The 61,370-nt window shown below is 36.2% G+C and overlaps 3 protein-coding genes across 4 annotated transcripts in view; 1 reads left to right on the top strand and 2 right to left on the bottom strand.

Moving 5' to 3' along the window:
• Positions 1-804: 804 nt before the first annotated feature.
• LOC132311619 (riboflavin biosynthesis protein PYRR, chloroplastic) lies at positions 805-9,183 on the bottom strand. The gene is made up of 9 exons (XM_059809618.1): positions 8,795-9,183; positions 6,575-6,709; positions 4,307-4,406; positions 4,042-4,167; positions 3,613-3,926; positions 2,896-3,015; positions 1,779-2,027; positions 1,572-1,697; positions 805-1,267 (listed from the first exon to the last, which is right to left on the bottom strand). Exons 1-9 carry the CDS (start codon positions 9,149-9,151, stop codon positions 998-1,000), a joined length of 1,797 nt encoding a protein of 598 aa, XP_059665601.1. The 5' UTR covers positions 9,152-9,183; the 3' UTR covers positions 805-997.
• A 7,565-nt stretch (positions 9,184-16,748) lies between these two features.
• Positions 16,749-17,987, bottom strand: LOC132314174 (uncharacterized). The gene is made up of 2 exons (XM_059813069.1): positions 17,714-17,987; positions 16,749-17,578 (listed from the first exon to the last, which is right to left on the bottom strand). Exons 1-2 carry the CDS (start codon positions 17,985-17,987, stop codon positions 16,749-16,751), a joined length of 1,104 nt encoding a protein of 367 aa, XP_059669052.1.
• Positions 17,988-59,780: 41,793 nt separating this feature from the next.
• The window catches only part of LOC132311618 (uncharacterized), a 3,984-nt gene continuing 2,394 nt past the window's right edge, over positions 59,781-61,370 (top strand). The window contains exons 1-2 of one of the 2 annotated variants that reach the window (XR_009483069.1): positions 59,781-60,538; positions 60,633-60,672. Coding sequence is in view for 1 of the 2 variants with exons in the window: in XM_059809617.1 (XP_059665600.1) it covers positions 60,136-60,538; positions 60,633-60,643 (414 nt within the window). In the remaining variant the exon portion in view is untranslated. Of the gene's footprint in view, positions 60,539-60,632; positions 61,113-61,370 lie in introns of those variants that run through there. The other variant, XM_059809617.1, reaches the window with a different exon arrangement.

Genomic DNA, 61,370 nt, shown 5'->3' with positions numbered 1-61,370 from the left:
TATAGATGGTTCAGAGATTCTCCCATGTGATGACAGGTTTTCTTGTTCCCCTTATTGTGTATTTCCGTGGCATTCCAATGTATAACTTGTATGATCTCTGTCTCTGTATATATATATATATATGTATGTATATATACACACACACATATGCATGCATATACAGGGTGGCCAAAATCCACATATGCTGTGGGTTCTGGAACATTCTTCATTATGAGCTAGACATTTTTATGTGAAATTGAATTGAGCAGCCGGTCAAAGGGTCACATTCACAAACCAAATCAATTTGGCTTATTAGCCTCCCTCATTTTCAATGTGGGACGGCTATTTTTACTGTTACAGTGTCTTTTCATACACAAAAGTCCTATCACAACACTTAAATGAGCATTTTCCTTTTCCATAGATTACTACTTTCTTTAATCCTATTTTAACTTTAGACAGCATCCTGCCAATCTTTCCACCTTAAATTATTCAAAGTTTATACATATATACATATATATATATTCTTAGTTTATATACATATATACAAAAACTTGATCCAACCATTGCTGAAGTCTCCATAACTATTTTTAAAGTTTTACTTCCCTGTTCCTTTCCTCTCTCAAATTATATATTTAAGTTAAGAAAATGATGCAAAGTCTGAATTCAGATGTGTCCCGTGACATCATATGGTGGGGCCCATAAGAACCCCTATGGCCAAAATCATAAACTAATATTTGGGAGCATGGAATTAGGATCCAAGAGATATCTCATTAATATATAATTATTGAAAGAAAAGGAGAAACAATACTACTTGGGTATAAGAGCTTTGACTCAAATAATTTACTAACCTTTTTTGGTAAATAAATTTTAACTTCACCTTTTCAACTTGAAAGCTAACAACATAGAACATTTATTTGGGAACCAATATTTTAACTAGATTACATAAATTATCAGGGCAACAATGATGTTACAAAAATATAATAAAGCTTATCATCATATATAGAATTTTCACTCCATTTTATGTTTCTTGATAAATTCTAGAGTTCTCATTTGGTGTTGAAGAGTCACCAAGAAACTCTGACCGCAACTGCATTAGTAGCCTGCCTAGATAATTTAGGCCTTCTCCTTCGCGGCCTCCACCCCAGAAGAGATCATGCGGTGAAGCTTCAACAAGAACAGCCCCCGCAGTTGAGAGCAGCATCGAATTTAAATGAGGATATATCGAGAACTTACATTTCAAGGCCCTGTACATAACATCAATCTTAACGGACTCCCAATCAGATCTTATCTGCATCGCACACAATAAGAAGTGCATCAGATTGCTTAGAATTTGTAAGGAATTGATTTCAAAATGAATGTATCCCAAAGACAATCAATATTGTTGTAATGCTGGCATGTCAGTCTTTTTGCACACACAACGCGAAGAAAATGCCGTATGATGGTTCACCTAGATCCAAGAAATCAGCATCAACAAAAGAAGAAAAAAGAAAAGGTAGAACAAACTTTCATGTTTAACATGGAAACACAATACGTTTGGAGCATGAAGTTTGAGGCCAATATGCATCACACTTAATAGTATTTGAAAGCCATACCAGATCAGGGTGCAGCCTCTGCATTTTCCTTCCCATTCGTGCCGCTTCCTCGGGACTTTTTGCAGATCTTATGTCTTCAACACATTTTCTTGCTACATGATCATGCACTCCCACAAATTTGTGCGCCTGCATTTTGAAGAAAACTTTTGACAGCGTCTTCACAAAAGTTCTGACAAGCAAATAGAAATGGCAGAGACAGAAAGTAACCTGGTAATAATGCTCTACACTTGACCAGGAAAGATAATCACCACTTTCATCAGGCAGCATCAGAATTGGATGAGGAGAGAAGTTTGAGAAAGATCCATAAGGATCCCATGTTTTATAGAAGAATATGATGCTTGAATCATAAGGAGTGACGGTTGGATCAATTGCAGAAGTTTCTTCCACTGATGGTATGACAGGTGTCATGTCTGGAACAGGCTGAAGAAATCCGCTAATAAGTATGTCGGGTCCTATCTGCCAGACACGAGTCAGAAGTTACCAATTACACAATCCTGAAAAGACAGAAAACTTTGCACAATGGAACATGTGCATTAAGTTTGAATCTTGTAGCTATTCCATAAGAGTGAACTTCAGCTATTGTTTCAAAGTTTCAGTAGAAAATGAGTACGATCTCTATCGCATCAGAAGCACATTACTGCATTAGAAGCACATAATGGGCCGATGAGACAAAAGTTTGCCTGATTTTCATGGTAACTGATGCAAGGGTAATAGGAAGACAAGATCCAGACAATTACGTGTAATAACCAGAACTTCCAACTGCTAATTTATACAAATTACAAAGACGAATTTGGTAAAAAGACCTAATCGACTGAAATTAGTACAAGAATAACACGTACCTAACTGGGATGAGGGAATAAACTCTATTGGGTTATCCCAACACAGCAACTATATAAGGGAAATAGGTTATTACCTATATAAAAAATTTATTTATTAATGTGCGTGTGTACTTATGAGTGTGCAAGCATTTTGCACAGGTTCTTTCGTGGGCTCAGATAAAACAGAGAGAATTCTAGATTAATCCATGTTACAAAGTTTTGCATGTGCACATCGAAAGCTAAGTACAAAAAATCAAAGCTTCCAAGTTTTTCCCAGTGTTGGAAATGGTATTTAAAACAATACATGGTAACATAAAATGAAAAATATAGATTGCAGGTAGATTTAGCATATGGAGATAAACTATAATACATAGGAATACGGGGACTTTTGATGCAAGGAGAATAGTACAAGCAGATAAACTAGTAACTTCAAACCTGGCATTATGAAGATGTTGCCAATGTAGAAAAACTTTCATTACAACTAGGAAATAAAAATCAATACCAACCTGCTCATAGCAGATATCAACTAATTCCAAAGCTTGCGTCATCTCAACCATCCCAAGTTCACCAACTGGAGATGGCGCATTCTTTCCACCAATAATTTTAGGAGCCACAAATGCATACACCTGCATCAATATATCAAATGTCTCATTATGTAGTAACTCCTGACAACAGCCAACAAAAGTACATATTAGGTTAGAAAGAAAAGGGAATTAGCTAAGCTTATATGATGCCTAAATAATTAAAATTGTTTCATGCCTAAAGAATTTAACAAAATAGCAAAATTTCGTGAATATATAATTTCTTTCCATTTTTTTGTGACTGTAATTTAACAAATTTGGCTCTCCATATGGCTGTAATTTCTTTCCAGTCATGAAATAATGTTATTTTTGACCTTGACATGTTTTAAAATTACATTTGGAACCCGTCTTTTAAAAAAGAATTATAGCAAAAAATACCCTGTCATGTCCCTATCATGTCCAACCAAAAAAAATTTCAACCACACTCCAGGACGGACACGTGTCTGGCCCTTGGACACGCATGTCTGTCCGACACTGCCACAGCACCCCCAAGGGGAGTGTCTGTGCTTTAGAGCTTCTCATCTATCGAAGCAACATTTATTCCTATTCATTAATTAAATTATGCTGTAGCGTACAAAAAAAGAAAAAAAGGAAAAAGAAAAAGAACTGATGCACATTAACAAAGAAAAGACCGACACATACCTTGTGTATGACACCAGATGAAATAGCAGATGCAGCCAATGTTCCTCCACACTCCCATAAAATTGAAAGGTAACCACGATCATACAAGTATTCCATAACATCTTTAGGATTTAAGATGTCAAACTCCACTACTTCAACACCTTTGGATGCAAGAAATTTCTGGAAACTTCTCCTAGCGCCTCTTTGGGTTGCAACAATGGTGGGTACATCAGCAACATCCCAAAGATTAGCTACCTCGGGAAGATTTAGAGTTTGTGACATCACAATCCGCATGGGCAAATGGCCACCTCCATGTCTTGCTGTTAGTCGTGGATCTATATTCCAAAGAAAAATTAGAGCAGGAATGCAGGATTTAATAATATCTTGATTACCAGCAACTGAAAAGTAACAGGGGTTAAAGAAAATGATGACGACGACGATGATTCATACTATCCCTGCGTACAGTATTTCCTCCTACAATAATGGCATCACTTCTACCCCGCAATTCAAAAACTCGAGTTCTCGATTTTTTGCTGCTTATCCATGATGCATGCCCACTGCTGGCAGCAATTTTTCCTGTCAGCATCCAAGGAAGCGATCAGTAATAACTCTAAACTGAAAATTCTAAGACCCTCACAAGAGCAAAAGGCCAAAAGATCATTTTTGTCAGATGAACTTTGGAACATGAAATTCTTCTTAAATACAGAATGCTCACCATCAAGGGTCATTGCATACTTGAGAACAGAGAATGGAACTCGAGAAGCAGCTCTATAAAGCAAAGGAGCATTGACTAAGAGGCAGGACTTCAGAGCTTCCTAAAATATAGAATCTAAAATGTTAGAGAAAATACAGTGAGAAATTTTAGACAAGTTAAAATATAACTCAACAGAGATTAGCTGAGACGGCTTTTGTATGATGAAGATAAACATGCCATATTCCTACCTTCTCCCAGCATAATCTTTTGTACGGATCACGTCATTCTTGTTGGCGCAATTATTGGTCTTCATTGCATATAGGTAAACCGTCTTAATCGATTTTTCTCTCATTTTATCTCCCATAAATACAACTTTCATAATGTCACAAATTAGTTAATTTTTAATTTAATCTTTTCTTGTCTTACCACTCATCCATCTCAAAATCCATATTTTCAGTCATTCCCAATATTTTATGAATATATTGTTTCTATAGCCAACGTTTCATCCTATAGAATACAATTGGTCTAATAGTTGTTTCATAAAATATACTTCTCAATTTTAGAGATATTTGTCGATAACACAATATGACAAAAACACTCCACTTAACCATGTATTTATTAAATATATGTGCAAGACCATGTCCATTCTCTCCCTATGTAAATGAAACAACTCAGCTTTTAGAGTTCTCTCAACTTTGGATTTTCATTTTTCACTACATTCCCACTTGTATTCCTAATTTTGCTAAAGTTACATTCCTAAACTCATATTCAGTTTTACTGTCTAAAATTCTCTTGATTTTAAAGCTTCTATCCTCAGCTCTAAATTAGCAATTATCTCAACTTAAGTTTCACTAATAAAAACAATATCATATGTTACTACAATTTTCCTTCAAAGTAGCCATAACAAAAACTTAAAAAAAAAAAAAAAAAAAAAAGCTTTAAAAAAAATAATAATAAAACTACTCAGTGATTTCAACGTTTATAGAAATAAAACAAAAAACTCTCATCAATCAATGCGTGTTTATATATATGGGTGTGTCTTTTTGCACTAAAAAAGTTAGATTGACTTTTTGTTCTACTAAAAGGTGCAAAATAGGATCATATTTCTTGTCTCTTATGAAGTGAAATTTCTATATTACACTAAGATAGTTATTTGATTTAGCTTTCAAAAAAAATTTCCTAATAAATTAAAAAATATTTTCTTATAGATCTATAATTTCAACAGTAACTCCACAAATCTATAATATATGGCACTGATCACTCATTTAACTCCAAGAAAATGACCTCTATTTAGAACCTATATACTTAATTACCAACATCATGCCCACTATTGATATCTGATAGAATTAGTATTTGACAATAAATAATAAATTTGAAGAAAAAAAGTCAAACAGCTATATGCAATGATCAGAAAAATTATGTAAGAATCCATCAAGGATCCATTATGCACATTTTTTTCAACAATAATTCCATGCAATAAAGATGAGGAAAATGTGGCTTGAAAAAGCAATCTAGGATGAAGGATAGAATATGGATCCCACGTGCAAATTTTAATAATGAAATCAAAAGAAAGCATGTGATATCTACAAGTTACAATTAGTAAGTGCAATGTGTTCTTGATAGCCTGTGACTTGGTTAAAATAGACCAGAAAGAGAAACACGTGCGTAAATGAGGACAAATACTTGTTGTATCAAGAAAACCCAGATATAAAAGCCTTATTACCTCCCGTTAATCAATCCACTCTCTAAATGTTTTGTGACTTCTTAGTTACCAACAAATTATCTACTAGGTTCTCGGAATGCCAAATTTCCTTATCTGTCATTTTTCTGTCATGTCCATCTAGATGTATGTGTATGTCCAAGTGTATATGGCTCAGAGAGAGAAAAAACAAGTGTTTATAAAAATTTGTAGAATGGGCCACATTTGCAACTCACTTTTGTGCTGATAGGAGGCTCTAATTACCGAATCAGAGCCCACGAACAGTAAACTACTTTAGATCGATATACATCATCCCTAAGGAAGATATAGTGGCAAGCCTACAACTGCTAGGTCAAGTATAACCAATATTTAAAATCTTTAAATCACAAAACTTAGGCAGGCACTTTAAGGTAATATTTAACAATTCTATTATTAGTAAGGTAATATATTTTTTACAATATATCCAGAGAGTCCAGGGCAACATAAATAATACAAGCCAAGGGGAATAAAATGCTGATAACAGTATTTTAATCAAGTTCCTAACAGCAAAATGCTCGAGTAAATTAAGTATATAAATGCATAACATATACCTCAATAACTTTACTTTGTATATCTTCCCCAAGAACATCAACATGCAATCCTTCACTTCTTAATGCACGAACAGCATTGCCCCGAAGATGTTGCAATGGATGCCTGATTCCAACGACTACTCTAGTAATTCCTGCCTAATGTATAGAACATCAGTTTCATGTAAAAATTGACTATAAAATGCAACCATACGCAAATATCACCTAAGCACGCTAGTACAACAATCCTTAATAGAACTAGATTATGGTTAAGAAAAACATTTGAAAAGCCAGAGTGATTGCCATCACACCAAGTAATTAAAAACCATGCTTGCCCTCTAAATTATAAAGTAAGTTGAACTAACACTACACACTATCACATTTCACCAATAGCCCTCCATTAATGCACTGTTGGACTTCATGGACACTATCCATGTCAATTGCCTTGGTTGCTTTTTTTTTTTTTTCCTGAATAGCCTTTGTTGCTTTTAGTTTTTTAAATTTTGCCATTTGCTCTTCCACTCAAATTAATTATATTTATACTTCCTAAAATTTCTTTCCCATATTTTTTATTTGCAAATAACGCCATTACCAACAACATTGCTACTTCAAGCCTGCCGTCTCTCTCAAAATCGACGATTACATCACCATTACCAACAAGTATATCTACACTCCCTTATATTTCTTTCTCATCTTTTTGTTTGCAGATATCACCATTACAAACAATATTTCTAACGCCAATGTCAATGAAAATCAGAATAATGAAAATATATAGACAGATAAATGCCAAAGGTCTTGAAAGCTGCAACTAATTTACTAAAATCTATCAACCACAGACCACAGGGACCACAGTGTTTCTCGCAGTCAGCCCAGCTAATTTTATACTTCAGCCTTGATTGGCTGTTGTTCCCACATTTTTTTTTTCTTTTTAAAGTTCATAGCGCAATTGTGCAGGCAGGCACACTTCAGCATATATTTGTTGCAGCTGATCCAAAATCAGCTGAGCATAACTTTTTGATAGCCAGCAGCAGGGCATTGTTCAAGCTACTTGACGGCCAATTCTTTTGCTGCTTATCCAAAAAACCACTTCTTTGCCCTGAAACTTGATCTATGACTTCTTTATCCTTAATCTTGACCTTGTCAATAGTGACAAATGTATCAACCTCGAGCCTTACGGTCTACCAAATCCGGAACCAGGAATTTTCACACAAAATTTGTGAGGCTTCACTCATTTATAGTATTCCTTAAGTCACATGATTGTGGTAGGGAATCACTCATGGCGGACATAGTCCGTGATTTCCTATCATGGAGAGAAAGGGTTTCAAGTTCATTCCCTCTCTACACCCTCCCCATTTTTCTCCATTGGCTTCAAGCTGGTGGGCCTTTCTCTACCATGGGACAGAAAAAATGTTCACTTTGAGTTTTGACCTCCCAGTCGATGCTTTAAATTTAACTCAAATTTAAGGGAAGACGTATCTTAGACCCTATGTATCGCAAAGGAGAATAAAAAAAATGATTTTACATCCAAATTATGAATCAAGTTGAGTGCAAAATTATTGACGATTTGGGTACCAGCAACATTTGAAGTTGATGATGGATAGTTGGTGATATGATGGTTCTGGCCCTTCTGGGCAAGACTCAACAATGATGATGGTGATGGTGTTAATAGAGGTGGTTTGTCATGATTTAGCGTTTGTTGTCAAAAACGGCCTATTGTGGTAATTATGGATGCCGATATGGAGTGCTTCAAGATATGGTTGAGATTAGAGCCCGTGTTGGCATTGAGAAGGGTCACACTTCCAATTTTACAACAAATTACATAACTGAAAGGGTGAAGAGTAATATCATAATTGTACTTATATCTCAAAGTTTGTCAATTAAGCTAACTAACCCTCCTGAACCTTCAGAGGGCAATCTAATGTGCTTTGAAGTTCTAACAAGTAGTAATTATTACTATTTGAAACCTGTAGTTCAGATTATGAGGGTGTAGTTTACCCGGTTAGATAAGCATTTTCAAAATTGATTACAGTTCTTATAACCATGACAAGTACTTCAAACAATTTACCAAATTGAAAAATCAAATTTAATCAATCTATGTCTTTTTCATACTAAATGCCAACAAGCCCTATAACAGAAGTGTTAACAAAACAAAACGTTTAATTCACATGTATAGAACACAAACAAGGATAAGGAATTACATTTGAAAAACAAAAATGAAGAGAAAGAAACCATATATGGCAAAACCTTGATGAGAGAAGAGACGGCGGTGCGGTCACCGTGGCAATCGCCGGGTTCCATGTTGAGATAAGCGGTGGCGCCTTTGCTCCAATCGCCGGCGGCCTCCACCGCCAGGCTCTCGGCGGGCTTGGTCCCCTGCGCGTAAAGATACCCCTCTCCGACGACATTTCCGGCGGCAGTGGCGACCACGCAGCCGAAGTTCGGGTGGGGCGAGGTAAAGCCGGCGGACTTGTCGGCTATCTCGGCGGCGCGTTTGATGAATGCAGCATCAAGCGAGTGAGAGTTGTTGTTGTTGTTGTTGTGGTTGTAGGTATTGATCTTACAGATAATGGGAGGAGAGAAGGCTACGAACGAGAACCCCATTACAATTCACACAGCACTACAGCAGAGCTCCCCTCTCCGTCTATCTATTAGTATAGGGTTAATTACAATGACACCCCATGAGGTTTGTTATATTGACAGCCATATACAATTTAGTCATTTTTTGAACAAAGACACCTCTTAGATTTACAAACTTGAACAATGACACCCTATTTTAAAAAAACGGAGCCAAACACAGCCTTAAGTGACATGAAATGTCTAATATGCCCTTAGATATATTTTAATCCCCACCTAAAATGACCAAACTACCCTCGCAACTCATCTCTCTCTTTCAACATCTCATTATCTCATCTCATCTCATCTCATCATCTCATCTCTCTTTCTCTCAACCCAGTTCCTCCTCTTCTTCCACACCCTCCCAATCCGTAAATTAAACCCAAAATTCTTTCTATCTCACACACGCACACACACAGTATCTCTCAAACCCCCATCTCAAACCCCTAATCTCAATTCTTGCTCGCCGATTCCATGTCGCAGTTCCTCTCATGGCCGAGCCCTCCACCGGCTGAGCCGCCCGCCGTCATCGAGTGTCGTGGAGTTGGGTTTTAGATTCGTGTGATGGGTGACTATCTTGATTCGGAAAGCACTTTTAGGACGACGGCCGGCGAGCAAAATGGAATGCTCATCCGGTGGAGAGCTTGACTGTGGATAGATCGGTAGTGGAGGACTCGCGGCGGCCGGTGAAGGCTTGGCTGGTGAGGGCTCAGCCGTGTTTAAGACGGCCTTGGCTGTGGGCAACGGGAAGACGGCCTCGGTTGTGGGCGACGGGCTGTTAACACTGAACACCGGTGGATAGCTTGGCTGGATAGAATCAGCGACAGTTGGCTCGATTGACTTCGAAACGGCGATGTAGCGCGCGATTGACTGACAGCGGCAGTGACAGGCGTTGACTCGTCCGAGTTGGGCTCGGTGGTGGTAGAGCTCGGATGCGGTGAGCGAGGTTAGTTCAGCTCGGCAGCGGTGGCGATAGCTGTAAGTAGACGATGGAGGAATGGACTGCGGTTATGGATGGCTCGGATGAGGGCAACGGCGGGACGGTGATGGACTCGGCTGTGGGCCTGTGGCGGCTTGATGGACTGCGGCTATGGATGGCTCGGATGAGGGCGACGAAGGGACGGTGATGGGCTCGTGGCGGCTTGATGGACGGCGGGGAAGAAGGGCTCACAGAATGAATGGGAAGATCTAAAAATTGGAAGAAAAAAGGATATTTTGGATGAGGGTAATTTGGTCATTTTACATGGTCAAATGGTAAACATGTATTTTCATCATATTTGGGGTGTCATTGTTCAAGTTTGTAAACCTAAGGGGTGTCTTTGTCCAAAAAATGGCTAAGTTGTATATGGTTATCAATATGGCAAACCTCAGGGGGTGTGGTTGTAATTAACCCTATAATCTATATGGGGTAAGTGCAAAAAACACCTCTCTATTTTTTAAAATGTGTAATTAATACTCTTATTGTTCAAACATGACCCTTCTAATTTCAAAAAAATACAAATAAAGGCTTTTGACTAAGAAAATTGGTATGTGCCTTACATGTAACCAAAAGTCAACCTTTAATACCAAAACTACCCTTTTGCGCTGCCCAAAATGCCTACAGGGGGTTTTTTGCACTCTTCTAAAAATACAGGAGAATTTTTTGAAAACATAAAAATAATTTTAAAATTTTATTATTCTCTCCTCTTCAAATAATTAATTTCTAAATATATAATATATATAATAACCAAACTACCCTTTACTCATTTTCTCTCTTATTTCTATATATAATAAATATAATAACCTTATTTAGTTAATTTTATTTCTATAAATACTCTATATATAATACACATATTATATATATATTACTCATTCTATTCATATTTTTCTTTCCTATATATATATATATATATATTTCTTTCTTTATATTTTTTTTCCTTATTTGTATTAATTAATTTTCTTTCTATAAATAATCTATATATAATACACATTTTATATATATGTAATACTCGTCATATTTATATTTCCCTCTCGTATTTATATTATATCCTTCATTTCTTTATTTTTCTTCCAACCCCTTCCATTGTATCTGACCCATACATGTTTATATATAATTTTCATTAATCTCTCGAATAGGAACACTGACCTTGTGGGGATCAAGATTTTGTGAGAGTTTATGTAATTGATGACCATAAATTTCTAATCATACTGTAAATGCAAAATTACTCAACCAATTACGATCGAGAGAAAATAATGCAACACACTCAATAATAGTAAAAATAAACAAGAATACTGTGTAGAGAAGTATATAATTGCTTGGGTGATTTTTTTATGCTTTTATTGGAGGTCTTGGCCTTTATTTATACACAAAAGATAGTAGAATTATGGTATGACTCGCATTACTTGTTCTCCAATCCTTTCTATGTATGACTTCCTTTACAATTAGAGTTCTTTCCATTGAGGAATTTTCTATGCACAGAACTTGCCTTGTGCAAAATTTCCTTCCATGATAAATCCTCCTATTGGCAGGATTTCTTTATAACTGGTTGGGCTTTGAATAATGGGCCGTATGCTTGATATTAGCGAATGGGTTGATACCTTTTTTATCCGGCCTGGATAAAGGTCTAGAGGGCTGATAACTAAGACCCTGGGCTGAGAATACACTCAATTTGGGCTTGAGTGTGACGGGCCTTTGGAAGATAGATTTACATCTGAGATGACGTGGAGTAATTTCATTGGAGGGGATTTTTTCCCTCCACACTTTGCCCCCAATTCCTCTTTAATTGGACTACAGCTCCTAATTAAAAGGGAATTGAAGTTGTATAATTGCCACTTTCGTACGAGGCGTTTCCATTTGTGTTTATCGTTATTCCGACTCAAGGACTTTTTCAAGATTTGTTTTCGCGCTTGTTTCGTTCATTGCGTTCTTTACATTCTCGTATCTCCAGTTTAATCCTTGAACTTCTTTCTTCAATCTTGCATTATGAATACTTCGACTTCTCCTGAACGTGTAGAAATCGTCGATTCAGAATCCACGCCTTCGTCTTCCCCCAACCTCGTTAGGGTTCCTCCTCCTAGGGTTTTTGGCTTCCCTAGATCTACAGATGACTCGGCTATTCAGCCGGATGTTTCCTCACTTCCGGTTGAGACGTCCGCCTCTGGGTCAGATAGCATTTTTACTAAAGAAGAGAAAAATGCAATCTTATCTGTTCGTCGTATTAGGTTTTCCATTGAATCCACAATGGAGGATTTTGAGATTCCCGAGGATGTAGAAATTGTAGAATATCCCAAGGGCTCCGATTTTGTGCCGGTGAGGGCGTCAGTGATGACGAGTTGCTCCTTTCTGTCAGGCATATCAACACCCTTCGGTTCCCCCTTCACCCTTTTTATCATCTAGTTTTTAATAAATTAGGGATTGCACCCCTATAAGTAAACCTTAACTTCTTCCGAATAATCTCGGCACTCCTAGTTCGCCGAAGGCTGGAGAGTCTTGATTTGAATCTTGCTGATTTGCTGATTACTTATGTTATTTCCAAGCACGGAACCGAACCTGGCCACTTTTATTTTACTTCTCCTTTGCACCAGAGGATATGTATAAACCTCCCTTCCTCTGAAAAGAAGTGGAAAGAGAGGATGATAATCGTTAAAGGGAAATGGGTTGTATCTCAATCGAGCAAGCTCCCAATCCCACGCAAGTTTGGAAAATTAGGTATAGAATATACCCCCTCTCTTAATAAAAATTGTTCTGGTTGTTTCCCATGTCGAGTCTTACTTTTTCGGTGTATTTATGAATTTCTTGGTCTTATTTCAGTGACATTTCCTTCTTCTGTTGCCAAAAAAAGACTCTCCTTCCTTGAAAAGCAAGTTTGGTGCGATCCCCCCTCTATTGAGGATTTGCTTACATCGGCAAACCTTAAGGAAATTGCCTTCAGAGCTTTAGCTACAGACCTCATGGACCTTTCACTTTCTTCTTTTGACACCTTCCCAATGACTGAGGAAGAAAAACAGAGGGCTAAAGCCCTAAAGAAGAAAGCTGCCGACGATCGGCCTCTGATAATTATTAGATCAAATGAGCACGAAACTGAGCTTGACGAGCCTCATTTAAAGAAGACTAAGTCCAACCCACCTTCCTCTAGCAAGAATAAAGCTCCTTCTAAGAGCAAAGGAAAAAAGGCTAAAGAAACTGACCCTGAGGAAGAGGTCAGAGCATATGTTTTGGCTGAGACCGGGGCACCTTGGACGCCCTCTTTTTCAAGAGCTGATAAATCGGTGCTTCACTCTGGTAATTCCATGATTACCGACCCATCCGCTGCACTGGTAATTGCTCGGGGTATGTGGATTCCTAAAGATGAAGAAATTATTGGCAGAATGGGATTGGAACAGCTGCTTCCATCTACCCCCGTTCAAGCCATAGAGGTTTGCTCTCCCTTCTGCTTTTTTAACTTTCTTATCCATTTTGTTTACCTTACTATTTTTATTGTCTGATGATGCAGGGCTTGTATCGCACTATTGCCCTCTGTGCCACTGCTGAGGCTCAGTCTCTTTCTATTAAGAAGCTAGAGAAACATCTCAGCAATTCTGAGAAGAAGGCATCCCATGCCATTGCCAATGCACAAATTACGTATGAGGCTCGGGATGTTTATAAGAAGCGTCTGGCTGCTTCTGATGCAAAAGTTGAATCACTGGAGGCTGAAGTCCAGCGTTTGAATGATGCCCTTAGCACCTGCATCATTGCCGGGAGGCAGATGCAAGGTCGTTACTCCAGTTTGGTGCGCTTGTCGAGTGCAAAAGCTTACCGGCCCGGCTTCAATCAAGGCTCAGGCCCCAAAACGATGGATCCTGATGCCTTTGATGCAAACATGGGGGTGTCTTTCCCTTACAACGAGGGTCTAAAGGCTCATGAGGCTGAGGTGCTTTTTGCTGAAATGGTGAAGGCTCACCCAAAAGATCCTCTAAGCTCATCAACTCCTGTAATTCCTGGTCCTGCAATTCCTCCACCTGCAAGTCCAGCTGTGGTAGATGCTTTCGAATCTGCCCCGTTTGATCCGAAGAGGAAGTAGGATCGAGTAACTTTTTTTCCTTTTTCCTTTTGTAATGAAACAACATTGGGAATGATAAACATGAATGATATAACCTTGTTTCTTAAGCTGTCTCACTTTTATTCTACTTCGACTAAGTATACTTGTATGCTTCTGATATTGCACACACTCTGTTGGATAAGATTTTTTTTTTTTTTTTTTTTTTAAGGAAAGTACCCTACTTGAAGGTTCCTTATTTGTTTTAGTCTAAAGCAAAATGAATAAGATGTGAAGAAGAGATCTCCTCTAACAGTTTATCTGATAATAGAGGATTTTTTTTCCTTTGGTGATTTAACCGTCAAGGGAACCCTTCTTGACATGGATTTGTGTGAAGCAAGTATATTTATACTTGTTTCTTCTTGTAGTTTTTCGATGTGGGACAATCTCGTGGCTTATATCACCGAACTTAGAATCAGTGAATATGAACGTGAGAGTAAAATTTGTTGCGCCGGACACTTTGGGTCGGAGGCGAATGAATTACTCCCCGGTGCTGAGCCTAAGGGGAGTTTTGCTGAGCCGGACATTTTAGGGTCCGAGGCGAATGAATTACTCCCCAACGCCGAGCCTGAGGGGAGATTTGCCGAGCCGGACACTTAGGGTCCGAGGCAAAATTACTCCCCGACGCTGAGCCTGAGAGGTGTTTTGCGGAGCCGGACACTTAGGGTCCGAGACGAATGAATTACTCCCCGGCGCCGAGCCTGAGGGGAGGTTTACCCAGCCAGACACTTAGGTTCCGAGGCGAATGAATTACTCCTCGGCGTTGAGCCTGAGGGGAGGTTTGCCGAGCCGAACACTTAGGGTCCGAGGCGAATAAATTACTCCCCGGCACTAAGCCTGAGGAGAGTTTTGCCAAGCCGGACATTTAGGGCCCGAGGCGAATGAATTATTCCCCGGCACCGAGCCTGAGGAGAAGTTTGCATATATATATATATTCTTTTTTGGCTTTTTCAAACTCAAACAACTTATCATGAAGCCGAGGACTCAAAAATGATAGGAGGTCAAGAAAGCGAGTAACAATGGCTGGGAAGTTTCCTATTTGTTTACTTTGGAAACTTTCCTCTATTAGTACTCCCTTCTTGGCAACCAAATGTAATGGACAACGCATATATTAACCACATTTCTTTTCTATTTTTATCCAATGTGGGATATAAACTAAATTTTGTCAAAAAGGTAGGTGTAAGGAATGCCTCTGGTATTGAGCTTGACAGCTTTTAATACCGGTGGGCCCTCCTTACACCGCAATCAACTATTTAAATATTCCCATATATAACAGAATGTAACTCACACTTTTTTGTCGATGTGGGACATAGAGTTTTAACCATAGGCCAAAACGCATGCTTTTTAATAACTTGCTTCCAACATTGCTTTGCATAAAAGCATAAAATTGCATAATCACAGTGTAGTATGAAAATTTCTTTGCATAAAAATTGCTTAATGCATAATGCGGCACAAAATTACATAATCATAGAATGGTATGGCCCCCATTTTTATGGAAAGAAACAAATTAAGTAGAATTATACCGAATATGATAGAAGTAAAATAAAGAAAAGCTTGGCTGATTGTGGGCATACGCAGCCTTATTTGTGAAGAATTCTTAACAAAATTGATAAACTTATCTAATGGAAATAGCTTTTAAGGTGTATTGCATTCCAAGGATGCGCAATGGGACGTCCGTCAGCTTCGGCCAAACAATATGCTCCCTTCCCCACTACTTCGGTAACCCTGTAGGGTCCGGTCCAATTAGGTTTCAGTTTCTTTATCTCGCTGTCTCTTGCTTTGAAACCCAATCGCCTATCGCAAAGCTCCTAAATCTAACACGTTTGTTATAATTGTTATGTAGCAGCTGCTGATATGAAGTAAGCCTAATTGCTGCAGCATCCCTTTTTTCATCCAGGATATCGAAACTATGTTCGAGCTGCTGACTATTGTTTCCTTCAAGCAACAGGGATGTCCGAAGGGTTGGAACTGCCGCTTTAGTTGGGATCACAGCTTCAGATCCATAAGCCATGGCAAAGGGACTCTCCCCCGTGGGCCGCCGTGGTGTGGTTCGGTACGCCCAAAGCACCTGAGGGAGATTCTCATACCATTTTGTCTTGAGTTTCTCCAACTTCTTCTTTAAACAACTGGAAATGGTTCGATTAGTTATTTCAGCCTGTCCATTCCCTTGTGGATGACTGACTGCAACTAGCTTTTGTACAATTCCATGCTCAGAAAAGAATTTTCTTGTACTTTTATTGTCGAGGTTCTTACCATTGTCCATCATAATGACTTTTGGGACCCCAAATCGGCAAATGATGTTGTTCCAAAAGAAACTTTTCACCTGCTCATGGGTCACACTTGAGTAGGCCTCGGCTTCTACCCATTTAGTAAAATAATCTGTAACCAGTAGCACGTACTCCTTTTGTTCCACGGTCTTGGGTAAAGGGCCCACCATATCAATCCCCTATTGTGCGAATGGCCATGGATTTGCCATTGCATGTAAATCTTCGGTAGATTGATGCTTCATGGGACCGTGGCGTTGACATTTGTCACATCTTCGAGTATACTCTTCTGCATTCCGGGCCAAGTACGGCCAGAAAGTAGCCTTGAGTTAGAACTTTATGTGCAAGGGATCTACCCCCAGAATGGTTGCCGCAATCTCCATCATGGATTTGTTTCAACACCACAAGAGCCTCAGTAGGGCTTAAACATTTCAGGTAAGGACCTGAAAATGACTTCCGGTATAACTGGTTGTTAATGATGGCATATTTAACTGCGGTGAGTCGGAGCTTCCGTGCTTCGGGCTTCTGGTTTGGAAGAATTCCATGCTTGAAGTAGGCTTCCAGTGGATCAATCCAGCATGGTTCTCGAGGAATAACTGGAATCACCATTACTTCTTGCTGAGGGTTAATGCTGGGCTCGTCCAAGACGTCAATCGGCACAATCCAAGTCAGATTTTCATTTGAGGATGACGCTGCTGTGGCCAATTGATCTGCTTCGGCATTCTCAACACGAGGTACCTGACAAAATTCGATTTGATCGAATCCCCGTGTAACATTCTCTACAGCTTCTTTATATGCTTTCATTCTTTCCTCTTTGGGATGATACTGACCTGTCACTTTATTTATAACAAGCTGTGAGTCACTAAAAATCTTTAAACAACGTACCTGGAAACTGCTGGCTAATTGAAGACCAGCAAGTAACGCCTCGTACTCGGCCTCAGTGTTCGTAGCAGGGAATTTCAAGCAAATAGACTGCTGCAACTTGGTGCCTTCGGGTGTTGACATAACAACCCCTACCCCTGCACTTGTTTGATTCGAGGAACCATCGATCCGAAGGTCCCACTGTGGTTCAGGGGGTTCCAGCTCTTCGGGAGTGTCTTCATATCCGAGAAGAAAGTCTGCTATGGTTTATCCCTTATGCGACACCTTCGGCTCATAAGTTATGTCTAAGGAACTGAGCTCGATAGCCCATTTGGTAATTCTCCCAGATAGATCGGGTTTAGAGAGTATACCCCGTATAGGATAGTTGGTAAGTACCACAATGCTGTGAGATTCAAAATAATGCCGAAGCTTCCTCTTGGCATAAACTAAGGCTAAGATGATTTTCTCTGCTTTGTTATATTGTGTCTCCGCATCTGTCATTGTCTTACTTGTGTAGAAGATGGGATATTGCATTTTTCCTTCCTTTCTAATCAATGCTGCACTTGTCGCTATACTAGAAATCGCCAAATACATAATAAAAACCTCCCCGGGTTTTGGAGCGGATAGAATTGGTGGTTCAGCCATGTAACCTTTCAACTGATTGAGGGCCTCCTACTGCTAAGGTCCCCATATATCTTTATTCTTAGATCTTATGGCATCGAAGAATGGTTTGCACTTATCTGACAATCGGGATATAAACCGGCTGAGGGCTGCGATCCGACCGGTAAGAACTTGTACCTCCCTGCGATTTTTTGGTTCCTGATTCTGGATGAGGGCCTTAGCCTGAGCCGGACTTACCTCTATCCCTCTTTTATTCACTATGTGGCCGAGGAACTGACCTGCTGATACCGCAAAGGAGCACTTGGATGGATTCAGCTTCATGTTGTACTTCTTCAAGGTATTGATAACTTCCTAGAGATGCTTCGGATGGTCTTCCTTCTTCATACTTTTGACTACCATGTCATCTATATGTGCTTCAACAGTCTTTCCCAACAGATTATCAAAGATCTTGTTGACAAGACGTTGATAAGTAGCTCCAGCGTTCTTCAGTCCGAAAGGCATGACCCTGTAATAATAAGTCCCCTTTTCTGTAATGAAAGCCGTTTTTTCTTCATCTTCAGGGTTCATAGGAATTTGATTGTATCCCGAGTATGCATCAAGGAATGACAGTCTCTCGTAGCCGGTGGTAGCATCAACCATCTGATCTATCTTGGGCAGAGGGAAGCTATCTTTTGGGCAGGCTTTGTTGAGGTTAGTATAGTTGAGATACCCCTCGGATCCGAGACACGGGTTGATCAGGCCCAGGCCCAAACCCGAGGGAATATCAAACAATTAATATTTTATAATGAATACGGAATACAAAATAAATTAAGAAATGAAATTAAAGCTGGAAGGAACTAAAAATAGAATCCGCAAAATATTATAATTATTAAAATCCATCAAACCCAAACTCCAAAACTCCATCAGTTTAAAACATGCGAATCCATCTCTAGTGGACCCCTACTAAACATCCAAACGGAAGATAGAACAACTGTAATAAACGTCCAGAAATAAAACTATAGAGAGAGCCCTACATCGTCAGAAGAGTGAATAGAGACCTCTGCTCAGCACGAACACGTCTAAACCTGGAACTGTCGTGTACCTGAAAAATAGAAGTGGGTCAGGCCCACGCGCAAGTTCTATACTACTACAATCCAAACAGAGGCCCGATATGCATGTACATCATAAACAATTCAACAATAGCCAATAGTCCGTACATATATATATATATATTCATACTAAAGGACTCTCACTGGACTACAGGCCGGTCTCAACCTGAATAGAGACAACATGCTAAAACGCACACGAAGTGGGCATATGTACCTATACCTAAACAGGGTACACCTCCAACCATCGTAGCCAGCTACACATCCCGATGCATATACGCTCCCTAGCCATCGGTCCTGAGGCTCAAGCTCATACCGAGGCACCATAACAGTACATATATATAATCCATCCAAAATCCCTGGTATTGCCGCTCAACAAGTAGTTGCCATGACAATACAAATCCACGGGACTTAACTTTTAGTTAATCCCATCCTTATTCCAAGTAGGTGGGTAATGGTATTGTTTTAAAAACCAAACCCATCCTTAGTATGGCACCGTCCCATACCGGTGCCTACTTTCCAATCCTCCAGTAGTCAATAATACCAATAAATCAAGTATATATCAACTAAATTCCAACATCCAACATTCAATGTTAGTAGTGATAAAATAAGCATTGATAAACAGGGTCACAACAACAACATATACATGCCCAATTTAAGTTGTTCCCTTTAGTCTGATATAAAGACAGAATTAATTAAAACTTCCATTTAACACCTTATAAATGACATACATATATGTAGGGTATGTATCACAAAATCCTAACCTCCACAGTTGATACTAACTGTGATAATGTAAGCATCAAAACAATATTCACAGTATGTATGTAGACATGCTCATATTATAGTGTTCCACAAAACCGATCTAGTGTTAAACTCAAATCCTCCTAGTATTTAAGTTCCAACAGTTGCTATTACAGAAGTTAAGATAGCTATCATCTAGACCCATCCTTCCAATAATTTATACTAGCAGTGGTAAGGAAAAATGTGAACCACAGAACCACAATGCATCCACAAGCATACAACACTACTGTAACTACCAGTTTCATAGCAAAACAGATATCATTTTAGTTTGGTTTAATCTTCATTAATCATGAAATCATTTAAGAGTGCAAAGAGTATAAAGCCTAAGGGAAAGAGTAAGGATAGAATCTTGCCTCAGAAACTTTTGTTCAAAGTTTCAACGTCGTCTTCTTAAAAAATCCCAGCGAGTTCCAAAACCCGGTTACTGTTCACGGGTACGAAACACAATTCCCGAACTCAAAATCTGATCTCAACCGTTCAGATTGTGCGACACTGAGTCATGAACCTATCTTCCAAATTTTAGCTCAATCGGAACACGGACGAACCAGGATCGGATGTTTGATGAAATCTGGGCAGAATGGAAAAAAACCTGTGCGACCCAGTTACTGTTCACGAGTACGAATCACTGTTCCCAAGGTCAAACTCTGATCTCCACCATTCAGATTGTGCATCACTGAGTCGTGAACCTCTCCTCCAAAATTCAGCTCGATCGGACCACGGACGAAGCAGGATCGGATATTTGATGAAATCTGGGCAGAATGGAAAAAAACCTGTGCGACCCAGTTACTGTTCACGAGTACGAATCACTGTTCCCGAGGTCAAACTCTGATCTCCACCATTCAGATTATGCGTCACTGAGTCGTGAACCTCTCCTCCAAAATTCAGCTCGATCGGACCACGGACGAAGCGGTATCGGAGCCTTGATCAAACCTTGGCAGAATGTGAAAAACTACGTTTTTCCTTCTCCACTTCCACAACACGTGTGCTTTGTTTAAAAAAACCCTACACAGACGTCTACCTTATACTTATAGAGTTTTCCTAAACCCTTGGTTCATTTAAGTCCAACTCACAATCCTAACCGGCCCATCCAATTAACGTAGAAACCTACGACGGCTATAATATAAAACCCTAATTTATACTGTAATTAAAACCCTAGTTAGATGTATTTACCTAATTATCCTATTCACCATAAATACTTAACAAATAATCTAATTGAACAAAATAATAATTAGTAAACCCAATTAAACCAAATAAGACACACATAAAATAAGACACACATAGAAAAATTAAACCAATTACACTTAAACCATTAATGCCAATTAAATAATTAAAACACTAACAAGTAATTCCAATCAAATAACTAAACCAATTACACTTAAACTATTAATGCCAATTAAATAATTAAAACACTAACAAGTAATTCTAATCAAATAACTAAAAATAAATATCATTTAAATAAATTAAATCACCACAAAAGAAATAAATTAAATCACCACAAAAGAAAACAATTAAGCACCTAACAAAAAAAAATAATGACACATAATCAAATAAAATGCACTTAAATAATAAATTAAATACCATTAAATACTAGGTATATCCTTTTTAAAATTAGGGGTATTACATTCTTCCCCCCTAACAAAAGGAATTCCGTCCTCGGAATTCACTCGTACCTTCTTCCAATATTTCAGGAAACCGTGAGCGAATGACATCCTCTCGTTCCCAAGTGGACTCAGACTCATTGTGATGACTCCACTGAACACGAACCAAAGGAATAACCTTATTACGAAGAATCTGATCTCGTCGGTCGACAATACGACACGGTGGCTCTAAATAAGTTGCATCCGGCTGCAACGCAATCTCCCCAACATCGATATGCTGATACCGATCCTCATCTCGAAGAAATTTCCGCAACATGGAAACATAAAACACGTTGTGGACGCGATCCAAAGTATCCGGAAGTGCCAACCGATAAGCAACAGCTCCAATGCGATCCGTAATCATGAATGGACCAACAAATCGCGGTGACAACTTCCCTTTTTTCCCAAAGCGCATAACACCCTTCATAGGAGACACTTTGAGTAGAACCTGATCCCCAACCTGAAACTCCAAAGCCCGAGTACGACGATCAACATAGCTCTTTTGCCTACTTTGGGCAGTATGCATGCGATATCGAATAAGAGCAATCTTTTCAGAGGTATCCTTGATGAACTCAGGACCTAAGAATCGATTCTCTCCAACCTCCATCCAACAAACAGGTGACCGACACGGTCGACCGTACAATGCCTCAAATGGTGCCATACCAATAGTCTTCTGGAAACTATTGTTATAAGCAAACTCCACAAGTGGCAAATATTCCTCCCAGTGGCCCTTGAAATCCAGAACACACGACCGAAGCATATCTTCCATAATCTGATTCACCCTCTCAGTCTGTCCGTCAGTCTGAGGATGATAAGCAGTACTAAGGTGTAACTCCGTACCTAAAGCCTGCTGAAAACTCTTCCAAAATCCAGATACAAAGCTCGAATCCCTGTCCGATATAATAGACAATGGAATGCCATGGAGCTTCACAATCTCTGAAATGTAAAGCCTCGCCAACTGCTCCGAAGTGTAGTCAGTACAAATAGGCAAGAAATGAGCTGACTTGGTCAACCTATCCACAACCCTTGAAAGAATTTGGCAACCCTTCCAAAAAATCCATAGATATGCTCTCCCATTTCCACTCCGAAATTAGTAGTGGCTGTAGAGCTCCTGGCGGCCTCTGATGATCAATCTTAACCATCTGACAAGTACTACATTGAGAAACAAAAAGAGCAATGTCCCTCTTCATACCTGCCCACCAAAACTGCCGCTTCATATCTTGATACATCTTATCGCCTCCTGGATGAACAGAGAACTCAGAGTGATGAGTCTCAGTCATCACATCCTTCCTCAAATTATCAGCAAAAGGTACCACTAACCGTCCCTTGTACCTTAAACCTCCATCAGCCCCAACATAGTAGAATGGAACCTCTCCGGAAGCTATCTCTGCGACCTTGTCGACACACTGCTGATCGGTGAGTTGTGCTTGTAAAACCTTGCGAATGATGGAAGGTGTAACCACCATGCAAGCCATAAAAGCATCTGATAACTCATCCACACTCTTTAAAGCATTCCACTCAGTAGTGAATAGAGCAGAAAGACTACCAACAGGTCGGCGACTGAGTGCATCCGCCACTATATTCGCTTTCCCTGGATGGTACTGTATAAAAAAATGATAGTCTTTTACAAACTCCAACCACCTGCGCTGTCTCATATTTAGCTCCCGCTGAGTGAACAAGTACTGCAGACTCTTGTGATCACTGAATAATCTGAAGGACTCACCCAACAGATAATGCCTCCAAATACGCAAGGCAAAGACCACTGCTGCCAACTCCAAATCATGTGTTGGATAATTAAGCTCATGAGGCTTAAGTTTCCGAGATCCATAAGAAATCGGTCGCTCTTCCTGCATCAATACACATCCAAGACCCTGCAACGAAGCATCCGTGTAAACAAGATACTCTATCCCGCTCTGCGGAGTAGCCAGAACCGGTGCAGAAGTCAGCTTCCTTTTCAGCTCATCAAAAGCTCGCTGACAGTGTTCATCCCACACGAACTGTACACCCTTCTTGGTCAGATGAGTGAATGGTCCTGCTATCTTGGAGAACCCCTGGATGAATCTCCTGTAATATCCTGCCAGACCGAGAAAACTCTGAATCTCAGTAGGTGATGTAGGCTGTCCCCACTCAACCACCGCTGAAACCTTGGCCGGATCCACTGCTATCCCCTTTTCTGACACCACGTGACCCAGAAATTTCACCTCCCGCTGCCAAAATTCACACTTCTCGAACTTGGCATATAACTGGTGCTCACGAAACATCTGCAAGATTATGCGAAGATGTCTAACATGATCGTCCTCTGACCGAGAATAGATCAAGATGTCATCAATAAAGACAATAACAAACTGATCCAAATAAGCCCGAAAGACTCTATTCATTAAGTCCATGAATACTGCAGGTGCATTAGTCGTCCCAAACGGTATAACTCGAAACTCATAAGAACCATATCGCGTGAGAAATGCTGTCTTAGGAACATCCTGCTCCCTGACCCTCAGCTGATGATACCCAGAACGCAGATCAATCTTGGAGAAATATGTGGCTCCCCTTAACTGATCAAACAAGTCATCAATCCTGGGCAAATGATACTTGTTATGAATCGTAACCTTGTTCAACTCCCTGTAATCTATACACAGACGAAGCGAACCATCTTTCTTATTTACAAACAGAACCGGTGCTCCCCAAGGTGATGTACTCCTACGAATAAAACCCTGGCTGAGTAACTGCTGAATCTGTTCCCTCAGCTCTCTCATCTCTACCGGTGCCATCCTATAGGGTGCCCTAGCAATAGGCGCAGTGCCTGGAGCTAAGTCTATCACAAAATCGATCTCGGGACTAGGTGGTAACCCTAGAATCTCCTGAAATACATCCGGGAAATCCTGTACAATCGGTATGTTATCCAATGACACAGTAATCCCCTCCTCATTTTCCTCCTCCATATGGAACAAATAGGTGCTACCGCCCCCTTTAGAACGTGGCATAGCTACTACATACATATCCTGACCAGGTATGGTAAAAATAATAGATCTATCAAAACAAACAACTTGGGCATGGTAGTGAGACAACCAATCCATCCCAAGTATCACATCATAAGTGTGCATGTCCAGGACCAATAGATTGGCTAGAAATCTGAGTCTGCCAATATCTAGTGTCACAGGCCCATCACTCTCATGTATAATAACTGTATCACCCAATGGTGTAGAAATACCCTGAGGTCTAGTGCATACCCTCGTCCTCATCCCAGACAAAGCAACAAAAGTCCTAGCTACAAATGAGTGTGTAGCACCCGTATCAAATAAAACACGTCCATGCAAACCATGAATAAGAAACTTACCCTCAATAGTCTGAGGTGCCTGAACATCCTGTGGCATGGGGTTATACACCCTGCCATAGTGCAACTGCTGTGGTGTCTGTCCCTGAGTCTGCGGCGGTGCCGGTAAAGCCAGATGTGTCTGTCCCTGAATCCGTGGAACCTGTGGAGCTGGTAGAGGCACTGGCGCCCTCTGTCCCTGCTGCACATACTGTCTCTGTCCCTATCCTTGTCCTGCTTTAGGACACTGCCTGGTGGTATGACCATACTCTCCACAAGTGTAACAACTACCCTGGAAAGTACCAAATGGCCTCCTCTATCGGTTAGCCTGTGGCTGACCCTGTCCTGCCTGTGGTCCCCCATTCTGTTGCCTCTGAATAGGTGCCCTATTCCGGTGAGCATCTGAACCACCTTTGTGCTTTTTCCAAGGCTGTTGTCCTTGGAACTTGCCTTTGTCATTCTGCCGGTGACCATTGCCATCCCCTTTTCAGCTGACTGATTAGTAGAGTCTTTATCTCCCCGCTTCTCACCACGAGTCTGTCAGATGTCCACAGTCAACTGATACTGTTGTAGAGCGGCGTCTACCACCTGAGCATAGGTAGTATAGGCTGGACTACCTATAATAGCTCTCTTGATAGACCACATCAGTCCCTTGACAAAACTGTTGCGCTTCTTCTCCTCTGTATCCACCTCCTCCGGTGCAAAGAGAAACAAGCGTGTGAACTGATGCTCATACTCCGCCACTGTCATGTTTCCCTGCTGCAGACTTAGAAACTCGGTCTTTATAGCTGCCCTGACTGCATAGGGAAAATATTTCTCATCAAAGCGAGCACTGAACTCATCATAAGACAATGTCATCCTCTCCTCTGAGGTGGTAACTGACTCCCACCACTGTAGTGCATCCCCAACTAGCTTGAAAGTAGCAAGCATCTGCTTCTGAACCTCCGTGCACTGAACCAAACAAAGATGACGCTCAATGTCCTGTTTCCACTGGTGAGCTGCTCTCGCATCGGTTGAGCCTGAGAACACAGGTGGACTCCCCTTTGTGAAAGAGCTCCTAGCCTTTCCCCAAGAATCCGTCTGAACCACTGGTGCTAGTACAGGTGCTGGCTGTACCTGAGGCTGATTCCGAAGTGCAGCTATTACCCTAGCCTCTATAGCCCGAGCAACGAGGTCATTGAGGTGAGGAGGAATCTCTGGATCTCTGACCTGGTCCAGAGTCTGTTGAACAGTCTCCTGTTCCTCTTGAAACTGATCCATATCATCTTGAAACCCAAGCCTTTGCTGCTCTTCCTCCATTTGCTGACGCCGTAGGAGATATTGTTGCCTACGTGCCATTCCCCTTTCCTTCCTAGTTCCTTGTATGTTCTGTCCATTTCTAGCGTTAACCATCTGTTAACACGAAAAGACAGACGTCAGTACCCTTTCTATACGAACCATAAGGAATACAATGAATCCTAACTTAAGCTCTATTCAAGAGAAAATGCTACGCGGAAGACTTAATACGAAAACATCCTAAAGACACTTGAACCTGGAGTGCTCTGATACCAACTGAGATACCCCTCGGATCCGAGACACGGGTTGATCAGGCCCAGGCCCAAACCTGAGGGAATATCAAACAATTAATATTTTATAATGAATACGGAATACAAAATAAATTAAGAAATGAAATTAAAGCTGGAAGGAACTAAAAATAGAATCCGCAAAATATTATAATTATTAAAATCCATCAAACTCAAACTCCAAAACTCCATCAGTTTACAACTTGGGAATCCATCTCTAGTGGACCCCTATTAAACATCCAAACGGAAGATGGAACAACTGTAATAAACGTCCAGAAATAAAACTATAGAGAGAGCCCTACATCGTCGGAAGAGTGAATAGAGACCTCTGCTCAGCACGAACACGTCTAAGCCTGGAACTGTCGTGTACCTGAAAAGTAGAAGTGGGTCAGGCCCACGCGCAAGTTCTATACTACTACAATCCAAACAGAGGCCCGATACGCATGTACATCCTAAACAATTCAATAATAGCTAATAGTCCGTACATATATATATATATTCATACTAAAGGACTCTCACTGGACTACAGGCCGGTCTCAACCTGAATAGAGGCAACATGCTAAAACGCACACGAAGTGGGCGTATGTACCTATACCTAAACAGGGTACACCTCCAACCATCGTAGCCAGCTACACATCCCGATGCATATACGCTCCCTAGCCATCGGTCCTGAGGCTCAAGCTCATACCGAGGCACCATAACAGTACATATATATAATCCATCCAAAATCCCTGGTATTGCCGCTCAACAAGTAGTTGCCATGACAATACAAATCCACGGGACTTAACTTTTAGTTAATCCCATCCTTATTCCAAGTAGGTGGGTAATGGTATTGTTTTAAAAACCAAACCCATCCTTAGTATGGCACCGTCCCATACCGGTGCCTACTTTCCAATCCTCCAGTAGTCAATAATACCAATAAATCAAGTATATATCAACTAAATTCCAACATCCAACATTCAATGTTAGCAGTGATAAAATAAGCATTGATAAATAGGGTCACAACAACAACATATACATGCCCAATTTAAGTTGTTCCCTTTAGTCTGATATAAAGACAGAATTAATTAAAACTTCCATTTAACACCTTACAAATGACATACAGATATGTAGGGTATGTATCACAAAATCCTAACCTCCACAGTTGATACTAACTGTGATAATGTAAGCATCAAAACAATATTCACAGTATGTATGTAGATATGCTCAAATTATAGTGTTCCACAAAACCGATCTAGTGTTAAACTCAAATCCTCCTAGTATTTAAGTTCCAACAGTTGCTATTACAGAAGTTAAGATAGCTATCATCTAGACCCATCCTTCCAATAATTTATACTAGCAGTGGTAAGGAAAAACGTGAACCACAGAACCACAATGCATCCACAAGCATGCTTAGTCTAGGTTGAACAAGCATACAACACTACTGTAACTACCAGTTTCATAGCAAAACAGATATCATTTTAGTTTGGTTTAATCTTCATTAATCCTGAAATCATTTAAGAGTGCAAAGAGTATGAAGCCTAAGGGAAAGAGTAAGGATAGAATCTTGCCTCAGAAACTTTTGTTCAAAGTTTCAACGTCGTCTTCTTAAAAAATCCCAGCGAGTTCCAAAACCCGGTTACTGTTCACAGGGACGAAACACTATTCCCGAACTCAAAATCTGATCTGCACCGTTCAGATTGTGCGACACTGAGTCATGAACCTATCCTCCAAATTTTAGCTCGATCGGATCACGGACGAAGCAGGATCGGATGTTTGATGAAATCTGGGCAGAATGGAAAAAACCTGTGCGACCCAGTTACTGTTCACGAGTACGAATCACTGTTCCCGAGGTCAAACTCTGATCTCCACCGTTCAGATTGTGCGTTACTGAGTCGTTAACCTCTCCTCCAATATTCATCTTGATCGGACTACGGACGAAGCAGGATCGGATATTTGATGAAATCTGGGCAGAATGGAAAAAAACCTGTGCGACCCAGTTACTGTTCACGAGTACGAATCACTGTTCCTGAGGTCAAACTCTGATCTTCACCGTTCAGATTGTGCATCACTGAGTCGTGAACCTTTCCTCCAAAATTCAGCTCGATCGGACCACGGACGAAGCAGGTTCGGAGCTTTGATCAAACCTTGGCAGAATGTGAAAAACTGCGTTTTTCCTTCTCCACTTCCACAAAACGTGTGCTTTGTTTTAAAAAACCATACACAGACGTCTACCTTATACTTATAGAGTTTTCCTAAACCTTAGGTTCATTTAAGTCCAACTCACAATCCTAACCGGCCCATCCAATTAACGTAGAAACCTACGACGGCTATAATATAAAATCCTAATTTATACTGTAATTAAAACCCTAGTTAGATGTATTTACTAATTACCCTATTCACCATTAAATACTTAACAAATAATTTAATTGAACAAAATAATAATTAGTAAACCCAATTAAACCAAATAAGACACACATAAAATAAGACACACATAGAATAATTAAACCAATTACACTTAAACCATTAATGCCAATTAAATAATTAAAACACTAACAAGTAATTCCAATCAAATAACTAAACCAATTACACTTAAACCATTAATGCCAATTAAATAATTAAAATACTAACAAGTAATTCCAATCAAATAACTAAAAATAAATATTATTTAAATAAACTAAATCACCACAAAAGAAATAAATTAAATCACCACAAAAGAAAACAATTAAGCACCTAACAAAAAAAAATAATGACACATAATCAAATAAAATACACTTAAATAATAAATTAAATACCATTACATATCAGGAATATCTTTTTTAAAATTAGGGGTATTACAATAGTCTACACAAACCCTCCACTTTCCATTCTTCTTCTATACGACCACCACGTTTGACAGCTACTGTGGATATTTCACTTCTCGAATGAAACCCGCGTGCAACAACTTGTTCACTTCTTTAGCTATAATGTGATTGCATTCGGGGGCAAACCTTCAGTGTTTCTGCTTCGCCGATGATAACTTCCACGGCTTCAAGGGTCTCTTCGTTGGGCTTCGCAATTTCTTCTTCCCCCTCTACCTTGAGATACTTAGGCAGAGGGCTCTGTAATTGTTATTTGGGTATATTTTTGGAAGCCACACCTGGTTGTTGCTGAGTAGACACTTTCTTTGTTTCAACTTGTGTCAACATATAGTATTCCTTCGCAGCGACTTGATCGCCCCATAGATTAATCACTTCTTTTCCGTCTGGAGATAAGCACTGCATCACCTGGTGAAGGGTGGACAGAACTCCTCTCATCCGGTGCATCCAACCTCTTCCCATGATGATATTATAAGAAGGATGAATTTTTGTTAAAACAAAGTTCTTTAGAGTCCTCTTCGCCACAGTTACAGATAAGTCTATTACTCCCAGGGGATCTACTCTTGTGCCATGGAATCCCATCAATGGGCTGGAGGTAGGTCGAATAGATGATGACGGGATCTCTAGCTGCTCAAAGACCGTCTTTGTGATAATGTTGGCGATACTTCCTAGATCTATTAAAACCCTCTTGATCATACAATTGGCCACTAAAAAACTAATGACCAATTGATCCTCATGGGGGAGTTGAACTCTGGATGGGTTGCCATCTCCGAATCCAATACTTATGCTACCCGAAACGATAGCATTGACCCAGGATATCTTCCTGAGCTTGTGGGCTGCCCTCAATCTGGATCTGTATACCCCTTCGGACTCTTGATCATCTTCGGACCTGCCATGTATTGCATGAATGACTTTTACTTGCGTACCTTCCACCTTGCGGGGATAGACCTCGCAGGGCTTTGCATACTCCTTTGTCATGAGGTAATCCGCCAACTCACCTCTGGCGATCATATTCTCCACCTGTCGCCTAAGGGATCTGCAATCATTAGTTGAATGCCCATAATCTCGATGATAAGCGCAATGCTTGCTTTTGTCCCTTTGTTCCAAGGGTTGCTTTATTGGCTGCGGAGTTGTGAACTTTATCTTATTCTCTTGGAAGAGCCGAGCCAAGGTAGTTCAGAGAGGTGTAAATCCTTCCTCTACCCTTTGCCTCTTCTCAGGTGCCTGGGTGGTCGGCGTTGAGGAACGTTGGCTTTTCTGAAGCTTTGAAGTTGGAATTCTTTCTCGAGGCTTGTTCTCCACCGTCACGAGGGTGGCGTGCTACACTCAGTGGGCTATATTTTCCTCGAGCCGAATGTAGATCTGGGCCCTGGCATTGAGAGTCTGTATATCGGGAGGAGAATATTTGACCAAGGAAATGTGGAACTTTGTCCCCTGAATCATCGCAAGTTTAAATGTCTCTATAGCAGCCGCGGGATGACAATCTGCTATTTCTAAGGCTTCCATGTTGAATCTTGATAAGAAATCCTGCAATGTTTCCCCCTTCTTTTGCCTTACGGTGAAGAGACTGGCAATGCTCTTCTTTTGCTTCTTATTTCCGCAATACTGTGCCAGGAACATGGTGCACAAAGTTACATAATCCGAGATGGACTTATGTGGTCTATTCCTGAACCACTCTAGTGCTGCACCTGTCAAGCTGGTAGGAAAAACTCTGCACATCCAAGGGTCATTACGATCATCCAAAGCCATCTTTTGAGCGTAATGATCCAAGTGCCGAGAAGGATCCCCCGTTCCATCAAACTAGGTGAAAGAAGGCATGGTAAATTTCTTGGGCCTCTCAACCAGATACACACCGTCAGTGAAAGGAGTTTTGACCAAGGAATTTTTGTGTTCTCTAGCCATCTCAACAGGTGTCTGAATCTTCAGGAGTCTTTTCTCATCAAAGGCATCCTGAACACCTGCACTATTTGGGATTCCATTGGACCATACCGTGAGCTTATGGCTGGATTCAACTTGCTCATCCTGCATGCGATGAGGGACGTTGTCTGAAGCCGTAGCCTCGGATCTTGCCCACCGTTGTTGCTGAACCTCATTCGGCTGAGCCTTATTGGGTCGTGCCCTATTAGGTGGAGCCCCATTAGGTGGAAGCCCGGTAATCGGAGGAATATTCTGATTAGGGGGTGCTACTGTGTCACCCACTGGTGGCGGTGGTGCCAACTGAGCCATCGCCATTTGCAGAGTGTTATTCTACTGTTGAAGCAAGGCGATCTAAGCCACGCTTGTTTCATTTGCCTGACGAAGTACGTCAAACTGGTGTAGAAACTCTTCATATATCTTCTGCATCAACTCGGTCTGTTGATCCGTTGAAGATCCTCCGTTCGACATTCTGGATAGTAGTTGCAGGATTCACCTATGAAACAAGAGTGGGAATATATTTGCACACGATTCCCACAGACGGCGCCAAAGTGTAAGTGCAAAATTTTGCTCAACCAATTACGATCGAGAGAAAATAATACAACACACTCAATAATAGTAAAAATAAACAAGAACACTGTGTAGAGAAGTATATAATTGCTTGGGTGATTTTTTTATGCTTTTATTAGAGGTCTTGGCCTCTATTTATACACAAAAGATAGTAGAATTATGGTAGGACTCACATTGCTTGTTCTCCAATTCTTTCCATGTATGACTTTCTTTACAATTAGAGTTTTTTCCATTGAGGAATATTCTATGCACAGAACTTGCCTTGTGCAAAATTTCCTTCCATGGTAAATCCTCCTATTGGCAAGATTTCTTCATAACTGGCTGGGCTTTGAATAATGGGCCGTATGCTTGATATTAGCGAATGGGTTGATACCTTTTTTATCCGGCCTGGATAAAGGTCTAGAGGGCTGATAACTGAGACCCTGGGTTGAGAATACACTCAATTTGGGCTTCAGTGTGACGGGCCTTTGGAAGACAGATTTGCATCTGAGATGACGTGGAGTAATTTCATTGGAGGGGATTTTTTCCCTCCACACATACATAATAGGAACTTCCTCCAAGACGCAGTCATACATATATAGACACATATCTGTGTGTAATATACACACACACCCACACGTTTAATATAGAAGAAGTCTCTACAGTTTTCTCCATAGGGAAGGGCATGGCTAGCAATTTAGAACCAAGAATTATGCGTTTTAAACTAAACCAACCGGCTCAGGTTCTTACGAATTCAGATGAAGAACCCGAAGAAGAAGAAGATACACAACAAAAACAGGCTCAGTCATGTACAATTTCAGAAGATATACAACAAAAAGAATCTCATCAGACATGTACAATTTCAAATGATGAAGATGCAGACTTCTAAATGGCTCTTCTTTACTCAACAATCCTCAAACTCTCTCTCTAACTCTCTGTCACTTCCCCGCCCTCGCCGGCCGACTCTCCACACCACCCCAACGGCCATGTTCAAATCCTCTGCAATGACGCCGGCGTCAAATTCGTTTAGGCCCAGGCCAAACACCTCTTCATCGATGACATTCTAGCCCTTCTAGACGTATCCAATTGCTTCAAACAGTTCTTCACCTTCGACAACACTCTCAGCTACGCTGCCCACTATAAGCCATTGACCGCCGTCTAGGTCACCGAGCTCAGCGATGACGTCTTCATCGGCTGCACCACCAACCGTGCCGTTGTTCTTCCTTTTGGAATTTCTTTAACACCTTTGCGGAGGTCACCAAAGGCGCTAAAAAATCTCCAAGTCACTGGAATTTTCCTGGGACACTGTTTTTAATTCTCCGGTAGTTCTCCGATTCCCGGAAGGTGGACCCACTATGACATTCTCCGGCTGGTGCTCCGCGCATTGCTATGGACAGCAACGGCGGCGGCGGCCTTTGTTGTTGTTATAGGTGGAGGAGGCACACATGCTTAATGCAAGTAAGCGTAGTAGAAGAGCCAAAACGTCGGCATATTGGGATTGTCCTTTAAAGTAATTTCAACTTTCTGTCATTTTTTATTAGGGTAAAGTACAACCACATCCCCCGAGGTTTGGCAAAAGGACGCTCAGATGAAACTTACCTATTTTTTAGACAAAGATACATCTGAAGGTTCAAAAATGGACAAAGATACCCCTTTATATGAGAAATTGACCAAATTACCCTTTGACAGTTTAGGAAACTTTTTTAACTTTCCAATTTAATAAATTGGACCAATCTACCTTCATGAACAAATTATGCATACAAAAAAAAGTAACAAAAAAAAAAAACTTTATATTGTTCACTTTTTTTTTTTTACTTTATAAATATCCCAACTGTTTTAAAATATAGATGTCTAAAATGATTTTTTTATCCAATAAATATATTTCAAATACTTTATATTTTGTTATTACTTCTTTTCTTTTTCTTTTTTATTTTTAAATGCTTAATTCTTTCATCTAAAAAAATTAAATAATCCATTTTCCTTAAAAATAAAAAATATGGTACCAGTATAACTTTATGCATCTTAAATTATATATAAAATATTATGCATTTCCCAACATAAAAGGGAAAAAAAAAATAATAATAAAACAATGGGAAAAAAAAATAATAAAACAAAGGTGTAATACCCCTAATTTTAAAAGGATAGTCTCAGTATTTATTTATTTGTTTTAATTGTATTTTTAATTATTTAATTGATTATTTGATTAATTACTTATGTGTTTAATTGAATTAGGTATTACTTGATTATTTGATTATGTGTCTATATATTATTTGTATTTGTCTATGTGTTAATTGTTTAATTAGATTATGTGCTTAAATGGTGTTTGATTAATTGTAAATTAAATTTTTTTTTCTTTTATTATTTTATTTTATTTTTCTTTTATAGTTATGATTAGTAGTAATGGGCCAACCAATTGGGTCCCATAGACTACTTGGATAGGAGGTTCGATGTGTATGGATTATTACCCATGGATAGTTGTGTATGTATATATATAGATATATATTATATACACATATAAAAAGGAAAGTAATTTATTAATTACTTTTATGGTAACTTGGGTAATAATATTTAATCTGATGTATATGTTTTATATTTAAATAATAAAAATATACATAGATTTGATGCGTGTTATGTTTTAAGTTACTTTATAATATTATGGTAACTTAAGTATTATTGGATAATGCATTAATAAATAATAGAATGTGTATAATTTATTTATTTAATAAACATATACATAAATTATATACGTAATATATTTTACTTACCTTTTTAATATATATAAAAGGGAAAGTAATTTATTAATTACTTTTATGGTAACTTGGGTAATAATATTTAATCTGATGTATATGTTTTATATTTAAATAATAAAAATATACGTAGATTTGATACGTGTTATGTTTTAAGTTACTTTATAATATTATGGTAACTTAAGTATTATTGGATAATCTATTAATAAATAATGAAATGTGTATAATTTATTTATTTAATAAACATATACATAAATTATATACGTAACATATTTTAGACATTTTTAATATATATAAAAGGGAAAGTAATTTATTAATTACTTTTATAGTAACTTGGGTAGTAATATTTAATCTGATGTATATGTTTTATATTTAAATAATAAAAATATACGTAGATTTAATACGTGTGATGTTTTAAGTTACTTTATAATGTTATGGTAACTTAAGTATTATTGGATAATCCATTAATAAATAATGGGATGTGTATAATTTATTTATTTAATAAAGAAATACATAAATTATATATGTAACATATTTTACTTACCTTTTTAATATTTTAATATATATATATATTTTTAAGTTGACTTGAATTGGGAAAAGGGTTAAGGTTATTCTATTTAGCCTATAAATATATAGTTATAGGTTGTAAAAGGGGGTTAGAAATATTCACGTAATATATTCTAGAGAGAGAGAGTTAGAGAGGGAAGGAGGAAAATGAAGGAAGGAGGAAAAAAAACCCTGTAGAGAGAAAATCAAGGAAGAAAGTATTTAACTTTCGATCCGAAAGTTTAAGGCAAGTTCTTCTTCTATCTCTTTCCCTTTGATTCGTGTTTCTGTACATGTGATGACCTTGTGGGCTGGTGTGCCGTGGGCGGGTGCGAGAGACACTGTCAGGCTACCACACTGGCGAGCTACGGGTGCACAGTCCCACATCGCCTGGGTAGAGGAATGGTGAAGTGCTTATATGTAAGTGTGTCACCTCCAATTGGTATGAGGCCTTTTGGGGTGAAGCTCAAGAGTAAAACCGTGCGGGCTCAGGCCCAAAGCGGACAATATCACATCATGTGGTGGAGCGGGTCGTTACAAATGGTATCAGAGCCTGACCCAACCGGAAGTGTGCCGACGGGAACGTCAGGCCTCTAAGGGGGGTGGATTGTGATGACCTTGTGGGCGGGTGTGCCGTGGGCAAGTGCGAGAGACACTGTCAGGCTACCACACTGGCAAGCTACGGGTGCACAGTCCCACATCGCCTGGGTAGAGGAATGGTAAAGTGCTTATATGTAAGTGTGTCACCTCCAATTGGTATGAGGCCTTTTGGGGTGAAGCCTAAGAGCAAAACCGTGCGGGCTCAGGCCCAAAGCGGACAATATCATATCATGTGGTGGAGCGGGTCGTTACAGTACATGCCTAGGAAATTCCAGGATTTATTAAACACATAAAATTAAATAATTATGCATATTTAATTGGATTAGAACATAGGTTTTATGAATTTAGTTCATATCTGTTCTTGTGTTATGAATTGATAAATGTATGATTTTGATTTGATTTCCAGTGTGAATTTTTACATGTTTAAATTATGTATTTTTTATATCTGTGGAATGATGGAACGTAAAAACATGCCAAGGATTCCTGAACATTAAATAAGAACTAAGTTTGGGTTTAAATAAATATAAATAGACTCAATCATAATGATGCTTGCTATTTGAATGTTTTAAACAAACGAATGAATTTAATCTTTTAATATGTTTTAACAATTGAGATTAAATGTGTAGGATGAATTGGATATGGAGAATGCTTATTTGACAGTATAATAAAATATCATCATATGTATAAGATTCAGTTTGTGTATGACATATAATATAGGAAGTTTAAATAAATAATAAGTCATTTATATTTTGTGATAACTTGATATAATATTATCATAGTTATTTCTAGATTGTTTGATATATTTCCTTAATCGTTACATCAATTGTTGGATTGTGTGGTTTAATGCACCGGTATGGGACGATGGCATTCTAGGGACGGATTAACTTATCAGTTAAGTCCTACCTATTTTATATAAGGGAATGGATTTACTAAAATGTTAAGTCCTACTTATATTCAAGTCAGGTTAGCTGAACAAGTTGAATGACTTATGGATGGTTAATTTATTATATAAGGGAATGGATTAACTAAAATGTTAAGTCCTACTTATATTCAAGTCAGGTCAGCTGAACAAGTTGAATGACTTATGGAGGATTAATTTATACTGGATAAGATGGTTACTAGATTATATATATATAAATATGGTGCCATGATATGAGCTTAAGTCTCAGGATCAGTGGTTAGGACGCGTATATCGCCAGGGATGTGTAGCTAGATATAGTTTAGTTGTGTACCCTGGTAGGTCTAGGTACTCATGCCCACTATATGTGCGTTTTTCATGTTGTCTACTATTCAGGTTAAGACAACCCTATAGTCTAGTGAGGTTCCTTTAGTGTGTGTATATATATATATATATATACGGACTACTAGTTACTGTTGGATTGACTAGGATGTATACGTGTATCGGATCTCTGCTTGGACTGTAGTAGAGTAGAACTTGTTTGTGGGCCTGACCCACCATTATTTTTCAGGTGTTCGTCAGGAGTAGAGGTTGTTCGTGCTGAGCAAGGATCAATTTACTTCATTCTTCCGATGCTACATAGGAGTTCCTTTATGATTCAGTTTCCTGATTTAGACAGTTATTGTTGTCATTTGTTTAGTTTGAATTTTCTAGGGTCCACACAGTATGGATTCCCGAGTTGTATTTTGGAGGATCAATTGTATCAGAAGAGTTTTGTAATTAATGGAAATATATTCTGAGGTTTATTATTAGATTATCATTTTAGTTTCTTGTCAGCATTTTATTTATTCTTCTTTATTCTTTTGTACTCTGTGTTCGTTTATTACCGATTTGTTTTTTATATCCTCGGGTATTCGAGTGTGGGCCTGGCCAACTCGCATTCGGAAATCCAGGGGTATCACAAAAGGCATGCATAAAGTTAAGATGCATAAAGTTATACTGGTACTTATTTTCTTTCATATTGGGAAATGCATAATATTTGATATGTAATTTAAGATACATAAAGTTATACTGGTACCATATTTTTTATTTTTAGGGAAAAGAGATTGGTTTAATTTTTTTAGATAAAAGAATTAAGCATCTTAATTTAAAAATAAAAAAGAAAAAGAAAAGAAGTAATAACAAAATATAATTTATTTGAAATATATGTATTGAATCAAAAAATCATTTTAGACGTCTACATTTTTAAGAATTTGGGACATTTATAAAGTAAATAACAAAAAAGGAAAAAAAAAAAAATGAACAATATAAAGTAATTTTTTTTTTTTTATGCATAAATTATTCATGAGGTAAGATTGATCCAATTTATTAAATTGTAAAGTTAAAAAAGTCTCATTAATGGTCAAATGGTAATTTGGCCAATTTTTCATGTAAAGGGGTGTCTTTGTCCATTTTTGAACCTTCAGGGGTGTCTTTGTCCAAAAAAACAGGTAAGTTTCATCTGAGTGTCCTTTTGCCAAACTTCAGGGGGTGTGATTGTACTTTACCTTTTTTTTATTATTGAATAAAGAATATTGAGGGATATTTTCGTATTTTTAACTACCCCTCTGACAAAAAGCCCTTATTTGCAACTTTTTGAAACTAGAGGGGTGACGTTTGAATAACAGAAGTGTTATTTGCACATTTTTGAAAATAGAGGGGTGTTTCTTACACTTACCCATGTCTATATATATATATATATATATATAATATTATATATAGACACAAACTATTACTAAAAAAAAATGCACGTGATGAGGAGAAGTAATTATGACTAATTTTTTTCCTCTCAATTTTACTATTTAGGGATGAAAAAGTTTGTGTTAAGTATGAAGTTTGAAAGAAATTAAATTAAATTTTATTATTAATATTTTTTTTTATAATTTCAAAATTTACACAGTGAAATTATAAAAAGAAGTGTGAGTAATTTATTTATTACCAATAATAATAAAAAATTATATAAATTTTACTTACATATATATAAGAACATTTATATATATATGTAGACATAATATAATGCATATAGATATAAAAACGTTCCAAAGATTTGAAAGACAAATGAGTTTGTTTTTAAATTAACCATTTGTTCCTTTGTCTATAATATCAATTATAAATAATAAAAATTAAAAATGCATTATAAAAAATTCAAGTTGATAAAAAATTTCATGTTAATTAATTGACACACAACTAACCTATTTTCAAACCCTATTTTATAAAAACCAAAGCTCTTTTAACTCCTTTATCACCATCTCCACAGGACAACAGAGCATGGGTACATGAATGGCAATCTCCTTCTCATATCTGAAGTCTTACCTTTGAAATCTGTAAGTTGTCTCTCTTTCTTGCAATTTATTTATTTATTTTTTTTCAAATTTGGTTTTGGTTTCTCAAATCTCTTTCTTATCCGATTTTTTTTTTTTTTTTTTTTTTTGTTTTTTTCTTCTTCTTCTATCCTCAGAGATCATTGTGAATTTTTTCTCATCTCATTGTGATTTTTTATGGAATGCTTTTTTGGAGACTCATGTTTTGTTTTTAATTTTTGTGTTTATTTGGTCAAAATAAAAAATTTAAAATAATAAGATGGAGATTTAATTGAATGAAACCAAACTTAAGTATTGGAACATGGATCAAAAAATGTTGGAAGCTTGATTCCGTGAACTTAATGTGTTTCATTTATGAAGCTTGATTGCAAGTAAGTCCCATTGACAGCACCCTGTATGGGTTTTGTTGGGGAAATAGCACCTATTTATAGAACACTTATTACACTGCGTACAGGACAATAATATATATAATTCAACAATTTAATATTACAACTTTCAACATGAGAGAAATATATGTCAATATTGTGAAACTATTTAATAGAATAATATAAGGAAAACGACAATAATAAAGTAGGTCTGGATAATGAAAAACATGTAAACACTTTTCTAAAGTTGTTAATATTACAACTTTCAACATGAGAGAAATATATGTCAATATTGTGAAACTATTTAATAGAATAATATAAGAAAAACGACAATAATAAAGTAGGTCTGGATAATGAAAAACATGTAAACACTTTTCTAAAGTTGTATGGCTTTTTTATGTGCAGGTGGCGGATCATTACGGCTCCAAGATACAATTCATATCACCGTTTTTCTATGGGCACGTCCACAAAAAGACAATATTGTACCAGTTTTGTGTGGAAGTTACCCCAGATTCAATATGAAAATATTCTATAATTATAATAGTAAGAATAGGAATGAGATAGAGACAGGTTTTCTCAAAGTAGGCTTACAGTCTCACACAACACATCACTCAAAAGTAGACCTGTCAATGGGAGCAGATCCTCGTCCGGATCCGATTTGTCAGATATGGATTGAACAAAAAATTCGATAACCCAATTACGATCCGAATCTGATAATCCGTTAGCTTAACAAATCGGACATGAATTATGCTGATCCGATCCGATAAAAATTCAATCTGATCCAATTAAAATAATTATATATATATATATATATATATAATTATTTATCAATAATTTTACATATATATATATATATATCAATATTCCTATTAGAATTGTATTAAAGGTAACCCAAAAATTAAAAAAAAAAAAAAATCATAATGTTATATATACAACAGTGTGGTGTTCTCATCCACATGCTAATAAATCTCTTAATATACATATTAATAATATCATACTCTTCATAATTATATATGTTAGTAAATATGATTTTAATCCGAATTCGAATCCGATTCGATCCGAGTCCAAACTAAATAGGATATGAATTGGGATATTCAGTCTAAGAATCCGTTAGTGATCTGAATTCGATAATCCGTTTGCTTAACAAATCGAATATGGATTTGATCGATTTAATCCGATCCACCAAGAGGCCTACCCAAGAATATATTTCCAAAGTATGGTAGATAGTCTCCATTTATAAGTATAAAACATTTGTAACCGTTTTTATATAATAGTAAGTACCAAATTTAAATAAAAATAAAAATAAATTTGACTACTATTCATAAAATATTTTAACAGTATAAATCCAAATATATTTTACCAAATATATTTTTTCCACAGTTCATTCCTACGGAGGAGCCCTTATTAATTCCAGATTGTTCTGAGTCGAAATCGTGAGAGTATTTTAACCTCTACTCCCGTGGTACTTACTACTCAGTGAAGCACCACATGTCACGTGTGTGTATTATACATATTGCAAATTGTATGTATGAAATGGGTCAAGTATTGTAGCACGGCTGGTTAAAGATCCTACACTGCTATTTTATTCTACACCCATTTGTAGTAACTTACTGATATAGCGCATTTAAAATTTAGATTATTTAAAAATAAAATAAAAAATAAAAATTGGGTTCAACGCACATTGCTAGGGATGGCAATGGGGCAAGGTGGGACGGGGATCTCATTCCCCACCCCCATACCCGTTTAAATTTTTTACCCCCATCCCCGCCCCTATACCAGTTTAAATTTCAACCCCCTCCCCCGTCCCTGCCCTGCCCCGCCCCACCTCGTATAACTTTTTAAAATCTCAATTTATCTTCAACAAAATCAACACAACTATAATATTTTTCAATATAATAATTTAATAAAGCTTCAGCATAATTATAACAATTTAAAATATATCATTTCAACCCGATCAAACTTATAGAAAAAACACATATTACATTTTTTGGAATAGTCTGGAAATTTTCAACATGATCAATTAAAACAAATAACATTCTTCCAACAACGACTATGCGGCGAGGGAATAGATCTAGGGTTTCATAAGTGAATATATTATATATATAGTTATGTAATTTAGTAATATTTTATAACATATAAGGACAGTTTTGTAAAAATGAACTATAAACGGGGCGGGGAAGGGCGGGTTTACCCTCCCTCGGCCCCGCCCGTCCCCCGCCAGAGTTTCAAGTACAACTCTCATCCCCTCCTCATTTACATAAATGGGTCCCTAAACCCGCCATAACAGAGGCGGGGTGGGGCGGGGACCAGCCAGTATGGGGATTTTGCCATCCCTATATATTGCTGAGTCCAGCAACAGTACAGTGTCCTTGGGCAACATTCCAAAGTAATCCCAAAGGGAGTGTGGCACGTGGTCACACGCGCTAATAACACCAAATAAAAAATAGGGTAAAGTACAAAGACACCCCCTGAGCTTTGGGTAAAGGACATGCAGAGAAAAGTTTGTCTATTTTTAGACAATGACACCCCTTCAAATTTGAAAAATGGACAAAAAGACCCTAAAGATGATGAATTGACCTTATTACCCTTTCATATAAAATTAACATTTTAATTGACTTAACTACCCTTGAATTAAACCATAACCCAAACCCAAACCCATCTCGAACCCGAACCCGAACCTAAACCCAACTCGCCTGTGTAAATACCCCTCTTCCCTTTTCTCTCTGTATGTACATTGAAGAAATTGGGGCATATTCTTGTAAAGAAAAAGGCTTAGAAATGAAATGCAAGTAGGAGGAAAAAGGCATGAGAACAGGATGTAGGTGGATGGCAATAGAAGGAGTGGGGGTATCGGAATCAATGTCGGGACAGACAGATTCCGCCGCCGCCACCTCATCATCATTCTCACGTGGTGGTGCTTAAACATTTCGTCATGGTGGTGGTGGTGGTGACGACGCATGCCCGCAACCACAGCGAGAGAAATGGAAAGAGAAGGGACGTTTCAATTGGAAGTGACGGTTGATTGGAGCTCAAAGCAGTGGATCTGTTGGTGTTGTGTTTGAGGTCGTTGTAGGTGATGGTGGTTGAGGTGTGGCGGTGGTTCACCAGTGGGGTGGTTTAAGGTTTATTGCAGGTTTGGTGGTGGGTTTGAGAAGGGTTTGTTTTTTGTTCATTTGCTCAGTTTGGGTTTGTGATGATGGTAGCTGTGTTGGGTTTAGCAAGTACAGAAGTGATGGTGGTTGTGTTGGGTTTTGCTGGGTTCTAGTAGGTTCCATTTGGGTTTAGCAAGTACAGAGGTGGCGATGGCAGAGCTCCGGCGAGGTCAAGGTCGGGGGTGGTGGTTACTGTGATTGTTTATATGTGTGTATATATATATATATATGAAAAGGTAATTTGGTCATTTAAGTATTTTGATATTTTATAATTAAAATAAATAAAATAGTAAAGGGTAAAATGGACTTTTCACATATTTTAAGGCTTTGTTTGGATGAAAAAATTTCACAAGGGATGTAATTGTCCAAAAATAAGAAAACTTTCCTCTGAATGGCCTTACCCCAAACCTCTAAGAGTGTCTTTGTATTTTATTCTAAAAAATAATAGTTTAGATCGTTGAAACTATAACAGATAATAAAAACTCTTTTGTGCTTTTTTAGTAATTCTTATATAAAAATAAAGTCTTTCTACTTGCACGATATATATATATATATATACCCACATCTTATTAGTAGTTGTGAGTCTTGTGAGTTGTGACTTAGATTGTGACTTGCGTCAGTCGAACGCAGTATCAGTAGTTTAGATTATTGAAATTCCAACGGAGAATCAAAACTATTTTGTACTTTTTTCTAACAATTCTTGTACTATAAAAATAAAGTCTTCTACTTACATGATATGTGTATATATGAGTTTTTTAAAAAATCATTGAGACAGTCTATTTAACTCATTGAAAGGAAAAAATGCTGGTAAGAAATCAGCATTTATATATTTTTATACCATGTACTAATATTTTATAAACATCTCATATTAATAATTAAAAAAATGTTTATGAAATTCTTATTTTTGTGTATTATGGGGCCAATACACGTATTATATATATAAAAAAATAATAAATAAAGGTTATTCTGACTCGCTACTAAATATGGAAGAGCATATTTTGAAATATTGTCGCTGTATATATGTACTCTACATATCACTTTATTAAAATTGTATAGTGATAAGTATGATTGAACTCATATTCAAGTTGAGATTATTTAAGGTGGAGTAAAAATATTAAAAACCATTTTTGTTTTTTGAAAACTAATCTACTTAAATTTAAAACATATAATCTATTACATAAAAAAATTAAGAAAGCATTTAAATTAAAGATAAAAAATATAATTAAAATACTGAAAATAATGTAAAAAATAAATTCACAAACATTGAGCTCTGGCTCTTCAAAGGAGAGAACCTATCCAACTCCTAAACTGGGCTCCCCGAATCATCCTCCTCATCACTCCTTTTTATCTTCTCTAATTTTTTCCCCAAAAAACAAAAAACAAAAAACATAAAACCTTGATGCCGTTAATGGGATTCGAACATGAAATCACAAAGTCAGATAATCCAAACTCAACCAATCTCTTTGGACCGCAGCTCTGGTTAACCGATGACTTCAAATATATATACTCTTCTTCTCTGCTGCAGCATCACATTCATCAATTACTCTCCGTTTTTGGTTGTTTTCTTCTCATTCTCCTATTAGTACAAATAAACACATAAAACCTATATCTAATAATATTTAAATAATACAAATACTACTAAATTATAAATATTGAGTATATAAAATAATGGATTTTGTGCCCTTATCAAAATGTTGTTTCTCTTTCCAACACTGACAATTATAAAAAAGAGAGAAAGGTTGGGAAGTGGTGTGAAAATGGTGGGTTGTGATTGCGATTGTAATACTTGTAATTTTAAAAGATTTTAAATTAATTTTCCAATATAATTTGTTTCTATTATTATTTAAATAAAAAATTATTTATTTATTTTGTGTTATCTGAATTAAATTAATTATTTATTGTATTTATTTTCGCTATGTGAGTGAAGAGGTTATTATTTATTATTTTATTAAATGGTATTTAATTTTGGCATTGGATCGGTCTCAGTATTTAATTAGCCGTTGGGATTTAGCATGGGATTATGGGACGGGATAGTGTGCGGCGCGGTGGGATGGGATACGGTGCTTGCGGATCAGAACCGCTGATGCTGCTTGATGAATAGGGTGGCGGATTTGGTGCGGGCGCGCATATACTACAGCAGTGAGCTCAGCACTCTAATCCAGTGTGGGCATGGTCACAGTAGCGAAATGAGCACAGCCAATGGACGTGCGCCAGCGCACGGGGAGGACCAATCAAGCGCGTCGCAGCGCGTCCAAGCGCTTGCCACGAGTCCTAATGCGTGAACGACACATGGGGGAGCGTGCGAAATCCCTGGAGGTGCTTTAAAAGTCCAGCAAGCCCCCAGAGTTTATTTTACTCTTTTTAGTATTGGAAACATTCATTAGATGATACATTTTTAGTATTTTGAAAGCCGTCGAATGTTACCACAATATTTTGGTCGCATTTTCTGACTTGACTACAAAATAACATGCGTAGTGAATATACGGTGAGTTGGGATAAATAGGAGTAATGCATGTGATATATATATATATATATATATTATAATACTATTAAGCATATTATGAATATATTATCATAAATGGTAATTATCATATTACAGTTTTTACAAGCATTACATCAAATTAAAAAAAAATTGACATAAGCAATGAAAAAACAAAAAAAGTAACTAGTATAAAAAAAAGAAAAGAAAAAAGTAACTAGTATAAAAATATCAGCTTAAAATCATGATTTCTTACCAGCAACAAATATAATAAAGTACATGATATAATTCACAATTATTATTGTTATTATTTATTTTTGCAAATTCACAATTACTGTAGACGGTTTTGCTGCTGAACTTCAGATTCCCACGCCTCACTCCTTTTTATCTTCTCTTTTTCTTTTTTCTTTTTCTTTTTTCTTTTCTCTCTCTTCCCGTCATTTCCTTTTTCTCTCTCTTCCATCATTTGGATTTTACCCGAAAAATAAATAAATAAAACCTTAATGCCCGCTTATGGGACTCGAACATGAGACCTCCAAGTTAAAAAATCCAAACTCTGCCAATCTTTCTGGAGAAATGATGCCTTAAATAATGTATATACTCTTCTTCTCTGCTGCAAATTTCTCTTCATTGTTGCTTGTTTTCTTCTCATTCTCCTATTATTACAAATAAAACATAAAACCTATATCTAATAATATTTAAATAATACAAATGCTACTAAATTATATATATTGACTATATAAAATAATGGGTTTTGTGCCCTTATCAAAATGTTGCTTCTCTTTCCAACACTAACTGTTATAAAAAAGAGAGAAGGGTCGGAAAGTGGAGTGAAACTTGTTTCAGTGGTTGGTTGTGATTGCGATTGTAATACCAGTAATTAAAAAAAAAAAATTTAATTAATTAATTAATTTAATTTGTTCCTATTATTATTTAAATTCGATTGGTTAAATTATTTGTTTGTTTTAAAATTTATTATTATTGTGCATTAATTGTTTATTTTTAATTGTGATGTGAATTAAATTAATTATATGTTTTAAAATTTATTACTGTTGTGCATTTAATTATTAATTATTTATTTTGTGTTATGTGAATTAAATTAATTATTTATTACATTCATTTTCGCTATGTGAGTTAAAGGGTTATTATTTATTATTTTATTAAATGGTATTTAATTTTGGCCTTGGATCGGTCTCGGTATTTATTAGCCTATGGAATTTAGCATGGGATTATGGGAGTGGGAGACTTAAGGGGCTCTAGAAACCCTAAGCCTAAAGTTATATGTATTTTAATGTTATTGGGGGGTTTTAGTTCTTTTAATCAAGGGCTTTGCTAATCACGGTAACTTTACAGTCGTTGGTCCTAATAAGATAGGAGTTAGATCCCATTAAATGCATTAAATACATTAATTACTTAAGTTTCTATTTTAGTAGAACTCTACAAACATTACTTTTTTAAATAAATATACCTTTTTCAATTATCTAACATTTCTTCTTCTCTCCCCTTTTAATCTATCCATATGAAAATGTGTGTGTTTGTATATAAAATAACTACTGCTATGTAAATGAATCATGAAAAAGGAAAAAAACTATAATTAGGATAATCCATTCTCGAGATGGATTCTGAAGAAAAAAAAGAGGTAGAACAAAATCCGAAAAGAAAAAATAATAATAAAAAATAAAAGAGAATGAGAAATAATCCATGTACAAGATAGATTCTAAATTTTTTTTAAATTACAAAATTAGTTATATATACACACACACACACACGCGTGTATATTTCTTTTTACAATGGTGAATGAATTATTTATTTTTAAAAAAAAAATCCAGCATAGTGTGTGTGTGTATAAATATGTTTTTTTTTTTTTTTTTTTTTTTTTTTTTTTTTTTTTTTACAACTATCCTTGTTTAAATGGATTTTTTTTAAAAAAACAAATAATTCATTCACCAACATAGTTTTAAGAAATATACACCTGTGTGTGTGTATATATATATATATATATATATATATATATATATATATATATATAATATAACTAATTTTGTATTTTTTAAAAATCTTAGAATCTATTGGATTCTTTTCTCGTTCTCTTTTATTTTTTATTATTATTCTTTCTTTTCGAATTTTATTCTAGCTCTCTTTTTTTCCAAAATTCATTTCTTCAGAATGGATTATCCTAACTATAATTTTTTTCCTTTTTCACAATTCATTCACATAGGAGTAGTTATTTTATATATATATATATACACACGCCGCACACGCGCATACATTTCCATATGGATATATATATACACACACACATATATATACACACACGTACACATTTTCATATGGATAGAGTAAAAGGGGAGAGAAAAAGAAATGTTAGATAATTTAAAAGGGTATATTTGTCTAAAAAAGTAATGTTCGTAGAGTTCCACTAAAATAAAAATTTAAGTAAACAGTCGCCTTGCGCGACTGTGATTAGCAAAGCGCTTTAATCATATAGTAGAAGAACGGAAAAGAGAGAGAAAGAGATAGAGGCGGCGGAGACAACGTGGGAGAGGGAGGAAGAGAGAAGACGATGGAATTCCGGCAAGACTTGTAACGACGATCTCAATACGGGAATTTAAGACAAGTCCATACTCTTAAGTCTTATCTACTCCTTTGAACCCGTAAACCTTTCGCCTTGGATATCAAAACTTTAGGTTATTATTTGTAGACTAAATTATTGTAAATCATAATTTTTTAAAGATAATCGGAATTTTAAAGTGTGTATGACCCTTTACAAATTTGTATATACATATATATATATATATTATGTTGGTTTAATTTTTCTGAAATTTGAAACTTAGATTTGAACCCCATGATTAATCGATGTAAATTTGATGGAAGTCAACATATATGTTTCAATCATTACCCAAGAATGTTAATCTAGGCTTCTGGAATTTTTCTAAATTTTTATGGATTTTTTTAAAAAATTTCTTGGGCTATGTTAATACTCTCTGGATGTTCTGGTGAACTTTTGATGAGCTTTTCCGGTGATCGGCGACGGTGACTTATGGGATTGGATTCGGTGCGGTGGGATGGGATATGGTGCACGCGGATCAGGACCGTTGATGGTGCTTGATGAATAGGGCGGCGGATTTGGTGCGGGCACGCACATACTACAACAGTGAGGTCAACGCTCCAATCCAGTGTGGGCATGCTCAAAATATGGCAGTGAAACGCAGCTAATGAACGTGCGCTAGCGCACGCGGAGGACCAATTAGGCGCGTGGCAGCGCGTCCAAGTGCTTGCCACGTGTCCTTACGCGTGAACAACACACAGGGGCGCGTGTGAAGTCCCTGAAGGTGCTTCAAAACATAGTTGAGTTGTCTAGATATGTGTTAATTTGTGGCATGGTTTAGTTGCCTTTTTTTTATTATAATTTTTAATTTTTATTTGGAGGGATATTACTCCCGATGCATTGATGAGTTGCCTATATATATATATATATATATATATCCAGTTGTTTATTATATCATATTTGTCGGTTATTCTATATTTATGAATATTAGTTATAGGGTTGATTTTGGTTAAAGATGAATTATTTATCGGTTCTCTGATTCGGTCGTAGTAGAGAGGACTTACTCGTGGGTTTAACCTACCTTTTGTTTATACTTTTCAGGTCTCGTCAGTTCCAATCATAGATTGGAGTTCGTAGCAAATCAGAAACATCCTTCATCACTCTTATGGTCATTTTAAAGTGCACATTGATTTATCTACTTATTATTTAAACTTTGGGATTATTTAAGTTTCAGTATTGGAGTTTGGGATTTATTAGGGGCCTTTAATTTACGAATTCCCGAGTTGTATTTTATTTGAGTTTGAAGTTAAGTCACATAAAGTGGGGAGCGGGAGTGGGAGCGGGAGCGAGAGCGAAAGCGGTAAAATTATATCATAGATAGTGAGATTTTGAGCGAGAACGCACATGGAATGTGAGAGGGGGAGCGTGAGAACGACACCTATTGAGAAGAATTATGTGACTTAGATTTGAAGATTTATTATTTATCCATGGGTGGATTATTTATTTATTTATCCAATGTAAAAATATGCTAAGAGGGTAGGATTGTAAGTCTTCAAAAATGTTTAAAGGTAATTTAGTCTCATTGTATTAATAAATAATGAAAATTGACATATTAGTAATTACTTTTATCTAAACTATTTTTGATGGAGTTATTTTTGAGTGTTTACATTCCGGTAATTATGGCTCTCTAAGGTATTTTATATTAAATTAAATCTTTTTTGTCCCGGTTTTACAAGCATTATGTCGAATTAAAAAAAAAGAAAAAAGAAAAGAAATTGACACAAGCAATGGGAAGAAAAAAAAAATGTAACTAGTATAAAAATATGGGTAAAATGCAAAAAAAACCTGAACTATTGGGGTATGTGCCAAAAAAACCTAAATTACAAAAGTTTCAAAAAAACCCTTAGATTATATATTTTTTTGCAGTTTATCCCATCCGGGTCGGGCACACAAAATATTATACTAAATGACAGAAAATATTATACTAAATGACTATAACACCCTTATACTATTGAAAAAACTTTAATACCCTTCTTCCAACTATTACACCCAAACGCCTCCTAATCTCTGTTTCAATTTCTCTTCCTCTTCATTCGTGCATTTCTTCCCAAAAAATCCGAAAGTCATTCTCTCTCTCCACATATCTTTCTATGTATAAACCTTTCTTCCCAAAAATCCATTTATGTATACAGTTCTATATATAGAATCTCACTGAAACAATATATATATATCAATCAATCAACCATATATTTGAATGCATCCACAAATTGTACTGTTGCTATTAAGCAAAGAAAATACAAAAATGCTTGTGATTGCTGAGGAATAATCAATCAATCAAAGAGAGAGAACGGAGAGATCTTGTGGCCGCGCGAATTGACTGACTAAAAGGGACGATGAAGCCGAGGAATTTGTGGCTGGGATCGGAGTGGTGGATGTTGTTTGCGGAGTGTTTGGATAAGCCGAGAAATTTGTTGCTGGGATCGGTGGTTCTCTTCTGCCATAGCTCAATCACAGCCAGGCCATCACCACCGCCGACCTCTTATCCGGCCAAGCACTGCCGCAGTTCATCCATAGCCTGTCGTCTCCACCGACCGAATTCATCCTCGCCGAACTTACCACAGAGAAGCTCACAGCCGAGCTTCTCCTTGCTCGCCGGTGCCGCGCCGTTGCACCACCCGCCAGATCTGCCGGCCATATCTCACTTCTCTGCACCGTTGTGCCAGCCCATCGCCGTTACCGCCTTGCCTGCTGTTCAGCCCACCTTGCTCTTCGGTCCATTCCACCGTCCATTCCAAGCTCGCCGGCCCATGCCGCCATCTCCATAGCTGAGCACACCGCCGAGCCCCCTTGAGCTCGCCGCCGTCTCCATCTGCAACAGAGCTTATTCTTCACGGCCGAGTTAACCGAGCTCTCATCACAGCCGAGTCCTCCGTGCACAAGCCGCCATCATCCGAGGACGAGCCATCCCGCCGGCCTCGGATTTCTTTGTTCTCTTCTCCCTCTACGTTTTTAGATTTGATTTGGGTTGTGTTCAGTAAAAAACATCTTTTGGCAAGAATAAAAAACAAAGGTAAGTGGCATAAGTTAAAACGATGTAGAAGGTAAATTGGTCAGTTGGCGTCATGGGTAAATTGTAACAGAGTAGAAGGTAAACTGGTCAGCTGACGTCATGCTAATTTGCAACAAAATTTATAATGGCTACTGGCCAATAATAATTTAGAAAAGCACTTTACCCAAAAAATATCAGCTTAAAATCAAGATTTCTTACCAACAACAAAAAGAATAAAAGTACATTATATAATTTATAATAATTATTATTATTATTTATTTTGCAAAATCATTTGTAAAACTCTTTATTTTATATAATAATAATAATAATAATATATATATATTTTTAAGAAAGCAAGGATAGTACTTTCAAATATTCTCTAAAGCAATCTTTTAAGAGGGTATTCGGGTTTAATGCAATTAGCCATATATATGCACATATATATATATATATGTACTTCTATATTATGTCCCGAAAAGGTTACCTGACTCACTAATAAATGCTGTTTCTCTTTCCAAGACTAACGGTTAGATGTGACCACGTGTAGGTGTTGGACGGTGGTAGATGTGATGGAGATAAAGGTACTTGGGTTGGAAACCCCTAAATAGGTCTACTAGTTGCCGATTGGGTGCCGGGTGACTTCTGACCGCCGCCTCTGCTGGTTCCCAAAGCCAGAGAAGAGAAGAGAAGAGGGAGAGGCTGATTTAGGCAAAGGCAAAGCCTGTGAGTTAAGTACATGATGATGTATGCAATATTTCTAATTCCAGTAGTCAAATAATTGTCGTTCTTTCTCTCCTCTTCTCTATGTCAGATCCAAGTTTTGCCAAGATCCATGCTTTTTTGTTGTCAAGATCCAAGCTTTTTAATGACTTCAACTTTTTTCCAAGGTACGTGTATCCCCACCTCTCATTGGTAGACTAATTCAGTACCTATGTTTTTCTTTATTATTATTATTAATCTTATGGGATTAGAGATATTATTAATCAAAATTTTCAGTCATGAAATTGAATAATAATTGAATTTGAGAATTTTTAAACCTTATTCTCACAATTGCCCACCCTTTGCTTTCTTTCAATCACACACAATTGCTTTGTTTTTTTGTTTTTGTTTTTTTTGACACTTTCTATTACAATCTTACTCTATAAATAAAAATAAAAAAATCACTAACAACTCTTCAATTTTAACAATTGTTCTTCAATCTAGCAATTGGCGACCCCGTTGGTCCTTTGCTTTGTTTCAATCACACACAATTACTTTGTTTTTTTTTTTTTTGAACACTTTCTGTTACAATCTTACTCAAAAAAAAAAAAAAAAATCACAACAATTCTTCAATTTTAACAATTATTCTTCAATCTAGAAATTGGCGACCCTATTGGTCCTTTGCTTTGTTTCAATCACACACAATTATTATTATTATTATTATTTTTTTGAACACTTTCTATTAGAATCTTACTTTATAAAAATAAAAAAATCACAACAATTTTTCAATTTTAACAATTATTCTTCAATGTAGCAATTGGCGACCCTATTGGTCCTTTGCTTTGTTTTGTTTCAATCCCACAACTGCTTGCTTTGTTTTTTATGGGTTGCGGTTACATTTGAATGTTTTTCTATTACAAATGTCACAATAATTCTTCAATTTCATTTTGTGTGATTATCATAATTGGCCTTTTGTTTCAATCTCACAGTGATTATCATTATTAATTGCATTTCATTTTGTATCGGCTAGTTAGATTGAGTATATGTATATTTTTTTAAAAAAATTGGGTTAGCAAGAAAGAATAATAAATTAAAGAGAAGGATCAAGTTACAAAATTATTTCACACTCAAAAGTTTTTGTAGCAATGGTGTGGACAATTTATTGAGACTATGGCCAGCAAAACAATTGATGAGATTGTTGGTCAGGCAAATGTATCTTACATTTGAATTAACAAATTAATATATATATATATATATATATATTTTACATACAAACCTTAAAAGAGGCTCCACACACACACACACACACCAACTCACACACACACACACACACTACATTTAAAAAAAATAAAAAGTTTCTATCATATATTTCCTTTTCTTTTTAATTATGTTTTATTTCAAACTCTTTCTCAATTCTAATTCTCTACATTAACTATAATAATTTTATAAATTTTGTCCAATATAGGATTTTTGATTCAATTATTTCTTCTATTCTATTTGAGTATTATTTTACCTTTATTTTTATTTTATTTTATTTTATTTTGTGAAATTTGATGGAATAAGTTTAGTCCAATTTATGGTTTTTGATTAAGTTCTTTTTTTTTTTTTTTTTTTAATTCTTTTTTCTATTCTTTTCGAGGATGATTCTATTGATTTTTACTTTTGCGGTTATCTTTTACTTTTCTTTTCTTTTCTTGTAGAATTTGATGAATAGGCTTTGATGACAACACAATTGATGTTGGTCTTTTTCAATCAATGTGACATCTAGATTTTCATCTGAGTTTTTGATTTAATATTTTTTTTAATTATTTCTTCTATTCTATTTTAGTATGATTCTATTTTTCTTGTGGAATTTGATTGAATAAGTTTCATCTAATTTAGGATTTTTTATTCAGTTTTTTTATTTTTTTTATTTTTTATTTTAAATTGTTACTTCTATTTTATTTGAGTTTGATATTTTACTTTTGTTGTTAATTTTTGATTTTACTCTCATGGAATTTGAAAGAATAGTTTTACTCTAATTTGGAGGATTTTTTTTTTTTTTTTTTTTTTTTTTTTTTTTTTTTTTCTGAGTATGATTTTATTGATATTACCTGTGCCGTTATTTTTTATTTTATTTTTTTCCTTCTGGAGTTTGACAGAATATGCTTGTCCAATTTAGGGTTTTTGAATTCTATTTGAGAATGATTGTATTGATTTTACCTTTGCCTTTTCTTTTTCCTCGGAAATTTGAAGAAACAAATTTCGTACCATTTAAGGTTTTTGATTAAGTTATATATATATATATTAAATTCCTTCTTTTATTCTATTTAAGTATGATTCTATTGATTTTCCTTTATGGTTATCAATTTTTTTTTTTTTCTCGTGAAATTTGATGGAATAGATTCCGTCCAATTTAGAGTTTTGAATTTTATTTGAGTATCATTCTATTGATTTTTTGTTTGCCGTTATTTTTAATTTTTTTTCTTCTCAAAGAAATTTATTTTTTTAATTCTATGGATTATTCCTTTGCCATATTTTTTTTATTTTTTTTATTTTTGATTTTTTTATTTTTATTTTTTATTTTTGTGGAATTTGATGGAATATATTTAGTCCAATTTAGAGTTTTTGATTAAGTTTTTAATTTTTATTTCTTTCTTCTCTTCTATTTGACTATGATTTTTCTCCACCAGATATTCGGTATTTCATTGCACAAATTTATATGCTAAAGAATTTTATAATCATTGTTGTATTTGCCAAATATCTTCGGATGCTAGTATGTTTCTCAGCTAATAGCTATTGGACTTTCATGAAGTGTTTTCTTCTTTCTATTATATAAATTGTATCAATTTAATTTTATTTTATTTGCATTAGTCTTGGGATAATAGTTTTTTGGGGTAAAAAATGCGATATAATTTTTGCGCAAAGAATAGAATTCTAAACTTAAGTTGTTATCATCTCAAATATAAATTTAAGGTATCATTTTCGACCAGGAAATAACTAACTGTTGTAGAAATGATTATTTTATCTTTTAGGTTCAATATATGTAAATTACAATTATTGTGCATATATATATACAATGTGTATATATGGGTAGTATTGTTATGATGAAATGATTGGCAGGTAGATTTATTTTCTTTATTTGAATCGCTCTAGTTTATTTTTATTATTTTTGAGTTTCTATCTTATATTATTTTTATTTGTTAAAAAGAGTTTCTATCATATATATATATATATATAATTATATTTTATTTCAAATTCTTTCTCAATTCTAATTCTCTACATTAATTATAACAATTTACCATAATCTTATTATTAAAATTCTTTACCAATACACTCCTACATGTTACCGTACATGTTCAGTTTAATTATATTATATTTCAAACCCTTTCTCAATTCTAATTCTCTATAGTAATAATTATAATAATTTACCATATTATAAAATAAATTTCCCAATACATTCCTACATATTGTTGTAAGCATTCACTTTGTATTACGTTTTCCCGCCTTCTTCTACTCTCCTGATCTCTGCTCTCCCCCTTTTTCCTCCTCTTTCCACTCCACGCTATCACGAAAGAGGACTTCTGTCATTTTACTCCGCTGCGACCACCAAATAATGAATGAAAGGCTTTGCTGAATGCACAATCGAGGTTGGTCTTTTTCAGTCATTTTGAACAGCAGACAATATCTAGGATTTCATTGAGTTTTCGATTTAATTTTTTAAATTCTTTTTCTTTTTTATTTAAGTATGATTTTATTTTTCTTTTGGAATTTGATTGAATAGGTTTCGTCCAATTTAGGATTTTTAATTAAATTCTTATTTTTTTAAATTCTTTCTTCTATTATATTTGAATATGATTTTTTTTTTTTAAATTTATTTTACATTTATTTTATGTTTTTTTATTTTACATTTATTTATTTATTTAGTTTTTTTCAATCAATTAGGCACCTAGATTTTCATTGAGTTTTTGATTTAAAAGAATTTTTTATTCTTTCTTCTATTCTATTGGAGTATGATTTTATTTTTCTCGTGGAATAAGTTTCATCTAATTTAAGGGTTTTTGATTCAAATTTTTTTTTTTTTTTAAATTCTTTCTTCTATTTTATTTGAGTATGATATTTTACCTTGTTATTTTTTGATTTTTTTTCTCATGGAATTTGAAGGAATTGTTTTCGTCCAATTTAAAGTGTTTTTGACTAATTTAGGGTTTTTAATTAAGTTTTTATTTTTATTTTATATATATCTTTCCTCTATTCTATTGGTCTATGGTTTTATTGATATTACCTTTTATCGTTATTTTTTTTTTTAATTTTTTGTGTGGAATTTGACCGAATATGTTTGGCCCAATTTTGGATTTATGAATTCTATTGGAGTGTGATTGGATTGATTTTACCTTTGTCCGTTTTTTCTTTCTTGTGGAATTTGATGGAACAGATTTTGTCCCATTTAGGGTTTTTGATTAAGTTATATTTTTTTTTAAAATTCCTCCTCCTATTCTATTGATTTTCTTTTACCCTTTTTTTTTTTGGCTCTCTCTCTCTCTTAAATTTGATGGAATATCCAATTTAAGATTTTTGAATTTTATTTCAGTATTGATTTTACGTTTGGCTTTGTTTTTTTTTTTTTCCTGAAAGAAATTTTATTTAAAAAAAAAAAAAAACTATTTGAGTATGATTCTATCAATTTTACCTTTGCCGTTAATTTTTTTTTTTTTTTGGAATTTAATAGAATATATTTTGTCCAATTTAGAATTTTGATTAAGTTTTTATTTTTTTTTTATTTTTTATTTTTTTAAATATGATTTTTCTCCACCAGATATTCAGTATTGCATTGCACAAATTAAGTGCTAAAGAATTTCATAATTATTGTTTTATTTGCCAAATATCTTCGGATACCAGTATGTTTCAAAGCTAATAGCTAATGGACTTTCATGTAAGTGTTTTTCATCTTTCTATGATATAAATTGTCTTCAAAGACATTTATTTTATTTTGTTGGTGTTACTCTTGGATAGTTGTTAATTTTCCTTCCTTGATTGTCTAATAAAAGTTTTGGGGGTAAAAAAGGCAATAGGATTTTTGCGCATTCCCCAGGTCGAAGCTTAGAATCTAAACTTAAATTGTTGTCATTTCAAATATAAATTTAAGGTAAAATTTTGGACTAGAAAATAACCAACCGTTGCAGAAATGATTATTTTATCTTTTGGGTACAATATGTAAAAATTACAATATTTGTGCGCGCACACACACACTCATATATATATATATGTAATGTGTATATATGGGTAGTATTGTTACGATGAAATGATTAGCACTTAGATTTTTTTTATTTTTATTGTTATTTTATTTCTTGTTTATTTATTTGTCTTATATTATAAAATTTAAATGGATATTGTTTGTTGCTAATTGTCATGTGTGGTGACAAGTCACCTCAACTTACCCTCCGGAAAAGTATCAATTGTTGGTCATTTTCTTCAAGACGCTCTTGCTAGGCCATTTAGCTTTGCCTCAGTCCGGTGAGAAATGGTCAAATGCTCTTGTAAGTAGGAGTGGTCACGGATCGGATTAGGTATCACTTCTAATTCGATCCACTTTTAACAGATTAATTTTTTTTTAATCCACCAACGATTTGTTATCTCACGGATTGAGTCGGATTGGATCCGTGTAATAATGGATCAGATCGGATTGAATCCGCGAATTAAATTTTATCTAAATTATCTATTATTATTATTATTATTATTTATTTTTATAAGTAATATCATTTATTATTTATTTATCTTTTTGCCCTAACCCAATACATAAAATTTTAATTTATGAATATTAATTCATATATTTATATAATTATTAACTAATACATCCTTAGAATACATTAAATTATCATTAACTAATTAAATTAATTAATAAATTTTTTGAATATATATATATAAATTTCACGAATTGGACTCACGGATCGGATTAGATTTTTAATAGTTACGGATTTGATTTTTTTGAATCCGCCACCCAATATGTGGATGTAGTAATTCGATCCGATCCGATCCACACGGAACGGATCAGATTCGTGAATTATTTGTCCATCCCTGCTTGTAAGAGCTCGATAATGGGGGGATGTGCAGTCACTTGTGGTGGAGGAAGTCCCACATCCATGAAATGAGGCTCATCCTCATGTCCATCTCCTTCTCCGCCTTTTATCTATCCTTCTTCCTCGTGCTTTTATTCTTCATTAACTTGTTCTCCTGCAAACTTAGGATCGTGCTAATGTCCATTGGCGTACACCTTGAGCTTCATAAGATAGAGAGCAGTCTTGTTGATCATATCTCTATTCCCTTGCTCGACTTTACTTATTCCGGTGATGTTAACCCCCCTTTTCTCGAAATAATTTTGTTAGTGGCATAACATAGAAAAGATGACATCGGGCCTTGTTGCAATCCATTGTGCGAGGGAATATAAGAACCATTTAGAACACACCAAACAAGAAATGCTTCCATATAGGAAACCTCCGAGGTACCTCCTTTTTTTGAAGGATGGAGTAAATAACGTTGTAGGTGATTCGAGCTTTCAATCTTAATTGACTAGACACCACCTTTTCTGTGTTCGTAGTCTCTTTGTTTTGGTTCATTTGTCGGATCGCTTCTAACTCATTGAAGCATTCACCTTCATACCAAACGTAGGTATACTATTTAATGCAGCCCTCATGAAGATTGAGAATCATCCTCAATGCGGCTTGGTCAATGATGTTATCAACCCCGTCTGCGAATGAATAAAGAGTATTTTCATACGGGACTTATTGGAGATAGGTGTAGAACAACTTGACCGACCAGTTTGGGATAAAATGGAATATCCATCTACCCAAATTATCCAAGCCCAATTGAATAAAAAAACTCCTAGGTGTTCAAATGCAATTTCTCGTATTCCTCTCGAGTGAGCACTTCACACTTGGCCACTTTTTATGTTCAAGAAATCCTTCTCATGCGTGTCTTTGTATGAAGGAGCCAACAATTTTATGAAGGGAATAACAGGAGTAATGGTTGGATTTGAAGACCCACCCTCGCGATCATGGGAGCATGAGTATCTTTTTGTGCTTGAAAATGATGGAAGGTTAGAGTTGTGTACTTATTTTGGTGGCTTGTGTGATTAATGTTGGGTGGTGGTTGTGGGGGTGGAGGTTGCAGTTGTGAGTGATGAGAGTGAAAGATGGTAGAGGTGGGCGGTGGTGAAGGTGGCGATGGTCATCTTCAAGCCATATATATGTTATGTATAGATTTTATAGTTTATGAGGGAGGGGGGTAACAATGAGCATTTTGCTCACTTCACGATTCTGATATTTGTTTATTAAAATTAAATAAAATAATGAAGGGACATTTTGACTTTTTAACACTTTTTTTAGGTTCTATTTGGATCCAATTTCTAATACTGGGGTGGGGTCGTTAAAAATTAAGTTTAAGTTTCATCTTATTGTCAACACAACAAACCATAGGGGGTGTCACTGTATTTTATTCTTTAAATTTTCAATTGGTTTATATATATGTGTGTGTATGTGTATGATTATGGTTTTGAATGTAAACCATAGGGGTGTCATTGTTAAAAAATGGGTCAAGTTTTATCTTGCTGTCAATAAATAAACTATTGGGGTGTCACTGTAATATACCCTTTAAATTTTCAAATGGTTGTGTGTGTGTATATATATTTATTTATATGTGCATGCTTATGGTTTTGAATGTCTACAACTTATGGATGTTGTTTTCATGTATCGTATTAATGGTGGCACTTGTAAAGGACACTCGATTTGAAAATTCCCGCGAATGGGCAAATCGTTTGGTTTTTCCTATTGCCATATGTATATAATGTATTATTATTATTTTGGACAAGGAAAAATTGAAGCAAGCAAGGGACAAGAAAAATTGAAGCAAGACACGGAGTTGGTGTGGCTGCAAGAAGTTACTTGGAAGCAAAACGACCATTATTTAGATGTTTGGTTATGGGGCGTAACATAGGTTTTTCTAATGGAATGACCATATCAGACTCCGCATTCGTTCTTGCTTCTATTTCATCTCATGTGATTTAAATTGTCCTATTTTTTTTTTTTTTTTTACTCTCTTTTATGTGACTTTGAGTCTTGAGTGCAAACAAAATTTTGAGGGAGTGGGTGAGTATCAATAAGAAAACAAAAAAAAAATTAGGTTCTTAAGTTTGTTGAATTGTTTTATTTAATTTTTATATATATTTTTTATTCATGAACAATGGTTATTATTAATTTTAATTGTTTATATCTAATGAAAGTTTGTGATTATAATTTATTTTTAATCACTTGAATCTGGCTGTGGGGCATAACATCAATTAGAAAAATAAAAATATGGTTTTTAAATTTGGTTTGTTTGCTTTCCCATTTCAATTAAATATGTTTTGTTAAATGGTGCAATTATCGACAAAGTTTTATTATTATTATTATATTTTTGAAAAAATTAAAAAACAAAAAATAACAAAAAAAGAAGAGTAAAGTTTATTGAAAGGGAAAATTACATATAAATGGAGTCAAAGTTTCATATTTACTCAGAGATGGAGTCAAAGTTCCATATTTCTCTAAAATGGATTGCTGAGGTGGCACATGATTTTTTACTGTTTAAAAAATTGTGATGCCTAAAATGCCCTTCCCTAATAAAAAAGTAGTACCTTCAGTTAAAAAAAGTAGTACCTTCAGTTCAAAAAAGTAGTACATTCGGAGAAAAAGTAGTACCTTCGCGAGTGTTTAAAAAACATGGTACCTGAACGCCAAAAAGTAGTACCTTCAGTTCAAAAAAGTAGTACCTTCGAAGAAAAAGTAGTACCTTCGCAGAAGGGTATTTTAGGCATCACAATTTCTAAACAGTAAAAAACCATGTGCCACCTCAGCAATCCATTTTAGAGAAATATGGAACTTTGACTCAGCCTCTAAGTAAATATGGAACTTTAACTCCATTTATATGTAATTTTCCCTTATTGAAAAGGGTAAACCCTAATACTGCTCAAAGAGTCCTGCCCCCTTTCGTGTCCCAACATTCCCAGGCCCTTCGTTTCTCGAGCTCCATGGCCTCACTTTTCCCGAAGTCTCCCAATGGCCTTATCTCAACTGCATTCATGGCCATTGGTAGTTCGGCTTTACTGATTTCTCGCCGCCCCAAGAGGGGTAAGGGTGGTGGTGGCGGCGGCCCCAAGAAGGGGGGTGGGGGTGGGGGTGGTGGTGGTGGCGGGCTTTGGAATTTCACTTGCCGGTTTTGCTTCGATATAAAGACCAGCAAGTCTGGACTAACTACTCACATCGATCACCGCTATCACAACGAGCCTCGACGCGATAAGTTACACTATTTGAAATGCCGGGGTAGCCAACACATGTGTCGCCATTGGGGGAATCCATATGCCAATGCTAAAGAGCTTGAAGCTCATTGCCCACAGAAAACCTCCGGCACCTGTGAATTCAAAAATTATAAGGGTGAGTTATCTGATTCATTTTGTATTTTGTATATTTTTTTACTTTATTCAAACTGGTTTGTAAGTTTTTTTTTCTTTCAATTTCTTCAATCCAGGTCCAGGATGAAGATGGGGATCTTAGGAGGCTGGGAATAGGTTAGGCTCCAACACTATACGTTTCAGTGTTCCATGATTTTGCATTGGTAGAAAAATCTCATTATAGAGAAATTGTCTTGTTCAGATTGTATACTTTGTCTCTTGTTCAGAATGTAGGGTTTATAAGGAGCTAATCACTTGCATTTCAGTTCTTATAATCTGATCCGTCATAGTGCGTGCAGGTCACCAAATGATCAGTGAGTTATACAACACTGTTAAAATGTGTAATGCCATGTGAAATGAAAAATAAAAAATCCACAATGGTGGCTGTCTTGTTTTGGTCACAATAAGAAGTAAAGGTTATGGCAGATTAGTCAATTAGTGATTAGTAGAAGAAATTAGTTTGAAGGTAGTAGGCTGGAAAATATTGTGCATGTTTCAATAGAAGTACAATGTTTGGTAGCAAAAAATTAGATGCATAATAATATAGGGTCATAAATATATATATATATATATATATATATATATATATATATATATATATATATATATATTTCCATGCACATCCTGCTCCTAAACCTTTTGATTTGCCATGTGCCATGATGCTTTATCGAAAACCAGTAGGCTATCTGGCAGGGGTATGTAATTGAGCTTCCAAGCCCCTCTCTCTAATAAGCCGTATTCAAATGGGTACAGAAAGAATCGTGGTGTACCCATTTGAGATAAGATGAACATGGCAAATTAGATGAAACTAGTTT

Source organism: Cornus florida, unplaced genomic scaffold, assembly GCF_030987335.1.
Source record: "Cornus florida cultivar Cherokee Brave unplaced genomic scaffold, ASM3098733v1 CherokeeBrave_3.0.0_Hap2_Chr06, whole genome shotgun sequence".
Taxonomy (NCBI): Eukaryota; Viridiplantae; Streptophyta; class Magnoliopsida; order Cornales; family Cornaceae; genus Cornus; species Cornus florida.
Note: the sequence above shows the minus strand (reverse complement) of the source record. Positions and strands in the feature narration are given on the sequence as shown.

What these genes read in the sequence shown, in the direction of transcription:
- LOC132311619 (XM_059809618.1), bottom strand. Translation starts at nt 9,151, where the DNA reads ATGGGGTTCTCGTTCGTAGCCTTCTCTCCTCCCATTATCTGTAAGATC. An exon ending in AAATACTGTACGCAGGGATA is followed by an intron (nt 3,927 to 4,041) that starts GTATGAATCATC and finishes TTTGGAATATAG; the next exon opens with ATCCACGACTAACAGCAAGA. An exon ending in GTGTAGAGCATTATTACCAG is followed by an intron (nt 1,698 to 1,778) that starts GTTACTTTCTGT and finishes TTCAAAATGCAG; the next exon opens with GCGCACAAATTTGTGGGAGT.
- LOC132314174 (XM_059813069.1), bottom strand. Translation starts at nt 17,987, where the DNA reads ATGGCTGAACCACCAATTCTATCCGCTCCAAAACCCGGGGAGGTTTTT. An exon ending in TACCAACTATCCTATACGGG is followed by an intron (nt 17,579 to 17,713) that starts GTATACTCTCTA and finishes TCGGATATGAAG; the next exon opens with ACACTCCCGAAGAGCTGGAA.